Source organism: Schistocerca americana, chromosome 5, assembly GCF_021461395.2.
Source record: "Schistocerca americana isolate TAMUIC-IGC-003095 chromosome 5, iqSchAmer2.1, whole genome shotgun sequence".
NCBI lineage: Eukaryota > Metazoa > Arthropoda > Insecta > Orthoptera > Acrididae > Schistocerca > Schistocerca americana.
Genome location: NC_060123.1, coordinates 756,406,815 through 756,478,903, shown reverse-complemented (window position 1 = coordinate 756,478,903; position 72,089 = coordinate 756,406,815). Strand labels below are relative to the sequence as shown.

General features: G+C 41.9%; 1 long non-coding RNA gene across 2 annotated transcripts; it reads right to left on the bottom strand.

Annotated features, from left to right (window-relative positions):
- Positions 1–42,243: 42,243 nt before the first annotated feature.
- On the bottom strand, positions 42,244–62,304 carry LOC124615956. 2 transcript variants are annotated; one of them, XR_006979822.1, is made up of 3 exons: positions 62,200–62,304; positions 53,411–53,703; positions 42,244–42,454 (listed from the first exon to the last, which is right to left on the bottom strand). It is a non-coding gene; the product is annotated as an uncharacterized LOC124615956 (long non-coding RNA). The 2 variants fall into 2 exon arrangements; XR_006979823.1 differs by lacking the exon at positions 62,200–62,304 and adding an exon at positions 53,784–54,115.
- Between the last annotated feature and the right edge of the window lie 9,785 nt (positions 62,305–72,089).

The following is a 72,089-nucleotide window of genomic DNA, read 5'->3' as shown; positions in this document are numbered from 1 at the left end:
CACAATTAGACTAAAACTGGATACTGGTGCTTCCATTTCCCTAATTAAAGACACATGTGGCAGCATTTGTAGCCCACTGCACAACAGCCCACTTCTATTACGTCTGCCTATAATGGACAAGCAATTCCAGTCCTCGGCATCTGCAGTTTGCGAGCAGTTTTCGGTGGAGTTGAGGTGTAGCGCCGTATACCGATCCTGCCTTGGAGGCGGTTAAGTGGGAGATGTGCCTCAGAGCTGGATAGTGACAGATGGTGACGCGAAACTGGACGCGCACGTAGTTCATGTATCAGCCGATAGAGGACAATATTGGATAGGGGACTGATTTAGTTTCGATTGTCCCCACTAGAGTGCACTAAAGTAATAGAATGTTTTTCATAAACTGTTCTGGTATTTTCATAAAGTGTTATAATGTCTTTTTGTGTATGTAAAATGTTATAAATGTGTTTTAGCAGTATGAATGATGCGTGAATGTGGTTTAAGGTTAATATGAAGATAATTGTTTAACGAGTTACGTAGTAGGATTTAGTGTGGGAACATTTCGAAGAAGTATGGATATGGACAAAGGGGTTTTTTGTAGAATAGATTTGTAAAGTAAGTTTATGGTAAAGGGAAAGTTAATGCAGGTATTTACTATTGTTATTTATAACTTTATATGCTGAAGTTTTGCTTATGCATAGATAATAACGACTGCACCTTTTACCGACGTAATGTTTACTATTTTGCGATTGGTTATTGATGAAAAGCGCAGATTGACGCGGGAGAATGTTGTTTTGTTATTGGCTGTTGAGTAAAATGATCAATGGCAAAGCGATATTCTTCGCGCGCCTTTCTCTGCTGGTAGAGAAGACTTAGAGTATTCTAGAGAAGAGTCGGATCCTAACCCTGAAACGGTTCGGACGTGTGTAGTAGTTCCGATGGAAACGATAAGTTGCCGGATCTAGCGGTTTCATACATCGAAAGTGTGGTAAAGTGACGGCAATATTATTCCGATTTGCGTGTAGAAATTTCGGAATTTTTAAGTGAATTTTGTGACGAGAAAAGATATATATTCCGCGTGGCGTATTGAGCAGGTCGGTGGCTAAAAACTGTGACTGCATTAGGTACCGACAGACTTAATATTTGGCGAGCATTCTCAATCAAAAACAATCAGTATTTTTGTAGCTATTACGTTTTCGGGAAATGCAACACCATAATTTAGCTAACGTGAGTGAGAGGGATTGTGAGTGACAGGTGAACAAGTATCACTGCTAAGCCAGTGACTGTGTTAAGACTAAGTTCCAGAATATATTAATTGAGGACAAAATTTCCAACCTTTCATTTCGTGTGAAAACTTTCTCCCGAAACGTAGATTAGTGACTTTAATTGCAGCCTGGTTCACGTCGAAGTACAGTAGGTTTCGCTCGGCTTTCCTACTGATGATATGCTGAGACAATGTTCACAGGTAGGTGCAGGTCCGTCGCAAATAGACGGAAAGAACGGCGCCGCCGCAGAGTGACAAAGTGTGTTTTGTTTCGTGTACTCAATTCTAGAAACAGTGCTAACATATTTGGGTCAGATTTACAAGGGGCATTGAAAAAGCAATGCAACACATTTATTTTCTGAAAGCAGGTCAGTTTTATTCAGAATTCCATATTATTCCCCATTCATTTGGCTACAAAACCCTATTTTTCAGCATAATCTCCATACACTGTGTTGATGTCACCTTACCGAAAAGGCCCGTACGCCCGTGTGGAGTGACTGTTTTAGTGGCCCCTGGAGCCGACGCCTCGCTCCGTCAGTAACTTCCCCGACATCCACTCCTGTGGAGTGCATCCTTCATTGGGCCAAACTGATAGACGTCGGAAGGTGCGAGGACTGGCCTTTAGGTCAGGTGAGGAAGAACAGTCCGGTGAAAATTTGCGAGCTGCTCTCGGCGGCGCAGAATTGACAGGCTTTGTGTCGTTATGGAGAAGAAGTTGTTTGCATCTGTATTGACAAACTACACCGAAATCATTTCTTTAGTCTCCTGAGCATAGCAGAGCTGACTGCAGCCAGTCGGCTGCTAGTTGGCTCAGTTTGACGTCGTTGCAGTGATGACAGATGCTTCGTCCGGTGGCTCGGTACGGTTTTGCTCACTGCCAGGTCTTCGTATACATTCTGCAAATGCCTATGAATATCTGTGTTGCTCTCGTTTTCTGCCAAAAGCAAACCAATTACAGCTCTCTGTTTGGAACCCACCTCCTTATGTACACCATTTTGAATGCTACGTATAGTGCTACCACGTATTGGAACTTCATGAAACTATAGGGGCTGAAGCAGGTCCACAACGTCCCACAACAAATTTCACATTTTTGCAACCAAAATTTGTTGAGAAAGAAATTTGTTCCATTACTTACCGAACAGCCCTCGCATTTGATTTGTCCGACCTCTATGTTTTCCATATCAGTGTTTCGATGCCTCACACTAGTATTACTGACTTTTGCAGTAAGTATGAAAAACTGAACCGGGCTTAGTGTAATGTGTGCTTCAATCATAGTCTTTAGCTCTTCCTGAGGGACACGCAGCCACGATTTTCTCGTGCAGTACTTGAGTAAGTTGCTCAGTAACTGCAAAGATGGAAACACAGAAACCGTTTCTGCAAGTTAATGGGCATCATCATTCATCACTCTAAAGAAGCCATCGGGTGGTTTATATCTGTGTAAAGCAACAGTAAATCCACAAACTGTCACGGATTCTTTTCCTCTTTCTCATATGGAGGAAGTGATAGACAGGGACAGAGCACATACTCATTTCCCGCTGGACGAGCAGTCCAGGCAATACTATGGAACTGGAACAAAGCTAAGTGAGTGTTCATATATATACTTACTTACTTATCGCGAATGGACCCAGAAGGATCACGCAAAGCTTTCTGACGTCGTTTCTTCCATACTTCTTTCACTCGTTCTCCATGTTTTCTTTTTCTTTCTTCTGTCCATTTTGTTCCTGGTCTCTTTAGTGCTTCCTTCTCCGACAATACAATCCACTTTTCCACCTTATTTCTAAAAGTTTTTCTATCTTTGACATCTTTAAGTTCAATATTTGCTTTTTGTAAATCTAATTTTACTTGGCTAATCCATGGTGTTGTTGATTTGACGTTTTCTATGTAAGTGAGAATTCTGTTGGTGAGTCGTGTGGGGGGAAGTCTAGTGACATGTCCATAAAATTTTAATCTTCGCCTTCTTATGTCTGCTGCCAGGTTTGATATAGTTTCTGTGGTTCTTCTTGATTGTATCCGGTATCCTTCTTCTGTTAATTTTGGACCTAAAATCTTTCTCGTAATTTTGCGTTCTTCTTTTAGTATTTTTTCTAAATCACATTTTGTGTGGAGTGTGAGCGTTTCACTAGCATATAGTGCTGCTGGCTTAATTACTGCGCAGTAGTGTCTGATTTTTGTGTTCGAGGAGATGCATTTTTTATTGTATATTTCATGTGTCATACCATATGCTCTCTTCATTTTCTGTTGTCTGATCTTCTGTGCAACTTTCTATCCTCCGGTTGGCTCCAAAATTTCACCTAGGTATTTAAAATGTTTTACTCTATTTATTTTTCCATATTTTGTGTTCAAACTGTGTATATGGAATTTCGTACAGAAAAATTCTGTCTTTTGAAACGAAATTTGTAAACCTACTTTATCCGCGCATTCCTTAAGGATCTCTATTTGTTTGGTGGCGATTTCTTCATCATCTGCAAGTATGGCCAAGTCGTCCGCGAATGCTAAACAAGATATCTCCACGTTGTCTTTGGTTCTACCAAGTATAAAGGCACATTTGCATGCCGTGCGTGAGTTTCCTCGGAAACGCGAGATATTAATTAAATAAATAATCAGTGACAAATAAATAAAGCCTATGGCACACAACTGCAGCGCTGTGTCGCTGATAAAACAAAAGCAGAATTACGTTACTCGTATGTTTGATTTAGGTGTGGTCTTGGATAAGTGGTGCGGGAAGCACGTATATTTTATTGTCTGGCACACCGCCATATTTCATGTTATAGAAAATTACTGCGAGTTGCAATCATACTAGGCACTCGATTCTGAAAAGAATTTATATTTATAAAAGTAAGTAGGATTATGAACTGTAGGCTTATTCATTGAATATATCTGATTTAACTAACTGTGTAATTTTTATGTTTAGTAGACAGTCACCTCCGTACGACGTATTGACATGGCTGGCAAATTATTCTAATATTGAGATTTAGATTTGAGTCCGCACCTACCGCAGCAGTCTTTGGAAACGATGTAAATACGAAGTCCGATTATTTGAGTCTTATTTCACGGTCAACTACGAATAACATTACATTTACGAAAAAGCCATTGTCAAGCGTCTGATACCGAATAATTAAACGTCACGCAAATATTAAGTACAACCAATCACTATCATACAATAATACATAATTAATATTTTATTTTATTTTATTTTATTAATTTTATATTGGCGACCGTGACAGGACTTGTTATTTTGTCATTTGTTACATTGTTCTCTTTGTTTCATGTGAAAAATCAACTTTCTGATTCTGGACGTGAATGTATGAGAAATAACAAAGATCTGAAGATATTTGCCAATTATAAAATTTTGCGGGAAGACGCAATGAAGCTTCCAGCAAAATAAGGTAAGACGCAGCATCTTTGCATTGGCAGGCTTGACCAGACGCATAATTCAGTGTATTAGCTCTTCAGTAGATTCTGTAGTATTTCTTTCGCGCGTAGCAGTTTTCAGTGATAAATTTCATTCTCAGTACTTTTCCTTAAACAATAACTTCTGCAACAATACCAATACACGAGTGTACAATATGGCCGACTTCTGTACTATACGTTGTAACATGGACAGCAGCCATTAACAATAATCCCATATTCAGTTTACATTTTTAAATTAACAAACAGCCATTGTTGCTACGAGCGATTCATGCTCAACTGCATTTTATTTTAAAACCAGTGTCAAACATTAATTTCTTGAAATATATATCACGTGTGGCATGGTCATAACTAGAAAACAATACGCAAAGATGGAACAGCAAAGACATACTATTCAGACGCAATCCGACTCGGACGAGAGACAAATGTTAGAAAATGACTTTACGACAGCAACCGGTAGTGACGATTCATCAAATATTGACGCAAGTGTTAACGGAAATTTTGACAATAGGCCGTCCACCACAAAAATTTCAAAGTCTCCGTCAGAGCCCATGTTAATACATGACGTCACGTCTAATGACGCGGCGGGGGCAGAGACCTTGCAAACAGTAAACATTGCCAACATGTTACAAATGCTAATGAAACAGAACGCGGAAAACATGGCAACCTTAAAGACACAAAATGACGAAATTAAATCTGACCTCATAGCAATCAAGGCATGTAATGACACTTTGTGTAAACGTGTGGAACTTATAGACGCCACACTGACCAAACAGATGACTGAACTCAGTACGAAATTTTCCAAGCTTAATACGAGACAAGAAAAGACTACAAATGACGTAGCACTTTTACAGACACAATTAAAAAACCTTAATGTCACGTGTGAAGCTCTTACTGAACAAATTCAAACATATCCTTCAGTACACGACAACCTTGAAAAACGAATTACTGACGTGCAGAATAAATTTGACGATGTTGAACAACACCTGACTGACATCTTACAATCTGATGCCACAGCTCATTTTCAAAATATTAATAAAGAATTTCATGATTGGGTAGAGAACAAAGACAAACATTTTGATAGATGCATACGTGAAAATTTACCAACAATTGTGCACGACTCCGTAGCGGAATACATCACTAATAACAAACAGCTGATTAGTGATGCAGTACAATCCGTCACTGCACCCATGAGACAATTCACCGATCAACCACAGTCTGAATGTAACGAAAATATCAGTCAAAATGTACAGTTCAGAAACCAATACACATACGAGTGTGACGCACACATACCGCACACAACATACACACAAGAACAAAACACACCACGACAACAACACATACCACAACGTGCAAACACAAACACAAGCTATTATCATGGTAAACTACAGCAACATTATCGTAATTACTCGCCAGCTGAGCATTGCAGTAATTACAGTGGAACAAATCCATATCATAATGCAAAGGAAGAAGAAAGCTTAATAAAACACAGGCAATTTCAGGCTTTTATCCCAGAAAAACGAACCATTCATCCGGTGATTTTTCTTAAATCTTTTAGTAACGCATTTCCACGCACTTGGAGTGACCGGAAAAAGATTTCATATATTGTCGGTTACATCCAAGGCGATGCAGCTGTCTGGGCATACAGTCAAGCTGACGTATGTACCACGTACAGTGAGTTTGAGCGTGCTTTTCTGAACAAATTCTGGTCGCAATCCGTCCAGGAGCGACTCAGAAGACAAATTTTAGAACCTGAAACTTTTAACAGTAAAAATGGTAACTTACGCAGATATTTTGAAAAATACTTGAACATGGGACATTTTTTAGACGAACCAGTCGCAACGCGTGATATACTCCGAGCGTTGAAGGCCAAATTGCCTTTCAACATTAAGGAAAAACTTCTACATATCCCGGATGACGATTCAGATTATTTTTTAACAGCTTTAGATTCGGTTGACATGTTACTTGAAGATCAGCGCTTCGCGCGGCAAAACAGCAGCCACAATGTTTACACTAGTGGTATGCAAAACATGCAGGCTTGCCAACACAATTCTGGCGCGCCCACAGTTGGATACGCGGTACAGCAAAAACAGCAAACTCACATGCCGTCTCAATACGGAAATCAAAATCAACACGCGTATTCCAATACAAACAACAATTACAACAGTAATAACACTTCATGCGGCAATCCATACAAAAGGCGCCGCGGTAATAACAACAACGGTAACAACGGATACAAATGTAACAACAAAAACACAAACAGAAATAGAAATAATAATAACTACGAGCCAAGACAGCATCAAGGCTGGACTCGTAGCGATCAATACTTTCATTCAAACACTGCTTTACCACAGCAGCCACCAGGACAAAATTGGAGCATACCTTACGACCGACAGGTAAGTTATAATGCGCAACAGCAACAACAACCGCAAAAGTTTGGAGATCATAATAGGCAATATCCGAATGTGAATATAATAGAAATGACACCTGATGCACAACCCCAATCTGTGTCAGTACCTAGTACAAATGATAATCCAACAAACTAGAAACAGTCACTACTTTGCCCCAGGTCGTGGCTGAAGAATTCTTGGGGGGCGACTTCAATGTTAATCAGTTATTTGACACCACAATTGAACAACAAAATATTGATGTGCCTAATAATTCTAAACAAAAGCTACCTGTTTTATTTATAAGATACAACCACAATGACAATATATCAGATGAACTTTTACAAGACAGTACACAATATCGTTTAAACACAAATGAAATTGTTTCAGCATCTACTACTGGTGTAGTAGGTGGGATTCCAACTACTATTATCTTAGATACAGGTGCAGCTGTGAGCGTTTTGTCTTTTAATTTCTATGAAAAGATGTGTGAATTGGAACCTGTGCCTGAGTTTCCTGCCCAAAACTGTAAAGTAACTACCGCTCTAGGTAATAAGTCATGTAGGGTTACAAAGCAAGTTTTTGTAAACGTTAAAATAGGTAATGGAACCGTACAATGGCCATTCCTGGTTGTACAAAACCTTGTGACAAATTGCATATTAGGAATAGATATTATGAGCGAGAAGGACTGCATTATAGACTTCTCCAAAGGTAAATGTATTTTAAATGATAAAAGCAGGGTAATTATTATTGATTTGGACAGGAGAACTCTAAAGCATGACAAACACTGTACAGGGTACAAGGTTCAGTTAGTACTTGACAAAGACATTCAAGACATGCAAACACACTCATCTGACACAGAGCTAATGGACTTGAAAACATTGCTTGATCATAAGATAAGTGAAGCTACAGCTCTCAGTGTACATGAACGTATAAAACTACAGGAAGTGTTATCCAAATATTTACAAGTTTTTACCAAACGATTAGGTGTTATCAACACGTATGTGTACAAGATTGAAGTTAAGCCTCACAAGATCTTCTACCATAAGACATATAACGTACCGTTATCTCAACGACCTGCTGTGTGGCAAGAACTAAAACAAATTACAACATAGATTATAAGTAGTATAGAAATTTTCATTTCAGCGGTTCCAGTGACGCAGTTGAAGACAGAAGAACTTTTCTTTCAACGCCACGGCTCCACTGAGAAGACTGAATATTAAAGTAAAATTTATGATTACGTAGCAGTGAATGATATATAAATTTTTCACGGAACATTTGTGACTGTAGGTACCACTGACTTGGTATGACACCTGACGAACCGACAGACGTCATCTGTGAAGCGATCTTTTACTTCGAGAAATAGATTAGACGCACATCTCTCAGCAAGAAAAGCATCTATCAGTAGTCAAGGCCACACAGACACTCTACACACACGCACAAAACGCGAGGAATCGAACATTTTCTCTCTCTTACTATTTTGAATATTTATTGAGTAGTGAAAACGCCTGGTCTTGCCTACTGATGTAATGAATGTTGTGTCTAACCTATCTTAATTTCAGATGACATCACAAAAAACATCGATAATATCCCAGCAAAACCGCTAAAGAGGATGTAAATATCTGCAATTCATGTAATCAAATGTGACACAATGTAATAACCTATAGCGATGTAAGGATGATGTAAACATGTTTATGTGCAACTGTATTATGTTTATGCTAAGAAAATATGTGACGTGTGTATGTATAATTACTTATTTTCTTTTTAACTGATGTATCATGTAAAAATTTGAACAAAACGAGTGCCAAAAAGACATTGCATAGTGAACCTCTGTTCACGGACATTAACGAACATTACTAACTCTGCAACTACGCAGAAACCTATGTGAAGGAAACGGTTAATGCCATTCATTATGCATCGTACCTATGTAAACGCGATGAACGATTTCCTTGATTAATAACTACGAACATTTAGGTGAGCTATATTCAGCAAAAAACTGAAAATGTGAAGTGAATAATTCGTGCATCGTCTAGTGACATTACTACAGTACCCAACTTCAAGATGTTAACTGGATTAAATGGACACAAAGTGCCTGTCCAGAAAACAACACGACGGGTGGAAGAATTCTGGTTGGAACTTCAGGGAATGAAATGTTCTCGAAATGTGACGGACACTCTTACCTGGACTGTCCAAGGATCGACGCCAGCTATGTGCCGTCCGAGGTTCTGCAACCAAGCTTCCACGGAATATCGAAAACGAACTGCATATGGACTAATTACTCGACGGGTCACGTCTGATCTGTAATAAACAATGCTTTTTGTCACAACGAACTGCATCACAACGACTATAATGGAAATAGGAAATGGACATGCTTATGTGTCAATCACGTTGTTATACAGCGATGTTACTGTGATCAAAAAACTTTACCACGACGACACTAACCTGTGAAACAGTACTGTGCAGTAGATGAATATAAACTGTAATAACGACACGATGTGTATAGGTCAACGCACCTGAAACAACAGAACATTTTTCGTTGAAGCATTTCATTGCAATGCTATGTAACTAAGAACATTCAACAATCTAAAGTTGTATTGTATTATAACAAATATTGTAATTTTAAAACTAAGTTACCTGTCATAGAATGTAGTCTTCATATGTAATCTTGGTGGAATATTTTCTTTGTGCAACGACTAAGAAATGCGCGCGCACACGAACAATATGAACTGCAATACTGTGCCGCGTGATCTAAATTTACGAAATAACGGCAGTGCCGCAGTTACACAGACGCTTCTGCGCATGCGCGCACTCTATCTGCCAACATAAGAACTTTTACGGCGCACCCGCGTCATTCAAATTTTGTATATAATGTGTATAATGTGTAATGTAAGTCATTTTATTTTTTTTTATTTATTTATCTCTTGTTCCGGTGATCCATGTTGTGACAGTATCACAGGATATGGAACGTGTCAATTTTACAAGCTTTTGGCCAGAATTTATGGTAATACATAAAACAAAACAAAAACAGTAAACAGTAACTTAGGTCCCACTACAAAAAAATACATTTTAGATATAGATAGAGATTACAAAACAAAAAACAGTGAACAGTAACTTAGGTCCCACTACAAAAATACATTTTAGAGAGAGATAAAGATTACAAAATAATAAGTGTTACAAAGAAATAAATATTGCAAAATATATGTTCACAATAAAAATATTCGGTATTACAAACACAAATTTGGGCATTTCACAATACAAGAGATGTTAAACACTGTAGTTCAGGAACTCTTCTAATGTATAAAATGATCCTTGCAATAGGAACTGCCTTAAGGTTTTTTTGAACAGGAGATCATCATCTATCAAACACTTAATTCTTGAAGGGAGGGCATTAAAAATCTTACAGCCACTGAAATGGACTCCTTTCTGCACCATACTTAGATTTGGCTGTTCATAGTGGATATCATGTTTCCTTCTAGTATTGTGACTGTGATATGCACTATTCAGCTTAAAGATGGATTTTTCTTTCCTTATGAAGCACATCAATGAGAATATATATTGCGCAGTGGATGTAAGTATTTCAAGCTTCTTAAAAAGATTCCTGCATGTGGCTCTAGGATTGACTCCACACATGATCCTTATGGCTCTTTTTTGTACACACAGTACTTTTTTAGCCAGTGGCTGATTTCCCCAAAATATAATTCCAAATGCCATAATTGCATGAAAGTAACCATAATATGCTGACTTCATGGTTTCCATATTTCTATAAGAAGAAACAATGCGCAATGCATATGTTGCTGAACTTAGTCTTTTGCACAGATCCACGATGTGGCTGGACCAATTCAGTTTGCTATCAATATGCAAGCCTAGGTATTTTGAGGAATCTACCCTGTTCATTGTCTGCTCACCTACCTTTACAAATATTTCCTCATCTTTGGATGTTTTGTGGAACTGAATGTAGTTTGTTTTACAGTAATTTAAAATAAGACCATTAATGTTGAACCAGTTCACCGTTTCATTTAAAATCTTATTTGCCGTTACCTCAAGCTTATCTTCCGAATTATCAATAAGTAGTGTAGTGTCATCCGCGAAAATGGTGAATCTACAATATTCCGTAGAGAGAGGAAGATCATTTATAAATATAATAAAATGTAAATAGTTGTAGATAACTTAGATTTTCTTGTGCCTTTAGGTGAATTGCTCGCCTGCAGGTGTGTCCTTTCGCCTCGCAATTCAGGGGGCAATATAAAGGCACATTTGCATGCCGTGCGTGAGTTTCCTCGGAAACGCGAGATATTAATTAAATAAATAATCAGTGACAAATAAATAAAGCCTATGGCACACAACTGCAGCGCTGTGTCGCTGATAAAACAAAAGCAGAATTACGTTACTCGTATGTTTGATTTAGGTGTGGTCTTGGATAAGTGGTGCGGGAAGCACGTATATTTTATTGTCTGGCACACCGCCATATTTCATGTTATAGAAAATTACTGCGAGTTGCAATCATACTAGGCACTCGATTCTGAAAAGAATTTATATTTATAAAAGTAAGTAGGATTATGAACTGTAGGCTTATTCATTGAATATATCTGATTTAACTAACTGTGTAATTTTTATGTTTAGTAGACAGTCACCTCTGTACGACGTATTGACATGGCTGGCAAATTATTCTAATATTGAGATTTAGATTTGAGTCCGCACCTACCGCAGCAGTCTTTGGAAACGATGTAAATACGAAGTCCGATTATTTGAGTCTTATTTCACGGTCAACTACGAATAACATTACATTTACGAAAAAGCCATTGTCAAGCGTCTGATACCGAATAATTAAACGTCACGCAAATATTAAGTACAACCAATCACTATCATACAATAATACATAATTAATATTTTATTTTATTTTATTTTATTAATTTTATACAAGATGGATTGGTTTCCAGTAGGATTGATTTTTTAATTCTTTTTCCCATTCCTTAATGACTTTATCCAGGACTATATTAAACAGAAGTGGAGATAGCCCGTCACCTTGACGTACTCCAGTTTTTATGAGAAAAGGTTCAGAGATTTCTCCCCTGAATTTAACTTTAGATACAGTGTCTGTCAGTGATTCTTTGATAAGCCTTAGTGTTTTGGAGTCAAGTCCAAGTTCCTCTAAAATGTTAAACAAAGATTGCCGGTCAATTGAGTCATAGGCTTTCTTAAAATCTACAAATGTACAAATTATGGGGGCATTTCTAATTGCTTTGTGTTTTAATATTGTCTTTAAATTAAATATTTGTCTATGCATGAGCGACCGGGGCGGAAGCCTGCTTGATAATCACCAATTTGGCGTTCCAGCTGCTCTTGTGTTCTTTTCAGCAGACATGTTGAGAGAATTTTGTAGGTGACTTGTAAAAGTGAGATTCCCCTGTAGTTATTGACATTTGTTCTGTCTCCTTTTTTATGTAACGGGTGAATAAGGGCACATTTCCAATCCTCTGGTAATTTTTCTGTTTCCCATATTTTTGTTATTATTTTTGTGAGCTCTTGCAACGTCTTTGGTCCTAGGTTTTTTAATAGCTCTGCAACAATGCCATCTTCGCCAGATGTTCTATTATTTTTTAAGTTTTTAATGTGACATTTGATTTCTTCCTGTGTTGGTGGTAATGAATCCGGTTGAGCGTTGGCACTGATTTCTTTGGGAAACCTTAAACAAGGTTCTGGGCAATTTAGTAGGTTAGAAAAATATTGAGCCAATACTTGACAGTTTTCCTGGTTTGTTAGGGCTAATTTACCATCTGGTTTTCTGAAACATAAATTTTGAGGGATATATCCTCGTATTTTATCTGCGAAAGTTCTATAGAAGTCTCTTGTATTATAGTTTTGGAAATTTTCTTCTGTGGCATCCAGTTGTGCCTTTGTGTACTTCCTTTTTGCTTGCCTAATAGATTTTGAAACCTGTTTTCTAACCTCGTTAAATAAATGTAGACTTTCTCGTGATTTTTTACTGTTATATTCTTGAAATGCCTTTTTTCTCCTTTCCAATGCATTTTCACAGTCTGAATCCCACCAAGGGTGTTTGAATATCTTTTTCAAGGGAATAGTTTCCTTAGCTATTCGCGTGATTTTAGAATGAAATTCTTCCCATGTGTTTGCCTTTTCCTTCTCCCATTCTTCTTTTACTTTAGATTCTTTAATCTTCTTGGTGTCATATTTCTGTATTTCTGTTTTCTTCTGATGACTTCTTCGTGCTGTAAACTTGATTTTAATTCTAGTTAGGTAATGGTCTGAATCAATGTTTGCTCCTCTGCGTACTTGGACGTCGTAAATTTCTTTTTGTACTGGGTATGAAATCGCCACACGATCTATTTGAAACTCGCCAATTTGTTGTATAGGAGATCTCCATGTCTTTTGTTTTCTTGGACATTTTCTTAGAGATGTTGACATTATCTTCAGGTTATTCTGCTTACATAGTTCGACGAGCCTTGTACCATTTTTATTGGTAAATTTATGTGCAGGATATGTGCCTACGGTTTTTTGGTGGATTTTCTCTCTACCAATTTGGGCATTAAAATCGCCGAGTAGAACTTTTGTATCATCTTTTGGAATCTTGGCCATTATATTCTCCAAATTTTCCCAGAACTTTTCTGTTTCTATGGGGTTTTTCTTGTTGTCTCCGTTTGTGGGAGCATGAACATTAACCATTGTGTATGTTTTGTTGGCACATTGTAAGCGCATCGTCATTATCCTATTATTTACGGGAGTAACTTCCTTGATGGAGCTGAGCACGCTCTTGTGTATGATAAACGCCATCCCGAGATGGGGGGCTCCTCTTCCGATTCGTTTATCCGTCTTGCTCTTAAAGATGCGATAGTTGCCATAATCTGATGTTTCTTCATCTGTAAAACGTGTCTCCTGTAAAGCTAGTATTACTATCTTTTGCTTTTCAAGTTCTGTTGTAAGGTTTAGAAGTTTTCCTGACTGGAAAATGTATTTATGTTAAAGGTTCCAATGTATGTAGGTGTTTTAAGTGGAAGTTTGCCAGAGAGCTCCGACTTTCTCTGATGTAATCGTGTAAGTCCAGGTTCCCCAGAATCCCAATTCCTGGTTGCCATCTGTTGATGGGTGGATTGGTTACCACCTGGGGTAATGTTGTTATTACTTGCACGAGTCATACTTGCTTGTAATCAAGTTGGTCCAGTGTTTCCACTGGGTGTTTAGAACCAGGGATTGTTAGTTCCTGGCGCATTATGACCAGCCGCACATTGTGTGAACAGACGCTGACCAGGATGCCGATGGTTCCCACTTCAGACGCGTCCTGGATTTGGGTGTTGACAGTGCTTACTGTAATGGCGGCACTTACTCGCCATGACACAGCAACGTCTTCGGGTTCTGTGGTTTTTGAATGAGTGTGACCCTTGCCAAAAGTCACCCTCCCACACCCTCGTGATGCTGCCGCCTCGGTCCGGGACTGCTTATTTGGGTTTCCCCTTATTCGCAGCTGTCCACCATATCTGATGGATCGTTCGCTATCCGCCACCTGCGACCCGCCCTGTACCTGAGGCTCGGCTAGGGGTTCATATATATATATATATATATATATATATATATATATATATATATAACAAAGATGCTGTAACTTACCAAACGAGGAAGTGCTGGTATGTTGAATAAAATGTTCTCGGGTTTCCAACCGCGTCAATTGGTTAAAACTACCCGAGCTTTTGGCCAAGCACTCCTTGGCCATCGTCAAGTGTTATGACTGCCAGTGGGCTGTTGGTGCGCCCTTATATACGCTAGCTGCCGGCTATGACGTCACTGGTGCCCGTGACATTGCCATATATGGGCATGTTTTGAGTCGGCGTTCGATGTGCCCTCTTCAACCGCGCGATCGCTGGATCCTACGCAGTGCTGAGATGCAAGTCACCGTCTCTATTCAGGGTGTTTGTGGTAATTTTTATTTCAATAGCTTCCTGTATTAAACTGTCCCAGAAGCCGTTAGTGCAAGCCACGACAGAGGTATCGTCAAATTTTATGTGGTGACCGTTTTCTAACGCATGCTCAGCTAACGCAGATTCCTCTGGATAGCGTAGGCGATAATACCTCTCATGTTCTTTCCTGCGTTGTTCCACAGTGCGCACTGTTTGTCCGATGTACTTCTGACCACACTCACAAGGTATTTCGTAAACTCCAGGTGTTCTGAGACCTACAGCGTCTTTAACTGGTCTCAGTAATTGACGGATTTTCGTTGGAGGCCTGAAGATCGATTTGATCTTGTGTCTTTTCAACAAGCAGCTTATCTTGCCCGACACAGAGCCACAGAATGGCAGCAAAGCAAGTTTCTTTTCCTGCTCTTCGTCGCTGGTCTTATTCTGATATTTCCCAGAAATCACTTCTTTGACTTGACGGGCGCTGTAGCCGTTATTCCTGAAAACCTTGTGTAGGTGGCTCAGTTCGTGGGGCAGGTTGTCGTCGTCTGATATTACTCTTGCACGGTGCACCAATGTTTGCAATACTGTGCGCTTCTGTGCTGGATGATGATGGCTGGTGGCGTGCAGGTAAAGGTCTGTGTGGGTGGGTTTTCTGTAGACGCTGTGGGCAAGGCACCCATTTCGTTTACGGTGGACAAGGACGTCGAGGAAGTTCAATGCATTATCTTTTTCCACCTCCATGGTGAACTGGATATTACTGTTGATGCCATTGAGGTGTTCCAAAAACTCGTCTAATTTCTCGCGTCCGTGTAGCCAAATGACGAGCGTGTCGTCAACGTATCGAAAGAAACACTTAGGCATCAATGGCGCAGTATCTATGGCAATATCCTCACAATTCTCCATGAAGAGGTTTGCAACAGCTGCAGCCAACGGGCTGCCCATTGCTACGCCGTCTGTCTGATCGTAGTACAGACCGTTGTGTGGCCAAGGAGTGCTTGGCCGAAAGCTGGTATAGTTTTAACCAATTGATGCGGTTGGAAACCCGAGAACATTTTATTCAATGTTATCGCCGCGAGACTCTGCTGGTATGTTGATAGACAAAATAAAACATACAATGTATGAATGCACACACACACACACACACACACACACACACACACACACACACACACACACACACACACACACACACACAAATATTCAAGCTTTCGCAACCCAAGGTTGCTTCATCAGGAAAGAGGGAAAGAGAGGGAAAGAGGAAAGGATGTGGGTTTTAAGGGAGAGGCAGGCAGACATATGTAAATGCATATGTTCCCCTTAAGGTAAGTCTTTCTGCGCCCGGGATTGAAATGACTTCTTACGCTCTCCCTTAAAACGCACATCCTTTCGTCTTTCCCTCTCCTTCCCTCTTTCCTGATGAAGCAACCTTGGGTTGCGAAAGCTTGAATATTTGTGTGTGTTTGTGTGTTTTTTATTGTGTCTATTAACATACCAGCACTTTCTCATTTGGAAAGTTACAGCATCTTTGTTTTGTATAAATATTTTTCCCACGTTGAATGTTTCCCTCTATTATTTATACATATTGTTACTGCTAACATTGTCCGTGGCTCGTGGTCTTGCAGTAGCATTCTCGCTTCCCATGCACGGGGTCCCGGGTCCGATTCCCGGGCGGGTCAGGGGCTTTCTCTGCCTCGGGATGACTGAGGATGAAATGATGATGAGAGACACAACACCCATTCACTCGCAAGTCGCCGTAGTGGCGTTAAAGAATTTGTGCAGCGGCGGCCGAACCACCCCGTGAGGGGTCTTTCAGCCACCAATGCCATACGCTCATTATTACACTCCTGGAAATGGAAAAAAGAACACATTGACACCGGTGTGTCAGACCCACCATACTTGCTCCGGACACTGCGAGAGGGCTGTACAAGCAATGATCACACGCACGGCACAGCGGACACACCAGGAACCGCGGTGTTGGCCGTCGAATGGCGCTAGCTGCGCAGCATTTGTGCACCGCCGCCGTCAGTGTCAGCCAGTTTGCCGTGGCATACGGAGCTCCATCGCAGTCTTTAACACTGGTAGCATGCCGCGACAGCGTGGACGTGAACCGTATGTGCAGTTGACGGACTTTGAACGAGGGCGTATAGTGGGCATGCGGGAGGCCGGGTGGACGTACCGCCGAATTGCTCAACACGTGGGGCGTGAGGTCTCCACAGTACATCGATGTTGTCGCCAGTGGCCGGCGGAAGGTGCACGTGCCCGTCGACCTGGGACCGGACCGCAGCGACGCACGGATGCACGCCAAGACCGTAGGATCCTACGCAGTGCCGTAGGGGACCGCACCGCCACTTCCCAGCAAATTAGGGACACTGTTGCTCCTGGGGCATCGGCGAGGACCATTCGCAACCGTCTCCATGAAGCTGGGCTACGGTCCCGCACACCGTTAGGCCGTCTTCCGCTCACGCCCCAACATCGTGCAGCCCGCCTCCAGTGGTGTCGCGACAGGCGTGAATGGAGGGACGAATGGAGACGTGTCGTCTTCAGCGATGAGAGTCGTTTCTGCCTTGGTGCCAATGATGGTCGTATGCGTGTTTGGCGCCGTGCAGGTGAGCGCCACAATCAGGACTGCATACGACCGAGGCACACAGGGCCAACACCCGGCATCATGGTGTGGGGAGCGATCTCCTACACTGGCCGTACACCACAGGTGATCGTCGAGGGGACACTGAATAGTGCACGGTACATCCAAACCGTCATCGAACCCATCGTTCTACCATTCCTAGGCCCGCAAGGGAACTTGCTGTTCCAACAGGACAATGCACGTCCGCATGTATCCCGTGCCACCCAACGTGCTCTAGAAGATGTAAGTCAACTACCCTGGCCAGCAAGATCTCCGGGTCTGTCCCCCATTGAGCACGTTTGGGACTGGATGAAGCGTCGTCTCACGCGGTCTGCACGTCCAGCACGAACGCTGGTCCAACTGAGGCGCCAGGTGGAAATGGCATGGCAAGCCGTTCCACAGGACTACATCCAGCATCTCTACGATCGTCTCCATGGGAGAATAGCAGCCTGCATTGCTGCGAAAGGTGGATATACACTGTACTAGTGCCGACATTGTGCATGCTCTGTTGCCTGTGTCTATGTGCCTGTGGTTCTGTCAGTGTGATCATGTGATGTATCTGACCCCAGGAATGTGTCAATAAAGTTTCCCCTTCCTGGGACAATGAATTCACGGTGTTCTTATTTCAATTTCCAGGAGTGTATTATTGCTAACACTGAAAATTGCTGCACCACACAATGGTAGGCTGGAAAAATGTTCTTCTGTGTGCTGCAAAGAATGTCAGATGGATTTTCAGCAATTAAAGGATGCATCGTTAAGTTGTCAATGTTTGATTCATTTTGACCCAGCAAAGTCCATTGTGTTAGCTGTTGATGCATCTTCTTACGGACTGGAGTTCTGCTCTCCTGTAAAATTGGTTCTTCTGGTAGACGTATTGATTTTGCCTCGAAAACTGTTAACAGAGTGCAGTGTAACTACAGTCGGCTAGAAAAAGAGGCACTTGCCATTATCTACGGTGTTATAAAATACCACCGATATTTGTACAATCAGAAGTTCTATTTGCTGACAGATCGTCATTGTTCGATGGCCTCGTTCGACAGTGCCACGCTCGTCCCACCCCGGACAGCGCAGAAACTGCTGAGTTGGGCTCTGAGATTGTGTAATTATCAGCATGAGTTGTTGTACAGGCCAACTGTTCGATAAATGAGACAAGAAGTCAGCATTTGAGTGTCGGTCAGCTCTTCAGGTTGTTTCGCAATATGTGCACCATTTGTGATCATGTAGCTTGAAAGAAATTCCCCACCCAGTGGCGTATCCTACTTTTCAAGTCGTCACATAGTATCTGTGCTACTGGATGTTCTGCTGTCACCTACAGAGAATGACAAAGTGTGTGCGACGATTCCTCACTCCCTTCGGCAGGAAATTTTGTCTGTATAGCATCGAGGTCATTGGGGTGTAGTTCACAGAAAGAAACTATCCAGACTTCATTGTACTCACCAGAGAACAGGTGAAAAGGTTGCGCAAATGACAGCTCGTTGCGAGTCTTATGCAGAGCATCAGTCAGCTCCACCACGACACCTTTCTGGCAGTGCATTTGTATTGATCTCGTGGGCCTGTTCTGGAGCAAGCAATGGTTATTAGTGGTAGATACTTAGAGTAAGTTTCCTTTTGTTATCATAGTACATCCACCACTACTGAAAGCATTGTATCGGTTTTGTCTTCCAGTTTTTGTCTTAAAGGTCTTCCAGAGGTCATTACCTCGGAAAAGGACCACAATTCACATCAGCTGATTTCTGAAAATTTTGTGCTGCCAATACGACTACTACTACTACTACTACTACTACTACTACTACTACGTGATCAGGCCCAGTGGACCACATGCATCTACAAGTTTCCTCTTCCACTGTATTCTGTCCATTGCTGCTATTCGCAATCCGTTCACATCTATTGACACTTGGTTTAAATCTTCATGGAGGCCATCCCTCCAGCGCTTCTCGGGTCTCCCTGGTGGTGTCTTTCCTGTAGGTGTGAAATCCAGGAGCTTCCGAGGCCATCTGTGATCCTCCATCTGGGACACATGGCCGGCCCACTGCATTCGTTTGGCTTTGACAGTTCCTGCTATGTTGGGCTGCCGGTATAGTTCCTCGAGCTCTCGGTTGCATGTGATCCTCCATTCCACTGTATCTGCATCCAGAACCGGACCGAAGATCTTCCGAAGCACTTTTCTCTCAAAAACGAGGAGCTTATGGAAGTCCTGTTTTCGGATAGTCCATATCTCACAGCCATATAGAACAACAGGCTGGATCAGGATTTTGTACAGTCGAATCTTGAACTATCTGGAGAGATATTTGGACCGAAGCAGTTGTGCTAGGCTGTGGTACGATCGGTTTCCTGCTTGTATTCTGGCATTGATCTCTGCTTCCCATGACGAGTTCTCAGTGAAAAGTGCGACTAGGTATTTGAATTCTTGCACTCTCTTGTAGGAGTGGTCCCCAACCTGCAGTGATTGTAGATGATGAGCAGTCTGACAATGACCACGCGTCATAACGAGGTACTCTGTCTTGGCTTCCTTTATGTTTAGCCCAAATTTGCTGGCAGCCTCCTTTAGTGCTTTGGCCATTTGCTCCAATTCCTCTTCCGACCTAGAGAGTAAACAGATGTCATCTGCAGAGGCTAAGTATGCCAGTCTCTTTCCTTCGATTTCAATCCCTTCGTTCTCTCGGAAAGTCCTGCGTACAATCTCCTCGAGGGCAAAGTTGAACAGGATAGGTGACATATGCTATGTGACAACTGCACCTTTTAACCCTCAGTCTAACAGTGAGCAGAGCGGTTTGTTTAAACATTTAAAAGCTACACAAAGAAGCTGCATTCCTCTCGCACATGGGAGCAAGCTTCACGGGTTTTTTTGTCTTTCTAGCATTCCTTGCCACAAGATGGGACTTCACTGACAGAATTGTTATACGGTCATAGACCACTATTGCATCTAGCGTGGCGAATTTGTTTCACCAACAACAACAATTTCTTCCACCAAGCAAGACAAAGTTTCAGCCACAAGATGAACTCTTCTACAGAGTTTCTGTAAGGAAACAGCTCCGGGAGCATGGAGCCATTACAAAAGCTGTCAACATTTTTCTTAAATCGTCCGAGGTTCTGACGGCCTGTAGCAGCAAAGCCAACAAAATAAGCTGTGTTGTGCATACGAGTGAGTCAGTGATTCTGCTGCAGAATGCTTGAAGGTCTCTCGGGCATGCAGCCGGGTTGACTGGTCGTTGTAGAACGAATTTTCGACGGCGTAACGTGCCATCATCATCAGGTTACTCCTGTTGACAAACGTCCTAGGCCGGTGGGTGGTGTGGTATACAGGGTGTTACAAAAAGGTACATGGAAAGTAAGCGTTTCCGGACACATGCCACATAACATATTTTTTTTCTTTGTGTGTGAGGAATGTTTCCTGAAAGTTTGGCCGTACCCTTTTGTAACACCCTGTATATACCTGTCGTCTCTCCCCTCCACTGACTCCTCGTACGGACCGAGTGATGTGCAGGCCGTGGTGGTGGGGGTAGCTCGCATTGACGAGATGACTGATGGGCGCCAGTACGCATGCCGCCTTCGGCGGGTGTGGTGCCCCGTTTCCGCTGCTCCTGCAGAACTTTTATTGCTGGATTCCACGCTTGGCTGAGTTGAAACCTGTTGTCCTTGTTAATAAGGTTCTCGTGCAGCCGGATTTCAATTGCTTTCTTCTATACACAGTCCCAAAAGCGGGATGTGTTGTACTTTTGTGTTCTCGTATTTCGTACAATGATTTGTCTCGGCGCAATGTTCTGCGATTCCAGATTTTGTAGGCTGTCGGAGATCGGTGTGCCGTTTGTGTTCAGTACACCTTTCCTCGATGGTTTGCTCCACATATGCTTTCCCACACTCGCATGGTATGAAGTAAACTCCAGATTTCTGTAGTCCTAAATCGTCCTTCACTGTCCCTACAAGGGACTCGATCTTTGGCGGTGGGCGGTAGACGCTTTTGATGTTATGACTTCCTACAATCCTGCCTATTTTTCCAGATACGTTGCCCGCGTACACTATGTAGGCTGTCGCTTTCAGTGGATCATCATCAGGTGTCGGCTGTGGTGTGGTCTTCTGCTTGAAGGCGCGTCGAATTTGGCAGTCACTGTAGCCGTTCTTGTGGAACACATCCTCGAGGTGGTCTAGTTCCGGTTTTAAGCTTTCTTCGTCGGAGATCACGCGAGCTCTGTGAATCAATGTGTTTAGTACTCCTTCCCTTTGTGATGGGTGATGACAGGTGGAGGTGTAAAGGTACAGATCCGTTTGGGTTGTCTTCCGGTAGATGCTGTATCGCAGTGTTCCATCGGGCTTTTTCAGTATCAGAACATCTGAGAACGGTAGCTGCCCGTTTTTCTCCACCTCCGCGGTGTACTGAATTTGGGGGTGGATAGAGTACAGATGTTGTAAGAACAGCTGGAGCTTCTCTTCCCCATGAGGCCAAATGACGAATGCTCAACCCATTCCCAAGTGACGGGAGAGAGCAGGGGCGCCAATCCTAGATGTAGGGTAAAAAATTGCGCCCTATGGAGTCGAGCTGGCGGCGTGTGTGTCTGATACGTTCACGCATTAGGGCCAGGCTAGCTCTTCTGGTAATTCGGTTCGCCGCAGGTGTTTGGATATGACGTACGAATGTTCATTCACTGACGCAGCGTACTGCTTCAGTCCACACAGCTGTCTCTCTCTGCCCATTGCAGCCAACGCCACACACTGTGGTGCACACGGAGGTCGACGCCCCACCACTGCCGCAATCACCACCTCCGATGTCATCTCTGTCGGCGCCTTTCCGGTATCCCGAACCGATGTCCGTAGATGTCCTGCACCCGGAAGGTCGTCACACCACTCCAGAAGATCACTTTGCCGCTCAACTGACCACAGTGTTTTCAGCTCCGGACGCAGTTGTGCACGGTGTGACTGTGGGTGACTGCGAACACTGGCCGAAAAACCAAAGTGGATACGGGGGTGCAGGCAGGGATCTGTCATCGGCCGCCGTTCCACTCCCTGTCTCCACATTCGGTCCTCGCGAGCCCTCACCTGCCCCCCCGTTGTCACGTCCCACCGCCCTACATGGCGACGGTGTAGATGTTTGGGGGGGGGGGGGGGGGGGAAGGAATGTGATCTCACCTGAAGCACGGGGTGTCGGAACGCGTTTGGCAGCTCACTACGAAACCACAGAAAACGACAGTGACTGCGTGCCAGACTAACGAACAGGACGCGCCGGTGCAGCCACGTGTTGCACAGCTCCGCCACGCCACTGCGTTCACTGGTCTACTTGTGTCCGAGCAGAGAAACACTCGGCTGTGTCCGCAGTCACCACTCAGAGAGACAGCATTATCTGAGTTAGGATGCCAGTGTATGAAATGTCTTACAAGGGGAGGCCACGACGTTTGACACGCGGATTTACCGCAAACTTCGTACACTCGTAGGACAACAAAATGTGTAAGCAGTACCGCGTACTTCTCAAGCGTTATTGAGAAAATCGCAAGATAATTTCGGTCGTCGAATAATATATTATATCTGTGCGTGGCCATTTTATCCATGAAGAGGCTGCAGCCAAGTGGTGACGGCACGGTAGCTCAGCGTGTTCGGTCACAGCGTGAGCTCCCTCTGTAATAAAAAAACTCAGTTAATCGATCAACGACGAACTTAAACGGATGTCTTACGACGTCCGCCCCGAGCAGATGCAACGAACCAAATCGAACTAAATGAGTACGAAAAAAAAAGAAAAAAAATTGTGTTCGGTCAGAGCGTTAGCTACCCTTTATAATAAAAAAAAAAAAAAAAAAACTGAGCGAACGGATCATCGACAAACTGAATAGGTGACTTCGGACGTCCGCCCTGAACAAATTCAACGAACAAATTGTAAAAAAAAGAAAGTGTTTGGCTTTCAAGCCTCTGGATCGAGTTCCGTTCGTCAGTTTTTTTTTATTTTTAACACAGTCATTTTCTTTATTATTTATATTACAATTGATATAATGGGGAAAATACGTGTAATCGGATGAACTTTTATTAAATTTACAATGTTATTTGGCAGTCTACTAATTTTTATTATCACAAATAATGTAATATTCATGACTATCCACTAGTAGACGACCAAACGCATAAAGTGATACTAACAATGTACGGTTGTCCGTGATTTGAGAAATCCCTTATACCTAGAAGGAGCCGGAAACGACTTTGTTACCTCTGAGTTTTGACCGGCACAGACGGCTTTCGAAAGATGTACAGCTAATCGTCGCTTTCGACATTACGAGCACAAGTTGCAGGATGGTATTTTTCGTAAAAACATGGAAAACATAAAGTTAAACTGCACCAGCTCCATTGAATAAATGCTGTGTTTCCGCATACGCAAGGTCTTTTAACGTTTTCCTTGGAAAAACAAACCTCGTCAGCATTTTCAAAAACCTCTCTTTCAGACGATAGTTTGGAAGTAAACCACGCATAACGCAGTATTTCCTTAAAAATCGGCGCTGATAATCGGTCATGCAGTATCGAGTGTATTTTAATAGCGTCTTCCGAGAAGCAATTTCTCGCTCTCTTTCGATTAAATACGAACAGTTTTGAAGACACGGACAACCATACATTTTCAGTATCACTTTATGCGTTTGGTCGTTTACTAGTCGATAGCTATGAATATTATATTATTTGTGACAATAAAAATTAGTAGACTGCCAAATAACATTGTAAAAAAAAAAACAGTTTGTTCTACATTGTTCGCTGAATTAGTTCAGGGTGGACGTCCGATGATACCCGTTCAGTTTGTTAATTCGCCCGTTCGCTCTGTTTTTTTTTTTTTTTTATATATATATATATATATATATATATATATATATATATAAAGGGAAGCTCAGGCTCTGACCGAACACGCTGAGCTACCGTGCCGTCACCACTCGGCTGCAGCCGCTTCATGGTTAAAATGGCCACGCACAGATATATATATTCGACGACCGAAATTATGTTGCGATTTTCTGAGTAACGCTTGAGAAGTACGCGCTACTGCTTACACATGTTGTTGTCCTCATGGAGTACTACGAGTGTACGAAGTCTGCAGTAGATCCACGTTCCAAACGTCGCGGCCTCCACTTGTTAGTTCGAGTGAAGTCTCGTTACATTGAATATTTAAGTATCACTCGATACAGGCAGAGACAGTTGTAAATACTCACAACATTCCTCTCCAAATGGACTGTACACAGCTAAGTAAATCTTCATATCCGTATTGTAATACAGTGAACTAATGTTTTACGTTTTATAGCATCACTCGATATCCTTCCGGAGAAAACCACAGAACCGACCGTTGCACGTGCATTTTCACCAAGCACACACAACAGCAACTCTGATACTTAATTACACACTGATTCTACAGTTGTGTTATGGTCACAAAGAATACTGTAATCTAGTTTGTAATTACGTTTCATAGTATCTGTTTTAGTATCATAGTTAAATATTAATAGTGTATTCATTTTATTGTGGCAATATTATTATAATCTTGACACCGACTGCGTCTGGCTAGGGAATGACATAAAACTGGTAATAAATGAATTGGTAATAATAAATGGAAAGTTTCCGAGCATGCTCTAAATTCTGCAGCATGGCACGAGGGACACGAGTGCCTGCTACCTTTACACCTACAGGCTGCTTCAGTTCTCCCACCCAATACCGATTTCTGCGCCCTCCAGAGATGAGAACTTGTCCTACACTTCCTCACAGCCTGATCCGCTCTGGGATGTGTCTCCAGTAACACATCTCCAACGTATCTTCCCCTCTCTTTTTTCAACAAAGTTTTTATTTGGCAGAGCGCTTATAAATGTTCCACCGCTAATGGTTCTGATCCTTTCCTCCTTCACCTCTGTCTCCCCTCACAGTCACTACGGATAGGTCTCTCTCGTCTCGGGGGTCGGAGTAACCTACCCTTCCCTTTGGACCTACCCCCTAACTATTCCTCTTCCCTCCCAGACGAAGGACCTGAAAGCTAGGTGATGTGTCCCATTTAGTTCGATAACTGTCTATTGGCAGAACCACACATTCGGCCTCCTGAAGTTAAGCACTGCCCAGCAATGGTGTGTCTGCTATTTTCTGCTTGCTCGTGTCCACAGTCTTGCAATATTTTATGAAGGACCACAATTTCTGCTAAGATGTTCTTAAATTTTATTCACCACAATCACAATTTCATCTTACTGTACCACCTCAAATGGACAGCTCACTATAAAACGCTTGATAGCATTGCTCCTTTTAAGAGAATACTGTCCTTGGGTCAAATATGTTTACATATACTGCCTGTACAGTAAGACCAGAATTTTTATAATTTATGTGGAAGAATTTAGCTGCCAAGTGTCACATCTCAAGGATGTAGAGTAATATGTTACCCCAGCCAAAATGCAACCCCACTGTGAATGCTATTCTTGGACATGCGACAAGTCAGTTGGCATTAGTAAGGAGTTGGAAATACCACTCACTACTGTCAAATGATTGGCAGCTGCAGCAAGTTGGTGTGCCGGGAGACCTCCCGAGAGTTGTGTACCTGTGACACCGGTACCAGAGGTACATCTAGTACCATCCTGTCTCTCCTGCACAAAGTACAGGATCTGCCACTACTCGTCCACTTGTGAGTGGTGTGTCAGTGGTAGATCTCGGTGCCACGCACGGAGTGGACTCGAGGCGTCGTACAGATCCCCCTGACCGACGAGTTCGAGGTGTTGCCTTTCACTGAAACTGAGCCAGTGGGAGTCACTAGATTTGTCGTGGGGAAACATCATTTGTCCAGTGTCAGGAGTTTAATGTACGGCGGGTGGTGGTACCCCTTACGGAAATGGCAGCAAGGGACAGGACGGGACACCAGGTGCTCTCAGTGTGAATGACTGGGGACCTCATTCGGCACATCGAAGAGGCTGTTCTGGCAGGGCAGCCACTGAGGGAACACGGTGCAATCAACTGCAGAGGGGTGTGGCACACATTGGAACAAATGACGCCCGACGTCTCAGCTCCGAGGCCATACTTGTGTCACTCCAGCAACTGGCAGATTAGGTTGAGAAGACTAGCCTTGCGCATGGAGTTTCAGTGAAACCCAGAATTAGCAGCATTGGTTCAGTCCTTCCACTTGAATTCTGGGGACAGAGACTTGTGGAAGTTCTGTGATAAGCTAGGCTGTAACTTCCTGGACTTGTGTAATAGGAATGAGAACTGTAGGATTCCACTAAATTGGTCATGTGTGCACTACACAACAGAGACTGCTACTCAGGTAGCTGACTGTGTGTGGGATGCACACAAGGTTTTTTTTTTTTTTTAGGTGACTCTTCATCCAGTCCAGATAACAATAGCTGTAGGAAACCCAGAAGTATCAGTGCAAGATCGAAACAAATTCGTCCCACACGCAAGGGTATTAAAATCCTAATGGTAAAATTTCATAGCATTCGCAGCCGATTCTCAGTTTCCCAACTGGAAGTGCTCGTGAAAAGCAGCGAAGCTCACACAATATTAGGTACATAAAGCTGGTTGAAACCTGAAATCTATAGCAGTGAGATTTTTGAGGAAAATTTAGTGTATCGGGTGATCAAAAAGTCAATATAAATTTGAAAACTTAATAAACCACGGAATAATGTAGATAGAGAGTTAAAAATTGACACACATGCTTGCAATGACATGGGGTTTTATTAGAACCAAAAAAATACAAAAGTTCAAAAAATGTCCGACAGATGGCGCTGGATAGCAAAACGTCAGTGACTCCGCATGACAATCGTGCATAAAAGGAGCTGTAATGAGAGAGAGAATCAGATGCGCCAGCAGTCGCAGCATGTTGACGTTACCTGAAAAGGCGCTTTTAGTGAAGCTGTATTATCAGAATGGGGAATGTGCTAGTTCAGCGTTACGATCTTATCGCCATAGGAAGGGGATTCGAACGGGTAAAGGTCCGTTGACAAATGCAGCTGTGGCGAGAATGATTTCGAAGTTCGAAGCCACGGATTGTTTAGACGATAGACCCCGTATTGGCCGACCGAGCACAAGGCGTAATGCTGCTGAGACAGTTCAGTCTATGCACGGGGAAGTCAGCGCTCTTGCAGTCGCACGTCGCACCGGCATTCCATACATTACTGTTTGGTTGGCACTTAGGCGTACCCTCCGATGCTATCCGTACAAAATCCATCGGCATTATGAACTGTTACCTGGCGATTTAGTGAAACGGAGGGCATTTGCGGTGTGGGCGTTTCAAAAGATGGCGGAAGATGACGATTGGTTGAGTAACGTGTTGTGGACCGACGAAGCTCATTGCCCGCTCCGAGGGTCTGTCAACGCCCACAACTCCAGAATTTGGGCTACCGAAAATTCTAGAACTGTCATGGCAACGCCATTGCACGACGAGAAAGTCACGGTATGGGTTGGATTTACCACATCTTCCGTTATCGGACCGTTTTTCTTCGAGGAAATGCGTGACTCTGGTTTTGTAACTGCTACCGTGACGGGTGGGAGGTACGCCTATATGTTACAGAATCGCATCATCCCCAGCCTGGCTGATAAACACCTGCTGGAACATACGATGTTTATGCAGGATGACGCTCAACCCCATATTGCTAGACGCATGAAAGATCTCTTGCGCGCGTCGTTTTGTGGTGATCGTGTGCTCAGCCGCCACTTTCGTCATACTTGGCCTCCCAGGTCCCCAAACCTCAGTCCGTGCGATTATTTGCTTTGGGGTTACCTGAAGTCGCAAGTGTATCGTGATCGACCGACATCTCTAGGGATGCTGAAAGACAACATCCAATGCCAAAGCCTCACCATAACTCCGGACATGCTTTACAGTGCTGTTCACAACATCATTCCTCAACAATAACTGTAGTCGAGGAATAATGGTGGACATATTGAGCATTTCCTGTAGAGATCATCTTTGCTTTGTCTTACTGTGTTATGCTAATTATTGCTATTCTGATCAGATGAAGCACCATATGTCGGGCATTTTTCGAACTTTTGTATTTTTTTGGTTCTAATAAAACCTCATGTCATTCCAAGCATGTGTGTCAATTTGTACCTCTCTATCTAAATTTGAAACAATAAATCACGGAATAATGTATACCGAGTTTTTCATCAGCCAGTATATCGAAAGGATAGGCAAATAGCAAATGGAGGTGGTGTATTTGTTGCAGTAGACAAGAAACTCAAATCCACCAAGACAGAAGTCGAAGCTGCATGTGAGACTATTCTGGCGAGACTCGGTATCAGGGGTGGGCGTAAAAAGATAACTGTATCCTTCTGTCGGCCACCACACTCATCTCTTGACGTAACCAAAAATTTTAGAGAAAACCTCAGTTCACTTGTATGTAAGCTCCCAAATCTTACTAAAATCGTCAGCGGAGACTTTAATTGTCTGACAGATAATTGGAAAAATTACAGTTTTCTTAGTGGTGGGCATGATAACACATCCTCTGAAACATTACTACATGCTTTCTCTGAATATGGCCCAGAACAGATATTTAGGAACGCCATTGATTATGGAAATATATTTGATCTAATGGCAACAAATAGACCTGACCTCTTTGAGGATGTCCACATTGAAACTGGTAACCAGTGACTATGACATGCCTGTGGCAACAATGATTACCAAAGTACAACTACAACTACAGCCTCAGTGAGGAACTTGAAACTTTCAGCACAGGTCACGAGCGTGTAGAGGAACTATGGCTCAATTTAAAAGAATAATTGACCATGCACTGGATAGATATGTTCCCAGTAGAACAGTTCATAATGGGAGGAAACCTCAATGGTATACAGTCATTGTGAAGGAAATGGAGATCACTGCACTACAGGTGTAAAACAAATTATAGGGCTACAGATAAAGAGATTCTGAATGAAAAGCATTTGGCTGCCGAGAGAGCAATGACTACCGCAGCAGAATATAGTCAAGCGATCTTTCACAGAATCCAAAGAAATTCTGGTCATATGTAAATACTGGACACTAACTTTGGTGCCACTAACAGTCACTAGCGAAGGAGACAGGACCTGAAATCGAGGGTAGCAATGCAAAAGTTGAAAAGCTTAACTCCATTTTCAAATGTTCCTTTACAAAGGAAAACTTGAGAGCATTGCCCCAGTATAATCCTTGTACCACTGGAAATTCAGCATTAGTGTCAGTAGGGTTGACCAACAGCTGAAGTCATTAAAACTGAACAAAGCTGCGGGGCCCAATAGTGTCTCCGTCAGATTCTATATTGAATTTGAGGCTAAGTCAGTCCCTCTTCTAACTATAATCTATCGTAGATCCCTCAAACACAAAACTGTGTGCAGTTCTTGGGAAAAAGCACAGGTTACACCCGTGTACCAAAAGGGTAATCCAATAGCCTCGAAAACGGTTTGTTGTAGAATTGTAGAACATATTCTGATCTCGAACATAATGAGGTATCTCGAATAGAATGACCACCACAATACCAACAGGCACAATTCCAGAAACATTGATCACGTGAAACCCAACTCGTACTTTTCTCTTGTGACATACTGAAAGCTTTGGATCAAGGCAAGCAGCTAGATGCAGTATGTCTTGATTTCTGAAAAAACATTTAACTCACTACCAATCTTGCACTTATTCACAAAAGTATGATCATATGGTGTATCAAGTGAAATTTTTGACTGGATTGAAGTCATTTTGGTAGGGAAGACACAGCATCTTATCGTGGTGGAGAACCGTCGACTGATGTAGAAGTAACTTCCAGTGTACCGCAGGGACCTGTGCTGTTTGTGTTGTATATTAATGGCCTTGCAGATAATATTAATAGTGAAATCAGGCTTCTTGTATATGATGCAGTTGTCTATACCATCTGAGAGAAGCTGCATAAATATTCAGTCACATCTTGAAAAGATTTTAAAGTGGTGTAAATATTGGTAACTTGCTTTAAATGTTCAGAAATGTAAAAATGTACATTCAAAAAACAAAAACATGTATCCTATGACTATAATATCAATGAGTCATTGTTGGAATCCGCCAACTCTTACAAATACCTGGGTGTAACGCTTTTTAGGGATATGAAATGGAATGATCATACGGGTTCAGTCTTGGGTAAAGCAGGTGGTAGCTTTTGGTTTATTGGTAGAACACTGGAGAAATGCAATCTATCTACAAAGGGGATCGCTTACAAATCACTCGTGTGACTGGTTCTAGAATATTTCACAAGTGTGTGGGAACTGAACCAAATAGGACTAATAGGGTATGTGAAGGTATACAGAGAAGGGCAGCACAAATGGTTAGAGCTTTGTTTGGTCGATGGGAGAGTGTCACAGAGATACTGAAGAAACTGAACTGGCTCTTGAAGACAGTAGTAAACAATCCTGAGGAAGTCTGCTGACACAGTTTCAAGAACCAGATTCAGATGGTGATTCTAGGAACATAATGAGACACCCTACGTATCATTCACATGGAGATCAGGAGTCTAAGATAGAATAGTTACTGCACACACAGAGGCATTCAAGCAGTCATTCTTCCTGTGCTCCAGACGTGAACAGAATGGGAAGAAACCACAGTAACTGGTGCAGTGGGACATACCCTCTGTCACGCACCTGACGGTGGTTTGCCGAGTACACGTGTAGATGTAGAATTAAGATAACAAATCCACTACAATTATGGACAATCTGTAGTAGTCGGCGGTTCTGCTTCTATAACAAAACCTTTTTTACAAACCACAGGAAATTATCTATGAGCATTGTGGTTTGCCAATGACAGCCAACTCACGATTTGTCGTATTCATTTCCCATTGTTCAACGTGTGAGTTGTTACTGATATCGACATGTAACACGACAGCCACTGACGTCATACGTGTACTTTTTCCAAGTGTCACATTACGGACTCATTACTGTCAATATGCAAATGGTCGACGTACGCCTAATGTTGTTTGTCACAAATAAACTCGTGACTACAAGTTGTAAATAGTTAGGTAATTTGTTTGATAATGGAGTTACAATTTCTGTCATTAAAAAGAGTGCACTACTTTTGGGACACCCTATATAAACACGGTTTACACGAGGACAATATCCTCTCAAAAGAAACAATGCAGTTACTCAGGGTGGGGTGTTACCACATACAGCAGCAGTACAGGTCTGACAATGGCGGGGCACGTTGTGAATGATGTCACGAATCTCTTGCTGAGGGAATAACTGCCATTTTTCCCATGCTTCCTGCAGAGCTGCTAGCATGTCTTCGAGAGTGGTTGGTGGATGCTGACTCGATGCGAGTCGCCTTTCTAGTGCAGCCCAGACATGCTCTATGGGATTCAAATTAGAAGAGTGTGCAGGCCACACCATCTGTGCAGTATCTTCTGTTCCAAGAAAACTTCAAGCACCTGTACTCTATGAGATTGAGCATTATCATCCGTCAGCACAAAGTCTTGCCCCGCAATACCTAGCAGCAACTGCACGTGAAGTCCCGAGATCTTGTCACAATAACTGACAGCTGTTAAACCTTGCCAATTCACCAGTACAATTTCAAGAAGAAATGTTTGAGTGGTCAACATAATGCCTGCCAAAATAATTAGGAATCCTCTTCAACACTGATTTCTTTCCACAATGTTTGGATCCCGCTATCGTGTTCCACGTTCCCTCCAGATGATAATCTGTCGAAAGTAACTCTCCAGACGAAATCGCGTCTTGTCTGCGAAAATAACATTGGACCACTGTTCCACCATCCGAGTGGCACATTAAGGACTCCACTCTAACGCGTCTTCACAGAAGGAGACATTTAGAGTTACACATACAGTAGGTCTTCGACAATAAAGGCCCTTCTGCCGAAGCCTTCTGTACACCGTTTGCCACAATACGACACGTCCAGTGAATGTTACGAGGTCAGATGCCAGTAGTCGTGCAGTACTAAGGGGGTACTGTCGTGTCCTTACAGCCAAATAACGTCACATGTGGTTGGCCCTGCACTGCTCTTTGGGATACAGTTTTGGTCTCTCTGAACTGTTGCCACACCTGAGAAACAACAGAATGATTCACATAAGCCAGCAAGCCACATTAGTTTGTGAATGTCCCGCTTTCATTCTTCCTAGGTCCTCGTCGAATGCAGAGAGTCGTGTGGGCGTCTTCTCCGTGCCACGCTGCACCATCTGTGGCTGTGTATACAGCGACTGTGGATTTGGGACTACCCGGTGAATGCTACTCCATTTGATAGGTCCTCTAATGTCATCACTGGAATGGTTGTCCATTCCCCCATAATGCCATGTTCCATGCAGAACATGATTGTACAGATGTCTTTGACAGTTTGTATGAGTCTATCACGAATGAGGACAGGGAAATAAAATCTTGTTGCTTTAATTTTGGATACCAGTGTATTAATGTATACATGTATCCTCCTCTGTTTTTCTTCTTACTTACATTTGATAATAGTAATAACTAAAGACTTCACCTAAATTTAAAGAAAAGAATTTTACGCCACTCGTAAGGTGATGTGAAATAAACTATTTACCTTGTACTCCAATTAAAGTAAGAGGGAGCACTTGAAAGAACATTAGGCAGGTGGACGACTGAACATTATGTACAGAAGGTAGCGAGTTGCATAGAGCAGGAAAACAGAAACTTTCTCGATTATTCTAGAAGGACATTCAAGTAGGTAGACATTTCTGCCAGCTTAAAAATGCACAGAACAGCTCTGCCAGAGGGGAATCCCTGTACTGCTCTGCTATGCGACAGATCGAGATATCGCACAAAGACATAAAATAGTCCCAGGAGCTATTAACCCTCGAGGTTAAGAACTATTTATTTTAACTGTTATCAGAAGAAGGTAATTTGGGAGATACGTAGTGGATGACAATCCTCTCTTTCAGTTCAAATGTTTTCACTCGTTTTTAAAAGTGAATACATCTACTGTGTGTGGTATCGATAGCTACGATGCCGTGGTGTAGGTTGGCACTACGACACCAACACCGACGACAGCGCCCTCTAGCAGGTGCTGTGCAGATCTACGAGTTCCGCTCCAGATTCTCCCCTTTGATCAGGAGCAGACGGCTGGGACACTTCGCACTTCATTGCAAAGTTATGTATTCTTCTTGCTAGAGTAAAGGTGCTTTAACTGTATTTGCAGTACCGACGTGTTTACCTTTTCCTGCTCCTACTCACTTCCTACATTTGGCCAACCTTTCAGTTTCCAGGAGCAGACCCACGCGCCGTCTTCCAGGCAGGATACAAAACTGTGATTGACGAGTGCGTTCAGTGGAGCAGGGCACCAGCTAATCCACTGGCACAATCAGGAGATGAAGTCACTAGTGGGCTGCCAGAGAGGCATGTCACACAGATGAATGGTCGGGAAAAATTTTCATTTTATGATGTAATATGTTACTTTTTGGTACTATTGCTTTTTGGAGACTGCTCCGAGTGTCTGAAACGGCATCTGAATAGTAACAGATTATTCTGCAAAAAGTATATGCAGTAATATGCAGGAGAAGGAAGTAGCTTTGAATGTGTCTACAAGTATCATTTCCAACTATGATGATTATTACAACAATGGTAGGATCACACTCTCAAGTCATTGTCCTGTTTCAACATTACAAGTAAAAGATTTTAGCGCACGGTTCAGTGTTTGCGAGATTTCTGATGGTCGTGAATTTAACCACACGTATGGCCAGTTGGTTGTGTAATGGAAGTATTAAACAATCACTCTTTTATTCTCTTTATTATGTGCAAATGTGCAAGAATATAGTTTAGAATCATTATTGAAAGGTCTGCATGACCGTGTAAAGCTGATTAATGCAAATGAAAGTTTCTTTACATATTATTTTTCCATGTTGTAACTGTGTAAGTACAGAGAGTGTGACATAAATTTATGAGGTCCTAGAAATGACTAATGTGAGATAAATTCTCTCTGTAGCGAGTTCTCGCCGACCACTGTGGCTGAGCGGTTCTAGGCGCATCAGTCCAGAACTGCGATGCTGCTACGGTTGCAGGTTCGAATCCTGCCTCGGGCACGGATGTGTGTGATGTCCTTAGGTTAGTTAGGTTTACGTAGTTATGTAGTTCTAAGTCTAGGGGACTGATGACCTCAGATGTTAAGTCCCATAGTGCTTAGAGCCATTTAAACCATTTTGTAGCTCAAAAATGGCTCTGAGCACTATGGGACACAACATCTTAGATCATAAGTCCCCTAGAACTTAGAACTACTTAAACCTAACTAACCTAAGGACATCACACACACCCATGCCCGAGGCAGGATTCGAACCTGCGACTGTAGCAGTCCCGCGGTTCCGGACTGCAGTGCCAGAACCGCACGGCCACCGCGGCCAGCCCATTTTGTAGCGAGTTCTCGATTAGCAAGAAGAATCGTGTTCAACACTACTGATGGAAGTATCGTATAAGGCACATAAAGGAAGACGTTTGCCCGATACTGCTGTCTCTCGTGTGCTCTCGTCTTGAACGACAGTTACAATAGCGAGGGATCGATAATTACAGTCGAGTTTGGCAACTGTCGTTTACTAGAGGACAAAGTGCTTCTCAGTTACATTTGAATGTTATTGCAGTTCTGTTACTTTTATTTGTGGCTAACCAACCTTACTTCCCAGGCTACCTCACATAAGTACAATTTGGGTAATGACAGTGCGTATCTACGAGAGTCGGATTAGCACGGATCTCTTACTGGCGAGACGGTGAAATATCGGGGTTCGTGGCGCTCGCACCATTTCAGAAAAAGTGAGATGGCTCTCGTCATGCTGCCCACCATGGTAAATGAAGTGGATGACATGTGTGCACTCGACTAAGTTTTGACTGACATCCAACCGATATGTTTACGTTCTACCAGTTACCGAGATAGGAGGCACAATGGAGGATTATAAAATATATTATTCATTCCCCCCTGACTAAGTTCCAACTGGGATGAGAAATATCCCTTCCCCCATCTGGGACTGAACCCAGGACTTTCAGGGCTGGAGCCATGTGCTCTGCCAGCCAGATCACCATGGCAACTAGACTGTGACGTATCTCAGTAAATGATGCAACAGTGTACAGGTGAGGGAGAAGTGGTGTGTCTGCTGCCACTGAAGCAGAGAGAATTACACTGAAGAGGTCATGCGTGCTAATGTCAAAACAAATTACGGTTTAATTACAAAGATCTCAGTGCTAGAAATCAATCCCTTTCAGAGATGAAAGGGAAAGCTGGAAAGCTGAAGGCACTGTCATCTAACTTCAGGTGTGTCTCAGGGAAGGGTGATATTCATGTTGAATATTCAACGGTTTGGCCGACAGCATTCATAGTAACCTCAGACCTTTTGCAGATGACGCATTTATCTATTATGAAGCACTGCCTCAAGAAAGCTGCACAGAGTCACATATTTGTACAATTTTGATTTCTAAGTGGCACAGAGACTGGCAACTTGCTTTAAATGTACAGAAATGTGAAATACTGCACTTCACAAAACAAAATAAAGTACTAGTCCTATGACCACAATACCAATAACTCACAATTAGAATCAAATCACTTCGCACAGATACCTGGGTGTAACAATATGCAGGGTCATAAAATAGAATGATCACAAAGGCTCGGTCATCCAAAGTGGCTGGCAGGCTTTGGTTCGTCGGAAGAATGGTATGGAAATGTAATCTCATACCAAATAGGACTAACAGGGGATACTGGATGTATGCAAAGAAAAAAAAAAGAGTACAATGAAAAGTCACAAGTTTGTTTGACCCACAGGATAGCATCACAGAAATACTAAAAAGACAGAAGTGGCAGACACCTGTAGATAACGGAAGCTATCCCGAGAGAGCCTACTATCATTAAGTGAGGGGAGTAGAAATATACTACAAACCTCCTATACATCATTCTTATAGGAATTTGCACAAGATTAAACTTACTAAACTGTGTACAGGAACCGTACTTTCTGCACTCCACATTTGAATGGAATAGGAAAAGTGGTACAGTGGGTCTGTGGTAAGTACCCTGTGTCATGCAGTTCATTGTGGTTTGTGGAGTAAGGATGTAAGTGTAGGCTCATTGTTTTGGATAGTTAGACAGACGATAAAATGCTGAAGTACAAAATATATGATTGCCTGGACAAACACAATGTCCTCAACTCTTTAACTACAAAAATTTAGATGCTCTATGATACTTGTGTGTTGAGATTACAAAAGAAAAATGGAAATTAAAGTCGTTTAGAATAAAGAAAGGTGCACAACAGGCAAGTTCCCTTTCCCACTTACTCTTCACCACAGTCAGGTTCTGTACTGAAGGAAGAAATCTAAATGCTTTCATATTTGCAGGTGTGTCGCCATTTGGGGTTAAGCCAACACAGAGGTACAAGGAAACTGAATGTGTCAAATACTAAATTCGAGAAGTTGGGCTAACTGGTAAATGGAAACAGAAACAAGACAGTGGCAATTCAGTAGTCTGCTGTGACAAGAGTGCCATTTCCATATTCTGAACAGGCTACGCAAGGACTACAATCCTTCAGTAATGTAAAAAGACTTACTTCCTCTGAGATCTAAACCTACTGTGTTCACGACTTTCCTTCTGCCCTTCGTATCCTACAGTTTTGAGAGCTGTGTCCTAATCGAAAGCTATAAAAATTAATCACAAGTTTATGAAATGAAATACCATAGGCCTGCTCCACAAAAGGCAAGGACACAGATCAGCAATGGGCGCAATATGCAGGACCTGCAGGTCAGAGCACCCACAGAAGATAGGCCGAGTGCAGCGAGACCGAAATGTCGGTGTCGTGTGAATAGGATGCGGGCTAACCCGACTGTCAGTTATTACACAGAAAGGGATGTGCCAGGATGAAGAGTACCAACTGTATTTGTTTAATCACAACTGCTGTGAAAGATTGTGCCTAGTGCTTCAAAAACATAAATGCCTGACTTCAATTACGAATCTTCCTGGCTTTGTGTGCTAGACTGGGACTCAAACCTGGAGCGAGTGCCTTTCACTGGCAAGTTCTCTACTGACTGAGCAATAGAATGACAAGATATGCAGAACAACTACTGTGAAGTTCGGGAGGTAGTCGCAGAAGTAAAGCTACAAGGGAAGGTCACGAGTTGTGTTCAGACAACTCAGTTAGCAGAGCACTGCTGTGAAAGGCAAGGTGTATGTGCTGGTCAGGCACACAGAGTTTTAGTCTGCCAGAAACTTTCAAACTAGCACACACACTGCTTCTGATTGATCCGTGTGCAAACACAGAATGAACTTTCAAATAGTTTGAGAGACAGAGAGGGAGGGAGGGACTGGGGGAAAGAGGGAGGGAGGGAGAGAGAGAGGGGGGTTGGCGGGAGAGAGAGAGAGAGAGAGAGAGAGAGAGAGAGAGAGTGGGGTGGGTGGGGGAGGGTGGGAGGAGACAGGAATAATAACTAACCAACAAGCTCACAGTGAGCTTCAGTAACATTTCACCTTAGTGTGCCCTGACATAACATTACAAAAGGGTCACCACGTGGGTGTCAACTAGGTACTGCAGGACAACAGTGGCTAATATAATAATTTTACATGGCTCAACAGTTTGGTGCAACTCTTTCAATTGGATACCACTTTAGCGGCATGCGAGTCCCTAATCTACTCCAGTTGTCCAATCGGGGAAAGGGAACCTACAATTTAACGTGGAATCTGAACCGTGTCTCACGCCTTCCCGTCAGGGTGAGGTTAGGGCTGGGGTAAAGGCAGACTGAAATACCTCTGTGTTTCAACCAGGATTTGATACCGAGAGCTCTCAGTTTCTGAGCACGTGCTTTAGCATTATACGAGGACTCTTCAAAATGTATCCAATCTTATTTTTTATGTCGACACCAATAGTGGCTTTGGGACACACATCCCCTCTATGTTGGTAAGCGTACATAGTGCAAACGTGTGATTTTTTTTCACAATAGCAGAAACAACCAGTCACTGCCTAGTTGTTGCCAGGTGAACACTTATAAGAGATAGTTATCGGATTTGGTCGTGTGGACAAAATGACAGAAAAAGTGGGACAACATTATTGCATCAAATTTGTTTTAAGCTAGGCAATTCTCAGGTCGATAGAATCGACAAGATTTGAGAAGTGTTTGGGGACGAAGTGACGGGTACCACATATATAAAGGAGTGGCACGACCACTTCAAAGATGGCCACGCATCAGTGAAGAGTGAAGCACATTCAGGTAGGTCCTCACCATCCAGAGAGCTGATAACGTAAGGACACTGGTGATGCAGGGTAGATTAAACATGAGCAGAGAACTTGCACACAAGGTTAAAATTAGTGTTGAACCCATTCATGCCATCTCAGGAGAATTTATGCCAAAGTTTCTAACAACTGACCATAAGCAACTTCATTTGGAGATCAGACAGGACGTGCTGGATACTGTCCGTAGTAATCCGAACTTTTGTAACGCAGTAATCACTGGTGATGAGTCCTGAGTTTACATGTACAACAGAGAAACAAAGTTCCTCTCATTGCAATGGAAGTATCTGTCATCCCTGAGACCCAAAAGAGTGAGGCAGGTCCGCATCAATGTGTAAGTCATGCTGACCATCTTTCCTGACTCCAATGGTGCAGTCTGTCACGAGTACGCCCCAGAAGGTCCTAATGTCAACGAGGAGTATGACCGAAAGGTTACCTGCGTGAATCGGTGAGATACAAACAGCTGGACTCGCAGGCAGTGGGCACCCTTCACTGTGACAATATGCGTCCTCTCATCGTTCTCCATTAATTCGGAGTTTTTTTTGGAAAACAAAAAAAGACTGTGGTTTGTCAGCTTCCTGTTCCCCTGACCTAGCACTGAGTGACTTCTGGCTTTTCCGTACACAGGAAAAGGCTCTGAAAGGGATCAGATTTCAGAACAGGGAAGACAACGTGCAGAATTCGACGGAGCAGTTGAACGCCCTACCGAAAGAGGCTTTCTGGTGATGCTTCCAGCAGTGGCAGCAGTGTTGGGAGAGGTGTGTAGAAGCTGATGGGCACTGCTTTGAAGCTGAAACTATTGTATCTGAATAAAGATTGATTTTGTAGCTAAAAGTCAGATACTTTTTGAATGGACCAAGCCTGAAAATGAGGACTACACATTTTAGAATATCTGTATAGTAGATATCTGTATAGTAGACAAAACACTAGGCTTGTTCCAAGTGTGCCAGGTGTTTACTTTGGAAGATAAAAGTACCAGATTAGTTACATCAGGAGTTATACCAAAAATGGAGCCTTTTGTGATTTGATTAATTACTGCAACTGTGAAATGCACAGTTAAATATGACTATTGAAAGACATTCTTTGTTTATTTACATGGTACTTGTATAATGTATGTAACCTTGATGAAAAATTATTTATAAGACACTGTATACAATTACTGTATGCACTTGATAAATATTTGTCCTCCTTTGGTACAGATGGTCTGAGCACCACCAGAGTGTGACCAAAGAGGGTGCACGATGACCACCCCTGCCCCCTCCACTCCCCTATGATGGATTAACTACGAGGGCAGTTCAATAAGTAATGCAACACATTTTTTTTCTCGGCCAATTTTGGTTGAAAAAACCGGAAATTTCTTGTGGAATATTTTCAAACATTCCCGCTTCGTCTCGTACAGTTTCATTGACTTTCAACAGGTGGCAGCGCTGTACGGAGCTGTTAAAATGGCGTCTGTAACGGATGTGCGTTGCAAACAACGGGCAGTGATCGAGTTTCTTTTGGCGGAAAACCAGGGCATCTCAGATATTCATAGGCGCTTGCAGAATGTCTACGGTGATCTGGCAGTGGACAAAAGCACGGTGAGTCGTTGGGCAAAGCGTGTGTCATCATCGCCGCAAGGTCAAGCGAGACTGTCTGATCTCCCGCGTGCGGGCCGGCCGTGCACAGCTGTGACTCCTGCAATGGCGGAGCGTGCGAACACACTCGTTCGAGATGATCGACGGATCACCGTCGAACAACTCAGTGCTCAACTTGACATCTCTGTTGGTAGTGCTGTCACAATTGTTCACCAGTTGGGATATTCAAAGGTTTGTTCCCGCTGGGTCCCTCGTTGTCTAACCGAACACCATAAAGAGCAAAGGAGAACCATCTGTGCGGAATTGCTTGCTCGTCATGTGGCTGAGGGTGACAACTTCTTGTCAAAGATTGTTACAGGCGAGGAAACATGGGTTCATCACTTCGAACCTGAAACAAAACGGCAATCGATGGAGTGGCGCCACACCCACTCCCCTACCGAGAAAAAGTTTAAAGCCACACCCTCAGCCGGTAAAGTCATGCTTACAGTCTTCTGGGACGCTGAAGAGGTTATTCTGTTCGATGTCCTTCCCCGTGGTCAAACGATCAACTCTGAAGTGTATTGTGCTACTCTTCAGAAATTGAAGAAACGACTTCAGTGTGTTCGTAGGCACAAAAATCTGAACGAACTTCTCCTTCTTCGTGACAACGCAAGACCTCACACAAGTCTTCGCACCCGAGAGGAGCTCACAAAACTTCAGTGGACTGTTCTTCCTCATGCACCCTACAGCCCCGATCTCGCACCGTCGGATTTCCATATGTTTGGCCCAATGAAGGACGCAATCCGTGGGAGGCACTATGCGGATGATGAAGAAGTTATTGATGCAGTACGACGTTGGCCCCGACATCGACCAGTGGAATGGTACCGTGCAGGCATACAGGCCCTCATTTCAAGGTGGCGTAAGGCCGTAGCATTGAATGGAGATTACGTTGAAAAATAGTGTTGTGTAGCTAAAAGATTGGGGAATAACCTGGTGTATTTCCATGCTGAATAAAACAACCCCTGTTTCAGAAAAAAAATGTGTTGCATTACTTATTGAACTGCCCTCGTACTGTGCTGGATCTCAGGTGCAGACGTAAATCCACTCTAATAGTAGGTGCAGGAGATCATAGCACATGGTGGATAGATTACACAACATGTAAGGTGTCCTTACCCAGAAAACCCATACTTCTTTGAAATTTAGAAAAGTGTACAACAAACCCTAAGAAGATCCATGTATAATTAAGCAAAAAGGTTGATGGAAAGGTCGTCTCAATAACAGTTGATTCACCAACGTAAAACCTTTGCTAGGTATAAGACACCTTTTATTTGCCTTTTACAACAGAAAATGAGTTACTGCAGATTTATTCTAGCCCCCAACATCATAGGCATTCTGGCAGATGACTAAGTTAAATTTCAAAATAACTGAAAAAGTTATTTCTAGCCAGCTCTGAACCCAATGTGTATTGCTCCTAGGACTTGCCTGTGTCATGGGCATATTCCGTAAGATACACTACAAGCTTACAACAACATTTCGTTGCCAATAACCTTCAATTATTACTAGTCACAAGTTTACACAGTCATTTTACATTCTTATTTAAAGATTTCTTATACAATTGGTTAAATATACATATAATGCATAATATAAACAAACACAGGCACAAAAGTTTTATAACTGAGTAAGTCTCTTAACCAGTTCATAGGTCTTGATATTACCAAATGCAGTTCACTGAGATCACCAGGAAAGTTTATAATAAATGTTCTTCGATCATATGTTGACAAGTCACTTTCACACAGTACATGGACTACACCACAGGATTAACAAATTAGAATAATAATAATCCTAAAGTTTGTACTGCTCAAAATGGAGATACCTTTAAATTTTCATATCTTCACGGCTGCTGATATGTCGGACACTTCCATTTTATGTAACTCACATTTTATTAGTGCTAAATGCCTAGCTGCAGTAAATGACAGTTCTGGGGTCAGATGAGGAACTCGAGTAGCCAACGAAGTGGTCCACACTCCCAAGAATGGCATGTACTGTTCATAGAACTGTTCCTCTAATGATGGAAGTCTGCAGACACCTACAGCGTACAGTCAGCCTCTACATTAACAAATCCCCGCGACACTTGCCTGAGTAAGCGCACACCGTGAGGGGCCTGCGATCGCAGTGCCGCCGACAGTGGCTCGTCGGACAAGTCGGTCAGACTCGGACTGTAGAGCTGAGAGCTTTTTCGTGTAGCTTCTGAAAATAAAAACATTTAGTTTAGAGAGTGTACAGTGCCTTCAAACATGCAATTTGGTATAGTAGGAAAGGGAAGAGAAGGAAAAATAGTAGAAAAACATGGACAGGGAAAGGTATGAAAAAGAAATGTGCCTGATAAACCAGATGTTAGCAGTGATTTTATGTCCTGTGCAAAATTTTAAGATTTACTGAGAGGGTATCAGTTCTTTCGGACATGTCCGAAAGAACAGATACCATCGGTGACCGTGCAGCTCATTAGAATGAAATTACAATGAAATGAACACCCTTAGCTGCTTACAGGCGTTGACATACATCAACGGGAACAGATGAAAATGTGTGCCCCGACGAATGTAGTGCGGGACAATACGTAGAGAATGTGGGTTTCGCGGGAGGCATGCCAGAGATAAATCCCTGCAGTCGCGCTATCCTCTGTGTCCTCGGTGACTCAGATGGATAGAGCGTCTGCCATGTAAGCAGGAGATCCCGGGTTCAGGTCCCGGTCAGGGCACACATTTTCATCTGTCCCCGTTGACGTATGTCAATGCCTGTAAGCAGCTAAGGGTGTTCATTTCATTGTAATCTGGTTTAAGAATCGTCTAAGAAGGTTGTATATGTGCAAGAGACCTGGAGACAATGGCAAGTTTCAGATTGATTGTACAGGGTGATCCATCTAAGACGTCATAAGAGTATTGCATTATATTTATTAAGTTAGTGAATAAATCTCCAAGCGATTTTCTGCAAAGTACATGAAAATGGGGCGAGTTAACAATGAATGACCATGCTTTGTGAGGCAAGCTGTCAGCACCTAGTTCACAGTGCAAACAGCAGATGTCAGAAGCACATTGTACAACCTACAGAGGTGACAACAGTCAACACACGCTGAGTGTGCTACCTTGTAAGTGAAAATGGTTGTTACAAAGCAACAACGTAGTCAATGTGGCATGTGGCCTAAAAAATTTTCGAGTGTTGTAGAGACCCAGGGAGTTTTCAGGTGTCGGTGCAGTGTTATCAGCCCATTCTTTCTTGTGGAGGAGACTGTTTGTGCTCTCAATTACCTGGAAATAATTGACCAGTATGTCATTTATCAATTACAGAAAGATGGGATACTGGACATCGATGTCTATCAACATGATGGTGCTCCAGCACACTTGGATGTCATTGTGTGAGGACAATTAAACCAGATATTCAGATATTCAACGATCGCCAGTGTGGGTTTGGTAGACCCCTCCCACAGCCTTTAATATTCCGGCCTAACATCAACATTATTTCCATAAAAACCGCAGAATCTGACTGACCTACAGAGTCATGTTACAGTAGCCTTTTATCAAATCACTCCAGGAATGCTGCACACCCCCGAGGCACAATATGTGCCCCATTTGCAGTGACCGACATGTTGAGAGCTAATGTGCTGTGTGACAAATTTCAGACACAAAGTCCAGCCTCCCCTCCACATGTATGTGCTGCTAATAAGCAACAAGTTTGCACACTTTCTTGTATATAGTGCTTTACTTTTCCAACATCTCAAATGTGTCACCTAACATAATGGTAAGACACGAGATTTTGGAACCACATTTATACTGTAAGACATTTCCAGGGACAGATGTGGGCTCTGACCACAATTTATTTTTTATGAACTGTAGATTAAAACTCAATAAATCACAAAATGATAGGAAATTATGGAGATGGAACCTGGATAAGTTGAAAGAACCGAAGATTACTGAGAGTTTCAAAGGGAGAATTAGGCAACCTTTGACTGAAACAGCAGAAAATGAATGGGTAGCTTTGACAGATGAAATAGTCAAGGCAGCAGGGGATCAAATAGGCAAACAACGAAGGGCTAATAGGATCCTTGGATAACACAGCAGACACTGAATTTAAATGATGAAAGGAGAAAACATAAAATGCAGCAAATGAACTGGGTGCAGTGGAATACAGATGTCTAAAGAATGAGATTGACAGAAAGTGCTAAATGACTAAGCAGGAATGGCTAGAGGACAATGCAAGCCGTTATAAGCCTGCATAACTGAGGGAAAGATAGATGCCACCTACAGGAAAATTAAAGAGACCTTTGGCAAAAAGAGAAGCAGCTCTCTGAATATCGAGAGCTCAGAAGGAAAAGCAGTACTAAACAAAGAAAGGAAAGCTGAAAGGTGGAGCCAATATATAGATGAGTTCTACAAAGGAAATGAACATGAATACAGTATTGTAGAAAGGGAAGGGGATGCTGATGAAGATGGGGTGGGAGACATTATACTGCGGGAAGACTGACAGAGCACTGAAAGAACTAAGGCGAAACAAGGCCCCTGGAGTAGACAACATTCTGTCAGAACCGCTGATAGCTTTGGGAGACCCAGCCACAACAAAACTATTCCATCTGGCATGCATGATGTGTGAGACAGGCGAAATACCCTCAGACTTCATGAAGAATGTAATAATTCCAATTGTGAATAAAGCAGGTGCTGACAGGTGTGGATGTTACCAAACTATCACGCTACTAAGTCATAGTTGCAAAATACTAACAAAAATTATTTACAGAAGAATGGAAAACTGGTAGATGCCTACCTTGGGGAAAATCAATTTGATTTCCAGAAAAATGTAGGGACAGGCAAGGCAATACTGACCCTGTGACTTATCTTAAAAGACTGCATAAGGAAAGGCAAACTTACACTTATATGATTTGTAAACCTACAGAAAGTTTTTGACATTGCTGACTGGAATACACTCTTTTAAATTCTGAAAGAAGCAAGGGTAAAATACAGGAAGTGAAATGCTATTCAGAATTTCTACAGGAACCAAATGGCAGTTATAAGAGTCATGGAGCACAAAAGGGAACCACTGGTTGGGAAGGGAGTGAGACAGGGTTGTGGTCTATACCCTATCATTTGGACTGTATGATGAACATGCAGTACAGGAAACCAAAGAAAAATTTTCTGAACAAATTAAAGTTTCGGGAAAAGAAATAAAAATTTTGAGGTTTGGTGATAAGAACTTAAAAAATAAAAATAAAATAAGGTGATTTACTGTTTAATTGTGTTCTAGAAAAAACTGTAAGGATCTGAAATTCGGAGCTAAACAAATCACAAAATTGAACCAATGAATCTGGGAAGGAAAACAAATGGAATTAAGGTAAACTGCTTGGCTTTTGTGGATGATTTTGCAATACTTTCAGAAAACCTGACAAAAGCTGTTCTTCAGATAAACCTTCTGGAATAAATAGCAAACAGAACTGGTTTCAAAATTTCAGCTGGAAAAAAACAAAATTCATGACAAGTATAAAAAATGTGCCAAAATTCACAGCAAAACAAATAGGTAAAATAGAGCGAGTAAATAAATATACATATCTTGGGAGACTATTCAACAGAATGGACTACAAAAATCTGCAATAGATGTAAGGATTAACAAAATGGAAAGAGCATAGGGTTTGACCAAAAATATTTACAACAAGAAATGTATATCTAGAAAAACAAAACTAAAACCCCACACCACACTGGTTCGACCAGAATGTTTATATGGATCTTAATGCCTAAAAATGAACTATAAGATGAACAGATTAGAGGTTCTCAAAAGAAGGATTATTAGAAAAATAACAACTGCAATAAAAACTGCAGATGGTTGGAATATAAGAAGTAATGAGGAGATCTACAAAAATATAAAGGAAATATATGAAGTAATGGCCACACAAAGATTAACCTTTTTTGGACACCTCTACCAAATGGATGGAAATAAACTAACAAAGCAAATACTGCTATATTTCTGAAAGAAGAAATCGACAATAGCATGGATTACAGTAGTAAGGAAAGATCTAGAAAGAAACAACATTAAAGAACCAGAAACAGCAGAAAGAAACTGTTTTAAAAATAAAATACTAAATTTGGGAGGCATTCAAAGCAGAAGAAATAAAATATGGGGAACAACATGGACAGAAGAAATGAAGAGACTTTATGGAGAGAAAATGAGGGAATACTGGAAAAATAGAAAATAACAAAGGAAGATGAGGAACTGAAGTTGTTAACATGATCCTAGTTGGTCAATACGATTAAAAAAAGTTTCAGTGCACAAAATAGCTATGGTCATAAGCGCCCATTTGTGACTTAGTGAAGGATAAAACAGGAATTGAAATCAGCATCAATGGGAGCGAAACTTAATGAGGAGGAAAACTAAAAAAACAGAAGGAAATCTTAGAAAAGTGCTATTGAAGAGGGGGTTGTTTTCCCCAAAAAGAGTTTCAAATGACCAATGTCATCTCACTCACACTTATAAACTCAAGGACACGATCAGCTGAGCACGAGTCATCTGCTAAAATGGAAGATATATCGGGAAACAGCTGTAAACGGGCACAAAGTGGTTTAAAATAGGGGCACTGAAGTAACAGGTGTCTCACCATCCACGACTGAGAGCAGTGGGGACAAAGCAGAGGAGGAGCGCCACTTAAAAGATCTCAATGGCTAAAAAGACAATGCCCAATCCAGAGTCAAGTTAAAGTTACCTCCTCCCAACAACAGGGCCAGACGGAAGAGGTCTAAGCACAGGGAAGAGGTTTTATGACCCACAATTTATTATCCTGAAGTGCAGACCAATGAGTGTGCCATAAAAGAGTAACACAACAATATAAAATGCTCTGTAGACCAGCAAACGGAACCGTGCAAACGGCGGGCTGAGGAATACAGAGAGCAACCTTCGCCACTATATGGGCTGCCTCTTTCCACATATACCAACATGCCCTGGGATCCAGAGAAATGCCACAGAGATTCCCCCCAAGTGGAGCATATGGAGGCAGGCCTGAATCTGGTGGACCAGAGGGTGGACAGGATAAAGAGCTTGGAGATTGAGAAGAGAGCTCAGCGAATACTAGCATATAATATACTGTATCCGCTGACGGCAACAGATGTATTGGACAGCACGGAGAACAGCAGTAAAAACTGAACACTGGTCAGGAAACTGAAATTTAATAGGGGTGTCGTCAATAATATAGGCTTTCCTGACACCAAAGGTGGTCTTGGAGCCGTCAGTATAAATAAATGTGGCATCCTCCATTTGTGTGCATAGAGCAGCTAATGCCCAACGATAAACTAGGGGGAGGGGTACTATCCTTGGGAAGCTGACAAAGGTCACAGAGAAGGCATGTCCAGGGGTGGGGCCAAGGTGGCAGCATACTCCTATTTGTCAGAAAGGTTTTAGGAAATTGGAAGGAAAGTGAATGTAGCAGTTGACAGAAGTGGACTCCTGGTGGCAGCAGAGAGGAAGGGTTGCCTGCATACCCTAAATTCAAGGAGGCGTCGGGGGGGGGGGGGGGGAAACACGGGTCAGATTAGCAGGCATGGAAGACAGATGACTATCAAAATGACTCAGACAGCTCACTGATCGGACAGCGGAGGTTCAGCAGTTTCAGCGTAAAGGCTCTCCATGGGGCTGGTGTAAAAAGCTCCAGATGCTAAATGCAATCCACGGTGGTGGACAGAGTCGAGACACTGAAGAATAGACGGCTGTGCAGAGGAGTAAACTATGCTTCCATGGTCCAATTTTGAGCACAGTAAGGCGCAGCATAGGCGGAGGAGGATCACTCTGTCCGTTGCCCAGGAGCAGAGCACAGAGGGTGTTGAGGGATCGCAGACAGCGAGCCGAAAGATATGAAATGTGGGAAGACCAGCACAGTTTTCTGTCAAACATAAGTCCCAAAAAATTGGCGACATCTGTGAATGGAAGGTCAACAGGGCCTAGATGTAAAGATGGCAGATAAAACTCCATATCACGCCAAAAATTTACACAGACAGTCTTACTGGGAGAAAATTGGAAACTGGTTTTGATGCTCCACGAATGGAGGCAATCGAGGCATCCTTGATGACGTCATTCGAGAAGGCTGGTCTGTTGAGAGGTGTAGTAGACTGCAAAGTCATCGAGAAAGAGGAAGCCCGAGACATCGGAAAGTAGACAATCCATAATTGGATTTGTGGTGATGGCAAACAGTACAACGCTTAGCACGGAGCCCAGGGGCACCCCTTTTTCTTGAGAGAAAGTACGGGATAGAGTAGTGTTCACCTGCACCTCAAATGTGTGCTCTGTCATAAATTCACGGATGAAACGGAGTAGCCGACCTTGAAAGCCCCAAGAGAACAGCGTGCAGAGGATGCCTGTCCTCCAACAGGTGTCGTATGCCCTCTCCGTATCAAAAAATATAGCTATCGTTTGGTGTTTGCTGAGAAAATTGTTCATGATATAAGTGGACAGAGCAACAAGATGGTCAACTGTCGAACGATGCTTTCAGAAACCGCATCGGGCTGTTGTTAAAAGGTTTTGGGACCACAGCCACCAGCCTAAATGGCTATTTACCATATGCTCCAAAACCTTACAAACACTACTCGTGAAAGAGATTGGGCGATAGTTGGAGGGGAGATGTTTGTCCTTTCCAGGTTTCGGAACAGGTATGACAATAGCTTCCCGCTATTTTCTGGGAAAGGTACTGTCAACACAAAAGTTGATTATGAAGGCGAAGGAGGTTGCACAGACAAGTGTATGATAGATGCAGCAACATGTGGACGTGGATACCATCTGCTCCCAGAGCAGAAGAGCGAGAGGAGGAGAATGCATGTCTGAGTTCCCGCATAGAAAGAACGGCATTATACCTTTCACGATATTGAGAGGAAAAAGCAAGAGGTCGCTGGTCGCTCTTCCGCAACCCATTTCTTCAGGAGAAAGACTGGTGGGTAATTCAAAGAGCTCAAAATTTCAGCAAAGTGTTGACCCAATGACTTAGAGATTGCGACTGGGTACACTAAGGTATCCTGCATGACAGTTAGCCCAGAGGTTGGGGGAAAACTGGAAGTGACGGATATCTGTCAGATTGACTCCAAACAATTGATGAGGGAGTGAAGGTATTAAATGAGCTGCGAAAGAAATTCCAGCTTGCCTTCTTGCAGTCGTATATGATATGAAGGCATCGCGCACGTAACTGCTTATAGCAGATACAGTTGGCCAACGTAGGATGATGGCGGCAAACACGAAGAGCACGTCTCCACTCGCGTATCGCGTCATAGCACACCTCGTTCCACCGAGGAACTGGGGGGCACTGGGGCAAAGGGGAACTACGAGGTATCGAACATTCTGTGGCTGTAAGAAAAACTTCTGTAACACGAGTGACCTGATAATCGATGCTAGGAAATTGACGGTCATCAAATGTTGCTAGATAGGAGAAAAGCGTCCAATCGGCTTAAGAAAACTTCCAGTGTCTTGGGCGCATAGATGGCAATTGTGGCTGTAATCGAAGGACACATGGAAAATGGTCACTCGAGTATTTATTGGCAAGAGGGAACCATTCAAAGTGCCAAGCTAGCTGAACAGTACTGACCGAAAGGTCCAAATGAGTAGGTTGATATGGAGGCACACAAAAATGTAGGTTCCCCAGCGTTGAGGCAAACAACATCCACTTGGTGGAAGAGGTCAATCAACAGGGAGACTCTCGGACAAGGACGCAGAGGTCCACAAAGTAGGTGGTGGGGTTGAAGTCCCCAACCAGCAAATAGGGGGGCGGAAGCTGACGAAGAAGATGAGGGAGATCAGCTCTTGCCATTGGTGTGGACGATGGAATGTATACAGCACAAAGAGAGAAGGTGTATCCAGAAAGGGAAAGATGGACAGCAACAGTTTGGAAGGAACATGGAGAAGAGTCACGAGTCCTCCATATGCTGGAGTGCCATCAACAGAGGGGAGATCAAATCAGATTCACTTAAAATAAGGAAAAACAATGTGATCGCGGGGACGCAGCTTTGTTTCCTGATGACAGAAGATGACCGGCGAGTAGGATCGTAAGAGGATCGACAATTCATCCCAACTGGCTCGAATGCCACGGATATTCCAATGGATAATGGACATCGGGTGGACAGAAAAGGGAAGAATGTGACCAAGGTTGCCGTCAACTCAACGACTGCTCAGAGCCAGTGACCGACAGCGTGGAACAGCATTCAGCCGAAGGCAGAAGATCCCGATCCATAGGTTGTTCGGCAGCAGCTGCTGCCACCAGCAATCGGCCGGTTGATCGGCCGCCAGCAGTGCGCCTGGGCCACACAGAAGATGGCCAATCGCGGTGACCGCCAGGTGGTGCTGTAGATGAGACACGCCGTGGCGGAGAAGGAGAGGAACTGGGTTTCTAATTAGCCTTCTTGGAAACAGGACGTTGAGATGAGGGAGGGATCGACGGTTGTGAAGTCGGGGTACGTAAAAAATCTTCACGAGTAGGCTCTTTTTTGGAAGTCTGGCTGTCTGATTTTGGGGCTTGTGATTTAGCAGAGCCCGATGAAGGGTGAGCCATAGAGTGGGGAAGTTGAAGGGGTGATCTTTGCACTGGCCGATCTGACGACCGTGGCACTAAAGGTGAGATCACAAGTCTGCGTGGCCGCCTCCTTTGTTGGCCGAGGAGAGGCAAGGACAGTGCTGTATTTACCTGCGTGAGGCACAGTGGGCTTTCGACTGGCGAATAACTTTCGAGCAGCAAAGATCGACACCTTTTCCTTCACTCTGATTTCCTGAAATAACCGTTTGTCTTTGAAAATGGGGCAATCTATAGAGGAAGCAGCATGGTCGCCCATACAGTTGATGCAACAAGGGGATGGAGGTGGACAAGCACCCTCATGGGCATCCCTGCCACAGGTTACACGTTTGGCCATATTGGAACATGACTGGCTGGTGTGATTAAACCTCTGACACCGATAGCAATGCATAGGGTCGGGGATGGTAAACATGAACTGAAAATATCCTGCTTTAATGTTCAATGGAAGTTGAACTCTGTCAAACATCAAAAAGAGAGTGCGGATTGGCACCAATTCCTTCTCAACCCTTTTCGTGACTCATTGTACGGCCATTACTCCCTGATCAGACAGGTAATTTTTAATGTTCTCATTTGATAATCCGTTGTGTGATCTTGTATAAACCACACCACGTGATGGGCTTAAAGTACGGTGTGCTCCCGCCTGGATAGGGGAGGTGTGTAGCAGCGTAGTTTGAAGCAATTTATGTGCCTGGAGGGCACTATCTGCTTCTAGCAACAAAGTGCCATTTCGTATCCAGGAACATGACTTTACAGGACCTGCAATTGCATTGACACCTTTCTGAATAATGAAAGGGTCGACTGTCGAGAAGTCTCGACCTTCGTCAGACTGAGAAATGACTAGGAACTTTGGCACTGACAGAAGAATTGTCCGTGGCTGAGACTCGTCTAGCTTTCTCTTGTGGGCAGAAGTTTTAGAATTAGAAGAAACCATTGCAAAAGTATCCACCATGATTACTGGCGTCTCTGATGGCGTTCTCCTTCCTAGTGGGAGCCCTCTCTGAGGGCACTCCCACCTTAGGTGATTGTGTACACCTCAGGCCACACCTCCCGAGAAACGGACGGAAGGACCGATCGGCACGTTCGGAAAGTACCAACTCGGGTAACCGCCCCTCCTCGGGCCTGGCCTTTACCAGGGGGTACGTACGTGTCCTACTTGTCTATCTGGGGTGGGGAATTACCCGTTACCCCGTCACCGGCTACGTGTGGGTTGGTCTTCAGACAGGCACAGGGAGGAAAGAAAGAAAAGGAAAGTAGAGAAGAATTCTCAAGCGCTGCAGCTGAGAAGAAGGGAAAGAGAAGAATCGAGAAAAGAGAAGGGCAAAGTAAGGGCAGATATGTTACATTGTAGAGATAAAAGAAGAGAAATCACTTCATTCGTTCACAAGTGTCCATCTCTGGATGTAGGCGCAAAACAGACTCCCAAAGAGAAGGAGAAGGGGAAGGGGAAGGGGAAGGGGAAGGGGAAGGGAAAAGGGGGGAGGGGGGGAGGAGGAGGGTCGGGGACAGGAAGGGATGTGGAAAGGGAAGGCACGCAGCCCAGAAAGGAAAGAGAGTTGCACGAGCTCGGGGTCACGTGCCCACCATGCACAAAAGAGTTGTGGACGACAAGAAATTTGTGGCACAGTGTAACGAAAGGAATGGATCAGTTGATAGGACACATCCAGAGGCATTGTGGCAAATACAATTTGTTAATGGAGGGAAGTGGGGGGGGAGTAAAAATTGTACAGGTGGTGCATGTCACGAACACAGTAAGCAGGTTCAAATTGATGTAGCTGCAGTATTTATACATAGATTAAGAGGTCTGCACATGATTGGCTAGTATCAAACCAGCTACATCAAACCATCCTTTGGACTGAAGGCCACAAAGTATGCCTACATTTAAAATACAACATAATAAAGAGTCACAAAAAAAGAAATGAATGTAAGTCTCACAAAAGGGCACCAGGTAACAGATTTTTCATTACAGATTCCAGTGCATACAGTGGTTAAATAGCAAAAGAGGCAACCTACAACTTCAATGTTCTGCATCGTTTGGTAAAAGCAACCACCCAATTCTGAAGTTTTCCTCTGGCAAATGAAGAATGTAAATTTTAAGTGTGCATTGTATCTGACTTCTTTTACTCTTGGTCTTTAGAAGTGTGTTGCCTTGACAACACATTTATGTACAATTCTCCAATACTGTTATTTTCGCAGTTAAGAATGTCAACGGAGAGTGCGTGGAATAAAAATTAACATTCACTGGTAGCAAATATATTTCCCTTATAATGCAACAGGACTTTAATGTTAAAGGTTCAAGCAACTAACTGTGGCTCCTCGTTTGTGCATTTCAAACAAAACCGATAAGATAAAAACACAAATTACTTTTTGATACTGAGTAGCACATTAGCCATCTATTAAGAAACTACACCTCAATCTAAATAACTACACAATGTGGACAATCTGTATACAGTAGGCCTACATGGTTCTTTAATGTGTTGTTAGCACAGTTATGTGCTCCTTAACAGCTCCATTGCTAAACAGAGATATACAATCTGCCAACAGCAGCATGCAACTCAAGAGCCTGAAGTATACTGTAAGTGCACTTTAGGCCAACAGTTCAAATGTAGGTAGCATTACACATTATATGAACTACTCACCATCATCCTCAATTTATGACTTCAACTTCAGTCACTGCACAAGCATCCATTTTCATTTTCACTCTTTTCCAACTTAACCTTTTTTGCGGTAACTTTCATCTGACATCTGTGATCCTGCCTCTTCAGCCTTTATTTCTTTCTGTTATTTGAAGATGTCTCCATTTTCCACAATTTTGTCTTGGAATCCACCAGTTTCTTACATTTCAGGGGAGGTAATGCTGACAGGCTCGGGTTTCTTTTCCGTCCTCTCAAAAGGTTCTTCTGCCATTCTGTTTACAGCTGTCGCTAAATGCCTTATCGTGCAAAAATACAAACAACGGTAACACCAAAAATTCTGAAAACCAGTTTACTTACATACACATCTCAACACTACCTTTGATGATGAAGCCCTTCACTATCTGTGTCAGTTCCAAACACTAACATTTAGTCCAGTCAATGAAGGAAAATTAGGGGAAAAGTCACGTAGTCACAAAGTTTTACACAGTTCTAGGATATATTGTCACAAACATTGTACTAAAAACCCTGACCTGTGGAGTGTGAGCATTGGTGTGGGGGTAGGTTTAAAGGTAATTTTTTATTTTTGTTCTTGAATGACTCAAAAACAACGGATCCTGGGGAAATTCTTCCCCAATACAAAATTAACCTGCATTCACTTCCCTGCCAAAAAAGGTTCTAGTCACTTTTTCTCTAGGACTAATAGTTTGCAGAGGATGAAAAAAATTGCAAATTATGGCACTAAAAATATTGTTCCAATGGTAAAAAATTAATGTACTTCCCTCCTTCCTAGGTAAGCAAACTGAAGGTTAAGCAGGTGATCCCCCTCGCTACATCACAAGAAGCAACTACAGGGTACATCACAAAGTTCTCCGTCCACAATACGCCACACGAATCGCTGGTGACACAGCGTGCAGATGTCCACGGGGAGGGTTTATTTTGCACAAAATGAGTTAACACTACACAGAATGCAGATACAAGTTACTAACAACACTAATGCAGGGAATGTACATGAACTGGACGTATGTAAATCTCTGCACAATGTTCTACACTGCAAGAGGAGAAACTGATTCTTAGTGATCCGTTACGGGAAAGGCAGCTTCCCCCACCACAGGTGCTGCTCCCCAGCATTTCCTGTCCATTTGTATTATGCAAATGGACAGAATAGCTTCACTGAACTCATGTTTACACAGTGGAGTTATTTTCAGTTTACTGGGTACTTATTTGCAGTTGTTGAGTGCGCTACTCATATCATGTAAAAAAGTTCAACAGCTGGAACTGTCAATTGTCTACCACGCTGAAGAGACTCTTCCAAATAGGACACACTGTCAATATGTACAGGACATCATAGATTTCATTGTCACAAGCTGGAATACTTTTCACAGCACGAGGGTTATCAAATGCATCACCCTGCCTCAGTTCTCCAAAAATACGATGAGGCTCAGAGGCTTAATCCACTGCAACAAAAGTAGGTCACCAAGACTATAACAGTTGTTCAGATATTTCAACATAAGTCAAGCAATGCGTTACAGCAGATAACTGTTATAGACTTCAATATTAACAGTCACATTCCATCAGACATAGCCACACCTATCTCGGAAGATGTACTGTGGATGTGCGTTAAGTGGTTCCACTCGGTGCAGCCCACTCTGCAAATGCAGCAATTCATGAATTATGAATGGAAAATATTTATGCAGTCTACCTGTAACACAATTAATGGGAGAGAAGTGCAGTAACATTTTTAGTCATCCATTAATTCACCACCAAGTGCCTAAAACACAATTACACAGTTTTACAATACACAGCAGCAGGGTGCCACTTTTTACAGTCCAGTCCCTTTCCCACCAACACCACATAAGTAACTGACAACATAATAGCTCACTTAACACCTTCAAATAAATAGGCCTACTCCCTTTCCAAACAGGAAATAACTTCACTATATAAACACAAGTTCTGGTTATCACTGTTAGCATTCAACCGCGATTCTTATACATATATTTTAACAACGCGTTTCAAGAGACAATGCTCTCATCATCATATCTTGAAACGCGCTGTTAAAATATATGTATAAGAATTGCGGGTGAATGTTAACAGTGATAACCAGTATAACGAAAACTGCTACCTCGACTCCATAATGGATTATATTAAACACAAGTTCATCAAAGCTATTTTGTCTATCAGCAAAAGATAAGTGGACACGAAACACAGGGCAGTTACAGCCTGTCTGTAAACAGAGAAGTGAGCAGTACTCACAATGGTGGAAGTGATCTTTCTTAGAAGAACACTACGTCTTCTGAACAGAACCATAAAGAACCAATTTCTCCTGTAGCAGTGTAGCACAGTATGCAGAGATTAAAGTAGATTCTGTTCATATTCATTACCTGTATTAGTGTTATTAGTACCTTATATTCGCATTCCATGTAGTGTTAATGCACGTTGTGCAAACTAAACCCTCCTCGAGCGTGTCTGTGCACTGTGTCGGCAGTGATTCATATAGTGCACTACAGAGGGGCCATATAAGTTTGTGATATACTCTGTAGTTGCTTCTTGTGACGCAGTGGACGAGATAGAGTGGAGAATCACCAGCTCCACCTTCAGATTTGTAGACCTATGGAGGTGGGAAGTGCACAAACACAGTGCAGTGAGCTACCTTCACTCACACTCTACTCCACACACCTCCCACAGCCCAGCCTGTTTCACCCCTGGAACACAATTTATCCATTAGTATGCCTCTACTGCAGTTAGATATGGTACACAATTCAATAGTTGTTTTTAACCCGTTCCAAATTATTGGTCCAAGAGGAAGAAAAGTACAGTCCCTTTTTGTAGGAAATTGAATGTAGTGTAATTTTGCACTGGAGAACAATTTCACCAGAAGCCGAGGTTTTCGATTTGTTGGAGAAAAAATAACACACAGGTAACGAATATGAAGGAAGGTGATCCGGAAATCTAAAAGTATGTATCTAAAAAAAGGAAATTGACAAATCAAATAACAAAATGAAAACCATATGGAAATATGTTAAAAGCGAGACAGGGAAAAGCCTGTCTGCCAAAGAAGTGATTAGCTTAAGAACTGGGAGCCTTTCGGTGGATGCTCCCGAAATGCTGGCTAATATCTTTAACAATCATTTCCTAACAGTCACCAACCAAATGGGATGCCAGGGTTCTGTAAAGAATGCTACAGAATACTTGCATAACACCTTAACTAACAAAATAGATGAGAAGCATCTTCGAAAAACTACAGTGATAGAATTAGAAAAAATGATTGTCTTTAAAATGTAAAAATTCTGCTGGAGTTGACAACACTTCCAGCAAGTTACTGAAATATTGTTGTAAAGAAATAAGTACAGTCCTCTGCCATATTAGTAATACATCATTGGAAGAAGGTGTTTTTCCCAACAGGCTAAAATATGGGCTTATAAGACCGATTTATAAAAAGGGAGAAAAGACTGAGGCTACAAACTATCAACCAATCTCATTACTCTCAGTTTTCTCCAAGGTACTAGAGAAATCGATGCATAGCAGAATGGTTGAGCATCTTAGTAAATATAATATCCTCAGCAGTAGCCAGTTTGGCTTTTGGAAAGGGGTATCAACCGTGGATGCAATACATGCCTTTGTTGACAATGTTATGGAAGCCATAAATAATAATATGATGACGGTTGGAATATTTTGTGACCTGTCAAAAGCTTTTGACAGTTTAAGTCACCATATTCTCTTGAGTAAAGCCAAGACCCTAGGAATGGGTGGAACCGTAGGCACGTGGCTTGAATCCTATCTGTGTGGTAGAAAGCAGAAAGTAATCGTGGAAGGACTGCATGGTGGCCAGGTATCTTCAGAATGGGGCTCCATTACTGCAGGAGTACCTCAAGGCTCAGTGCTGGGCCCACTGCTCGTTCTAATATTTATAAATAACTTAGCACTATGTACAGAATATGGGAAAATACTCATGTTTGCTGACGACACCATGTTATCAGTTAATAATCTCTCAGGGAATATGTCAAATGAGGCTGCAAATAAAGCTTTTGCAGATTTGACAAACTGGTTTGAAACCAGTGGCCTTACAGTCAACCTAAAAATGACAAATTACATTCACTTCTCTTCTAACACAAATGTTACTAATGAAATGAACCTAAAAATGGGTGAGCACGAGATTTTGAAGGTTGAGTCCTCCAAATTCTTGGATCTGCATATAGATAGCAAAGTGGCACCACCATATTCAAGATCTGTGCAAAAGGCTAAGCTCAGCAACATTTGCCTTAAAAATAATTTCAGACACTAGGGAAATGAGCACAATAAAAACTGCATATTTTAGCTATTTTCACCAACTTATGGCCTATGGTATAATATTTTGGGAAAATCAACCAATAGCAAAAAAATGTTCCATGCACAGAAGCGAGCAATCAGAATTATGTGTGGAGTACACCCTAGGCACTCGTGCAGGGATCTGTTTAGAGCTCTACAAATCCTTACAACACCTGCCCAATATATTTTTTCCCTGATGTGCTTTGTTTCAAAAAATAGCATCTTATTCAAAATCATACCACAGTTATAACACCCAAAGAAAACTGGATATCCATTATGAGCTAAAAAAGAAAAACATGGTCCAGAAGGGGGTTTTATACAGTGGCACCAAGATTTTTAATGCCCTCCCACCGCTCATTAAAGAACTGGTTGGAAACATGCCAACGTTTAAAGAAAATCTGAAGCAGTTCCTTTTAGATGAGTCTAGTTACAGTATTAATGAATTTCTTAGCAAAATCTCTTGTTTGTGCTTAAAACTTACTGGGGGACCTTTACAATTGATTAATCATACTCCGTAAGTACAGTGTAACTTAATACAATACCCAAATTTATGTATGTCTGTATATGACCCCCATGAACCATGGACCTTGCCGTTGGTGGGGAGGCTTGCGTGCCTCAGCGATACAGATAGCCGTACCGTAGGTGCAACCACAACGGAGGGGTATCTGTTGAGAGGCCAGACAAACGTGTGGTTCCTGAAGAGGGGCAGCAGCCTTTTCAGTAGTTGCAAGGGCAACAGTCTGGATGATTGACTGATCTGGCCTTGTAACAATAACCAAAACGGCCTTGCTGTGCTGGTACTGCGAACGGCTGAAAGCAAGGGGAAACTACAGCCGTAATTTTTCCCGAGGGCATGCAGCTTTACTGTATGATTACATGATGATGGCGTCCTGTTGGGTAAAATATTCCGGAGGTAAAATAGTCCCCCATTCGGATCTCCGGGCGGGGACTACTCAAGAGGATGTCGTTATCAGGAGAAAGAAAACTGGTGTTCTACGGATCGGAGCGTGGAATGTCAGATCCCTTAATCGGGCAGGTAGGTTAGAAAATTTAAAAAGGGAAATGGATAGGTTGAAGTTAGATATAGTGGGAATTAGTGAAGTTCGGTGGCAGGAGGAACAAGACTTCTGGTCAGGTGACTACAGGGTTATAAACACAAAATCAAATAGGGGGAATGCAGGAGTAGGTTTAATAATGAATAGGAAAATAGGAATGCAGGTAAGCTACTACAAACAGCATAGTGAACGCATTATTGTGGCCAAGATAGATACGAAGCCCACACCTACTACAGTAGTGCAAGTTTATATGCCAACTAGCTCTGCAGATGACGAAGAAATTGAAGAAATGTATGATGAAATAAAAGAAATTATTCAGATTGTGAAGGGAGACGAAAATTTAATAGTCATGGGTGACTGGAATTCGAGTGTAGGAAAAGGGAGAGAAGGAAACATAGTAGGTGAATATGGATTGGGGGACAGAAATGGAAGAGGAAGCCGCCTGGTAGAATTTTGCACAGAGCACAACATAATCATAACTAACACTTGGTTTAAGAATCATGAAAGAAGGTTGTATACATGGAAGAACCCTGGAGATACTAAAAGGTACCAGATAGATTATATAATGGTAAGACAGAGATTTAGGAACCAGGTTTTAAATTGCAAGACATTTCCAGGGGCAGATGTCGACTCTGACCACAATCTATTGGTTATGACCTGTAGATTAAAACTGAAGAAACTGCAAAAAGGTGGGAAATTAAGGAGATGGGACCTGGATAAACTAAAAGAACCAGAGGTTGTACAGAGATTCAGGGAGAGCATAAGGGAGCAATTGACAGGAATGGGGGAAATAAATACAGTAGAAGAAGAATGGGTAGATTTGAGGGATGAAGTAGTGAAGACAGCAGAGGATCAAGTAGGTAAAAAGACGAGGGCTAGTAGAAATCCTTGGGCAACAGAAGAAATATTGAATTTAATTGATGAAAGGAGAAAATATAAAAATGCAGTAAGTGAAACAGGCAAAAAGGAATACAAACGTCTCAAAAATGAGATCGACAGGAAGTGCAAAATGGCTAAGCAGGGATGGCTAGAGGACAAATGTAAGGATGTAGAGGCCTATCTCACGAGGGGTAAGATAGATACCGCCTACAGGAAAATTAAAGAGACCTTTGGAGATAAGAGAACGACTTGTATGAATATCAAGAGCTCAGATGGAAACCCAGTTCTAAGCAAAGAAGGGAAAGCAGAAAGGTGGAAGGAGTATATAGAGGGTCTATACAAGGGCGATGTACTTGAGGACAATATTATGGAAATGGAAGAGGATGTAGATGAAGATGAAATGGGAGATACGATACTGCGTGAAGAGTTTGACAGAGCACTGAAAGACTTGAGTCGAAACAAGGCCCCCGGAGTAGACAATATTCCATTAGAACTACTGACGGCCGTGGGAGAGCCAGTCCTGACAAAACTCTACCATCTGGTGAGCAAGATGTATGAGACAGGCGAAATACCCTCAGACTTCAAGAAGAATATAATAATTCCAATCCCAAAGAAAGCAGGTGTTGACATATGTGAAAATTACCGAACTATCAGTTTAATAAGTCACAGCTGCAAAATACTAACACGAATTCTTTACAGACGAATGGAAAAACTAGTAGAAGCCAACCTCGGGGAAGATCAGTTTGGATTCCGTAGAAACACTGGAACACGTGAGGCAATACTGACCTTACGACTTATCTTAGAAGAAAGATTAAGGAAAGGCAAACCTACGTTTCTAGCATTTGTAGACTTAGAGAAAGCTTTTGACAATGTTGACTGGAATACTCTCTTTCAAATTCTAAAGGTGGCAGGGGTAAAATACAGGGAGCGAAAGGCTATTTACAATTTGTACAGAAACCAGATGGCAGTTACAAGAGTCGAGGGACATGAAAGGGAAGCAGTGGTTGGGAAGGGAGTAAGACAGGGTTGTAGCCTCTCTCCGATGTTGTTCAATCTGTATATTGAGCAAGCAGTAAAGGAAACAAAAGAAAAATTCGGAGTAGGTATTAAAATTCATGGAGAAGAAATAAAAACTTTGAGGTTTGCCGATGATATTGTAATTCTGTCAGAGACAGCAAAGGACTTGGAAGAGCAGTTGAATGGAATGGACAGTGTCTTGAAAGGAGGATATAAGATGATCATCAACAAAAGCAAAACAAGGATAATGGAATGTAGTCTAATTAAGTCGGGTGATGCTGAGGGAATTAGATTAGGAAATGAGGCACTTAAAGTAGTAAAGGAGTTTTGCTATTTGGGGAGCAAAATAACTGATGATGGTCGAAGTAGAGAGGATATAAAATGTAGGCTGGCAATGGCAAGGAGAGCGTTTCTGAAGAAGAGAAATTTGTTGACATCCAGTATTGATTTAAGTGGCAGGAAGTCATTTCTGAAAGTATTCGTATGGAGTGTAGCCATGTATGGAAGTGAAACATGGACGATAAATAGTTTGGACAAGAAGAGAATAGAAGCTTTCGAAATGTGGTGCTACAGAAGAATGCTGAAGATTAGATGGGTAGATCACGTAACTAATGAGGAAGTATTGAATAGGATTGGGGAGAAGAGAAGTTTGTGGCACAGCTTGACCAGAAGAAGGCATCGGTTGGTAGGACATGTTCTGAGGCATCAAGGGATCACCAATTTAGTATTGGAGGGCAGCGTAGAGGGTAAAAATCGTAGAGGGAGACCAAGAGATGAATACACTAAGCAGATTCAGAAGGATGTAGGTTGCAGTAGGTACTGGGAGATGAAAAAGCTTGCACAGGATAGAGTAGCATGGAGAGCTGCATCAAACCAGTCTCAGGACTGAAGACCACAACAACAACAACTGTATATGACGCCTGTATAACTTAAGAACAATACCCAAATTTATGTATGACTGTATATTCTTTCAGATGTCTTGTATCTTAACTAATATTAAGGGTATATGGTAAACTTCACAGTTTCTTTAATCTAATGATAAGATCAATGTATATGTGCACAAAACAATAATCTGTAAAAACCTTGACTCGTTCTATATCCAGGGATATGTTCCCATATGGAGCTATGGAACACGAAATAAATAAATAAATCCACATCCACCCCAATGCTCACACCGCACCGGCCACGATTTTTTGTGTTCAACACACTACCTCCTAGCACTGTGCAACAATATGCGAATGCAAGATTTTTTGCCTTCACTTTGCTTGTGGATGGCTTAACGACGGGCGACAGTTAAAGGAACGCGATGTCATCACTAGCCCTGTGCAGGAGGGGGAATAACTGCCAGTAAGCGGAAATAAAAATGAGTAGACTGGCTGATTCACTCTGCAGTACATGATTGATAGCTTTTCAGGTGAGAATACTTCCGAACATATTACTTCTTGTTATGCATGGTTAAGGTCAATATATGGTCTGTAACTAAATTTAAGAATTACTAATATATTTTATGTAAAGGGTATGTAACATGATAATGCTCACAATGGCAGTTATCCGCTGATATCGGATGTTACAAACTTCAGTGATAAGGCCTCATTTGTAATAATCGGCAAAGTCCGAAACTACCTTCTGCTAGAGTGAAAATTGAGAAATTTCAAATGCTTTCAGTGGTATTGTCCTGACAACGGAGTGTGAGAAAACATTTGAATACTAGCATTGCCAACATGATAAATGAACACACATGATGTATGTACTATACGATAGTTCTATATAAATTGCTTAACAACTCATGTTTGAATACCGATTAATTGAATTATTGTGTGCGTAGTTGACATGCTTTACAGAACTTTTTTCAAAAAGAAAGGTTTGCAAAGCGGTGTTTCACTTTCTAACTCTCGCTCTGTTTCTCCGATAATATTGTATATACTATTCGTTACTGTCAAGCTGTGTTTACTAACTACCAAGGCAACTCACAGTTGCGGGATGTGGTGTGCATAACAAATTATCTTGTACATTATTTGTTGAACCTCGCTATTTCTGCAACTATAACAAATATAGTACTCGCTCAAATTGCGGTGCTGCTGATGTACTGAAAATGGCCAACAACATGTTCCTGTAACATGCATAACTTTGTAACTGTAATAACGAAAACGATTCTCGTAGCAGGAGATTATTTCTTCCTTACAAACAAAAATATTTGGGAAGTTTTAAATTTTTGAGTTTTTAAAGCGTGTTGCCAATCCTTGCACCACTTCGAAATCTTATTAAGATGTGACAGAACATGGGATTATTTTTCAGATAGTAGACCTATTTCATAATTATTTATTCACCCATGGATTATTTAGTACAATAGTATAGAACCTGTCGAAAACATAACAGAAATAATATACTCTACATAAGGCATTAACAAAATACGATACTGCATAAAGTCGGCCAGGACCTGATCAAAGGAAGCATCCCAGCATTCATGTTAGCAACAAGGGGAAAGATGAAAACACAAGTCAGTATGGCCCGATGAGAAACAAATCCCAATGTTTTGAATGTCAGTCCGGTACAATAAGGGTAATCATAAAATACATCGCGTATATTGTGACTGCAACAGCTACAAAAAGTGAATCAATGAACACGAAATGTTGAAAATAAAAACACCGTCGAAAAATTGAAAATAAATGACCAAATTATATGAAAGAATGACGTATTGTGTATTTTGCATTTTTCTGCAATCAATGATGTAGGTAAATCATTAAACTTCTATTCAAAACAATGCTCAAAAAATTGAGCACATTATGTAACACTGCTAAAAGATTTAATGCATGAACACTCGAAAACCTGCCATTATAATCATCACAATTAGGTTAGTACCATATCTCTCCTCAGCAGAGGTGTATTACACAGCATCTGAAACAGAAAACCAACAGCAGAAACATCCTTGCAAAGAAAAACACAATATAGATGGTATATCATTAACACAATCAAAAGAACCCAACAATGAATGAGGGCCTAGGAATCCTATACACTAACATATTCATTTACAATGTAGAAACACTTCTCAGCAAGAAATAATTTTAACTCTGATCTAAAAGCAGTTTCTGTCTCCAATCTCTTGGTAGGGCATTATGAAGAGTAGCACCCAAGTGGTTCACATATCTTTGAGTGTTCAGCCATGTGTATTGTGCAAGACTCTAACATTTTCAGGCTTGGGTGTGAAAAACAATATGGCATTTCATTGTCATGCCAGGTATGGCCCTTGCTCAGATATGAAGATGGTAAGAGCTATGTTTCAATGTTTCCAATTAGATGTTACTTGCACAAATAATTTCAATCCCTTCGATGTGAATATTTTCACAGGGTCTATCTTAGGGCAAATATTTCTGAAAGACAGAGATACCAAATAACGACAGACACAGTTGTAACAATCACTAGGAAAAGAACTGCAGCTTGGACAGCAGAAATGGTGGCTACCATAATAAATTTGGAATTTTACATTAAAATATAAGACACACGTTAGATATAAAAGATGTGCTGCTCCTACCAGTACAGTAAAGATATTTCTACAGATGTGCTATGCATAACGAACACCATGTGGAACTCGCAGAGCATGAACAGAGGTCTCTAAATTGATAGTTTAGTTTGTTATCAACCTTTGCAGAACTTACATGATAAAGGAATTACCGTAATACGATATATTGTATATGCACAGCCCAATTTTACAAACTAATATAATAAATATAAAATTAACATTTTACAATCCATTAAAAAATGTGATACAGTGAACTAATGCATTGGTCTTCTAGATGCTTTCTGAATAAGTAAATAATGCTTCCAGAATGACATTTTCACTTTGCAGCGGAGTGTGCGCTGATATGAAACTCCCTCGCAGATTAAAACTGTGCGCCAGACCGAGACTCGAACTCGGGACCTTTGCCTTTCCGAGGCAAGTGCTCTACCCAATGAGCTACCCAAGCTTGTGGGTAGAACACTTGCCTCGGAAAGGCAAAGGTCCCGAGTTCGAGTCTTGGTCTGGCGCACAGTTTTAATCTGCGAGGGAGTTTCAAGTAAATAATGGTTTGAAATGCATGCAGTACACTTTGAGAAACACATTTATCACACCATTTGAAATTAAAAGAGTATAAAAACAAAGTATAAAATTTACAATGAGAACAGAATGATTCATATGACAATGAAGAAGATACAAGTATTTGCCAGTAATTTAGGGTTAAACACATTTATTTAAAAGGCAATTTTTGAATTCACTTTTAAATTTTCTGTCATCTTCCATTCCCTTGATGCAAACTGGAGGAGCATTGTCTTTCTACAAGCAGATTCTTACTGATATGTGTATTGTAATTATGAAAATCAGAATTTGTATGTAAACTACTCATATGTGTTCTTGTAAACAGTACACTTTTGAATATGTAAAAACATGGTACTGTAGGTATTTTTAACTACTGGTTTCTCAATTTGGACCAGCAGTGTTTGTGGAGAGCTGCGTGTAATAATTCAAATGGCTCTTTTCTGTAATTTAAAAATGTTTTACAGATGAGATTTTGTTACACCCCAGAACATTATTCCACAAGATACAATAGAATGGAAATGAGCAAAATATACCGATCTTACACACTCCGTGCTACAGACTGCACAAATTATTCTCAATGCAAAACTTCCAGAATGGAATTTTTGAGGTGTGTATATGACATGGTCTTTCCAGCTCAAGTAATTATCAATGCACATGCCCAAAAATTTTGTAGACATTACTTTCTCTGTCTCTTGGTCGCTCAATAATAAACAGAGGTCATCCTTCTCTTTTATTTCACTGTACTGTATGCAGATTGTTTTATTTAAATGAAGTGTTAACTTGTTAGCACGAAACCACTGCTGCACACACTTCAGAACATTTTCAGCTGTAGTGGATAAGGATTGCCTATCATTACTTATAATTATGCTTGTATCATTATCAAATAGTATAATTTTGGTCGAAGTGTTGGGGCTTTTAATGTTATTTATATAGATCGCGAATAATAGGGGGCCAAGTGAACTGTTGGGGCTTTCAATGTCATCTGTATGGATCAAGAATGATAGGAGGCCAAGAACGCTACCCTGGACTCCTGCTTCCACTTTCTTAGCATGTGAGATGCACTTTATTTTGTGCCTGTTTTGAGATGAGAGGAGTTCCACAACCTGACTTCTGCCTGGAGACGGGATTAAATCAATTTCCTCCCAGTTCATCTGATGTGTATTGTCTCCAGTTTGTCAAGGATAATTTGGTGGTTTACTTTATCAAAGGCCTTAGAAAGATGTAGGGTAATTCCTGCCACCCTTTTGTTATTGCCCAAATTTCTAACAAGTTAGTATCACTTTACTGTAGGTGTAATATGAGGAAAGGAGGAATGGCCATATACACGAAAAGTGGAATATACTCCCAGGCCAGTGAACTCACTAAGTACTGCACTGAACAGCTGTTTGAAAGCTGTGCTTAACCTTGGAAACATACAAGATACCAGTCCTGGCTGTATATGTAGTGGCCCCCCAACAGCAAATGTTTTAAACTTCATTAAACAATTAGAGGGGCTGCTAAAGATAGTATTAATAACAGGGAAATGATAGTATGTGGGGACTTCAATATCAGTTTCATCACATATATTTTGTACTGAGGACACACAGAATTAATGATGTCCAGCTTTGCTTTGACACCCTCAGTAATATTCCCAACAAGAACAGACGGACATAGTGTGATAGCATTGATAATTTATTTCTTAAGGCAACTGTATTTTGTGAAATATATATAAGCCTCATTATTTACTTATTCCCCCGTCAACCACTTAGTGCAATAGTATCAGACATGTCAGAAACATTACAGAAATAATATACAGGGTGATTCTTATTAACATTTGAAAACTTCTGAAGCGACGTAGATGACACTGAGACAATTCATTTGATATAAGACGCACAGAGTTGCAAATGTCGGGAGATACCCCAAAAGTGGATGGCAGCCATGTGATGTGTCCAGGTAACATAACTAACCACTTGTGCAGTCATTGGGCTTGTTGGTTCTACACTTGTTGGTCCAATGGCTCTGTTACACACTACTCCGCTAGTGTACTCTGTATTCATTCTCACATTACCAATGTGACACAGTAGTACTTGCAGTAGTGGTAATCCAATATGATAATTAATCATTTTACATTTACAAAAACAGAGTAGTCTGGCGGAGTGATGTATAGCAATGCCCCCTATGGGCGAGGGTGTGTCGTCTGGTGATGTCACATGTTCAACATTTGCCATTCCAATTTTGGAGTATTTCTCAACGTTTGCGAGGACACACGTGTTGTATCAAATTACTTGTCTCTGTGTCATCTACGTCACTTTGAGGGTTTTAAAATGTTAATAATAATCACCCTGTATACAGATAAAATATTAACAAAATAGGATAATATAAAATGAGAATAGGGCAGGAAGTGGTTTATCTGGTAACCTTAATCAAATAGCAGCAATAAAGCATTAGTCCAGTTTGAATAAAAAGGGGAAAGTAAAATTTCATAGATATGTATGTAAATGTCAACTCACAGTACTAATAGAGAATTCGTGTGATGAGAAATGGGGAGAAGTTTACTATGAACACACATTATATGAGAAATTTGTTTTCTAGAAATATGCCTACATCTTTATGAATCCAATAATCGTGTACACTGAGTTGGGGAAACATACGTTTGAAGCCCAGAGAAAAGCGGGCCTACATTTGGGATCAAAATATCCTCCAGTATGAAGATATAGCTTTATTTAATGCAAAGGACTAGCTCTAATAAAGACTTTAAAATGTATTACAAGAAGTATTGAAAAATTCTTCACTTTATCATGTTGTTGTTGTTGTTGTTGTTGTTGTTGTTGTGGTCTTCAGCCCTGAGACTGGTTTGATGCAGCTCTCCATGCTACTCTATCCTGTGCAAGCTTGTTCATCTCCCAGTACCTACTGCAGCCTACATCCTTCTGAATCTGCTTAGTGTATTCATCTCTTGGTCTCTCTCTACGATTTTTACCCTCCACTCTGCCCTCCAATGCTAAATTTGTGATCCCTTGATGCCTCAGAACATGTCCTACCAACTGGTCCCATCTTCTTGTCAAGTTGTGCCACAAACTCCTCTTCTCCCCAATTCTATTCAATTCCTCCTCGTTAGTTATATGATCTACCCATCTGATCTTCAGCATTCTTCTGTAGCACCACATTTTGAAAGCTTCTATTCTCTTCCTGTGCAAACTATTTATCGTCCATGTTTCACTTCCATACATGACTACACTCCATACAAATACTTTCAGAAACGACTTCCTGACACTTAAATCTATACTCGATGTTAACAAATTTCACTTCTTCAGAAACGCATTTCTTGCCATTGCCAGTCTACATTTTAAATCCTCTCTACTTCGACCATCATCAGTTATTTTGCTCCCCAAATAGCAAAACTGCTTTACTACTTTAAGTGTCTCATTTCCTAATCTAATTCCCTCAGCATCACCCGACTTCATTTGACTACATTCCATTATCCTCGTTTTGCTTTTGTTGATGTTCATCTTATACCCTCCTTTCAAGACACTGTCCATTCCGTTCAACTGCTCTTCCAAGTCCTTTGCTGTCTCTGACAGAATTACAATGTATTCGGCAAACCTCCAAGCTTTTATTTCTTCTCCATGGATTTTAATACTTACTCCGAACTTCTCTTTTGTTTCCTTTATTGCTTGCTCAACATACAGATTGAATAACATCGGAGATAGGCTACAACCCTGTCTCACTCCCTTCCCAACCACTGCTTCCCTTTCATACCCCTCGACTCTTATAACTACCATAACTACTAATGAATCATTCAGGGAAACATTAAATATAGTGTGCCACAAGGATCAGTGCTCGAACCCTTTCTATTCTCGATCCACGCAAATGATTTATGCGGGATACTGTAGGACTCTTCAAAAACTTTAGTGTCTCGTGATGACACAAGCATATTGATAAAGTACCAGACACAGCAAAGAGAATAACTGTTTCACAGCCAACAGTACAAAAACTGATATTACACTGTTCCATTATAAAACTGACTTACAGGGACTGTGAGTATAGATCAGTGGCTGTACACTGGTTGAAGGTGGAAGTGTGAGGTGTGAAATTCCAAGGAATCGAGATGGATAACAACAGAGGTGGATTTGCTAACTGAAAAGCCCGCTGCTACCTGGATTATTCTGAGAATGACTTACATATCTACATCTATAATCCACAAATCACCATGAGGTGCATAGCAGGGGTACGTCCCATTCTACCAGTTCTTAGGGTATCTTCCTGTTCCATTCACGTACGGAGCACGGGAAGAGTGCCTCTGTGTGTGTGTGCAGTAATTGTTCTTATCATACCCTCAGGCCACCTCTGTGAGCAATACATAGGGTGTTGTAGTATATTCCTATAATAATTATCTAAAGCTAGCTCTTGAAACATTGTTAATAGACTTTCTCGGGATAGTTTACATCTATCTTAAAGAGTCTTCCGGTTCAGTTACTTCAGTATCTCTGTGACACTCTCCCCCGGATTAAACACACCTGTGATTGTTCATGCTGCCCTTCTCTGTATATGATCAATATCCCCTGTTAGTCCTATTTGATATGAGTCCCGCGCACTTGTGCAATATTCTAGAAGTGGTCGCACAAGCAATTTGTAAGGTATCTTCTTCAGAGACTAATGGCGCTTCCCCAGTATTCTAGCAATAAACCAAAGTTTACCCTCTGCTATACCCACAGCTGAACCTATGTGATCATTCCCAGGTATTTGTATGAGTTGTCTGATTCCAACAGTGACTCATTGATGTTATAGTCATAGGATACTATACCTTTTTGTTTAGTGAAGTGCACAATTTTACATTTCTGAACATTTAGAACAAGTTCCCAATCTGTGCACTACATTGAAATCTTATCAAGATCTGACTCAGTATTTATGCAACTTTTCTCAGATAGTGCTTTGTTATAGATAACTGCATCAACTGTGAAAAGACTGATTTTACTGTTAATATTATCTGCAAGGTCACTAATATACACTGTGAACAGCAAGTGTCCCAACACACTTCCCTGGGTCACACCCAAAGTTGAAGTTACTTCTACATCTGACAATGACTCTCCATCCAAGATAACATGCTGCATTCTCCCTACCAAAATGCCCTCTGTCCAGATAAAAATTTCACTCGATATCCTATTTGACCGTACTTTTGACAATAAGCCTGGGTGTGGTACTGATCAAATGTTTTTGAGAAATCAAGAATAATGCATCTACCTGATTGCTTGATACAAAGCTTTTACTACATCATGTGAGAAAAGTGTGAGTTTGGTTTCACATGATTGATGTTTTCATGCTTTTTGGCATTGAGGAGGTCATAATGTTTGAGCTCAGAATATGTTGTACGTTTCTACAAAAATCGATGTCACGGATATTGGACAGTAGTTTTGTGGATCACTTCTACTACCCTTCTTGTTACATGGGTGTGACCTATGCCTTTTTCCAAGAACTGGGCATGGTTTTTTGGTCAAGGGATCTACAATAGATTGCAGTTAGAAGAGGGGCTAACTCAGCTGCAAATTCAGTATAGAATCTACAGGGACTCCATTGGGCCCTGGAGCTGTGTTCAGTTTTAACAATTTCAGCTGTGTGTCAACACCACTGTCACTAATACTTATTTCACTGACTCTTCTCAATGGCTTGAGGATTAAATTGGAGCAATTCTCCTTGGTTTTCCTTTGTAAAGGAACGTTTGGAAATGGAGTTAGTCTTTTCAACTTTTGCTTTGCTACCCTCAATTTCAGTCCCTGTCTCATTTGCATAACACCGGAATTTCTTTGGGTTGTGTAAAAGATCATTTGAAAGTATTCTGTGACAGGAGTCATTGAAGGCGTCACACATTGCTGTCTCAAGAGCCAAATGCGTCTCTCTAGCTATAGCACTATGCTTCACTTTACATCTGTTTTGCATTGGTCTTGTACTTTCAATATGGTTTTATGATATGATCTTCTGGGACAAGGCACCTAATGTCTAATGTGAAAAAGTACTTATTCTGCAAAAGCATGCATTGATAAACATTGTTTGCACAGGAAGTAAGTCAGCAGTCAGCCACAATTCAGTCTGTACATTCTTGCAGATCTAGACTTCAGCTGCAGTGTAGCTTTCATCAGTGTATATGATATGAGTCAAGTAGACAAACTTTGAAATTTTGTTATTGTAGTTTGAGTGCATTCTCTATGAAAATATATTTGCAATCTATGTTTTCTCTGTTTTCCATTAGTATTGCTTTCTTTATACACAGTCTACTGACGTTAATCTGACCACTACCCACATTCGACATTGACACGCAATAAGCACTCGAGGACGGCACGTTGTGGTGTGCGTACTGTAAGACCTTCAGTACACACACCATCAGATTATTTGGCTTGTCGCTCTAACGAAGTAGGCGAGTGTCAGCAATATGTCTCGTGGTCTTATCGTGGTGTGTTTATCTTCTGCCGTTAGGTCAGACGATAGAAATGCCACTTGCACGCTTAGAGTAGCAGATTGACGGTGACCAACTTTAAACAGAACTTGATTAATTTTCACACACATTTATTAAAATAAGAACAAACATAAACATTATGTAACTTGATTCTGGATGCTATTTACAATTGACAATCTGAAGTTCCTTTGGTCTGAGTATGTTAATCTTATTCTCACATATCTCTGATACTTGACAAAGTGTCTATACATTTATATTCATGGCTATGTACAGGCGCAGACTGAAACTTGACTATAGACTGGTATAGACTAATGTAGACTGGTACAGACAGGTGCAGATAAATGCAGACTGACTAATTGGAGGTCTGTACACTCGTTATAATACCTCACGCATTCAGGTAATCACTGTGCGAGTGTGATCCGCGAGGAGAAAAGGTTCTACGTTAGCAGCAATCTCACTGGCTGCGTTACATATTAATACGCGGATCGGCGGAAGCAGAATTTGGTCCGTCTCTAAGGCAGCGCAATCTCGTAGTGCGGAGACGGACGAGCGCTGCGCCTGCGCTGTTGTGCTTAGCGGGGAGCGCTCTAGTGGGAAAGCTGTGTACGCGCTGACTACGCGGAACTATGTACACACACATAAAATGTTGGGGTGATACGAAAAATTGTGTATTCATTGTCGTAATGCGGAAATGGAGTGATCTATCTGGCATCCAGAAGTGCACGATCATAGGCTTTTGAGCCGAGGGTGGAAGCATTTTTGAAACAGATAAGTGTGTAAACTGTTTGTATGCTACCGCGATTAAAGTATACCATGTGCGGCAAAATGGCACTAACCAGAAGTGGCGCCAAGGCAACTGTGTTGCACCACAGGTTGCCGTAGGTGACAGGGGTGAAAAATAGCTGCGGAGATGTGTACAGGTGAATAAAC